This window comes from Mytilus edulis, chromosome 13 (genome assembly GCF_963676685.1).
Source record: "Mytilus edulis chromosome 13, xbMytEdul2.2, whole genome shotgun sequence".
In the NCBI taxonomy this organism is placed as follows: domain Eukaryota; kingdom Metazoa; phylum Mollusca; class Bivalvia; order Mytilida; family Mytilidae; genus Mytilus; species Mytilus edulis.
In genome coordinates this window covers 14,785,680-14,854,954 of record NC_092356.1, presented here as the reverse complement: position 1 = coordinate 14,854,954, position 69,275 = coordinate 14,785,680, and the positions used below count along the sequence as shown (strand labels likewise).

Sequence of the window (69,275 nt, the reverse complement as noted above, 5' to 3'; positions counted from 1 at the left end):
TTTAAAAACGTGTATCGATAACGTAGATTGATTGACTCAGAAGATATTTCTTATTATTTCTTTGAGCCACTGAATTAATTTCCTCCAAAAATCGTTTCCGTTTTCTTGGCAAAAACACTAGTAAATCGAGACAGTCATTCACATATTTTTTGGCCGCCATTTGTTCACAGTTACGAAAGAAGGAAGACAACTCAGGCTCAATAACGGACACTTAACTCTTCCAGACAAGTTGTATAATATCCCCCACGTTGATGTGCGATCATGAAAAAATTAATTTTAACTGCAATAATAATCGATGGGACTTCTTTACTTTATGATATTACTCCAGTAATGCCTCAATTCTTTCACATGGAAATGAAATGAAGCTTTCTAATAAATGAAAGCAAATGTAGACAAAAAGTGATTAAATCCATGAAATTTTCAATGAATGTGATCTACAGTCATGGGGGTCATATAATATAAAAAAATTACATCAGGAAGCTGATAGTGTGTAATAACATTTTGAAGCTGTACAATTGGATAGAATTTGTGTTATTTTCAGTTTACTATGCTGCATTAAGTAGGATTCATATCATAAATTAATTTTCAAATTGAGTGAGGACAATGGAAACTATTATTTTTTTCTGTTTATATTGTTGGGCTATTTAATGGAATGGTTTGTCAAAAAGTAAATAACAAGAATGTGTCCTCAGTACACAGATGCCCCATCCCCACTATCATTTTCTATGTTCAGTGAACTGTGAAAATGGGAGAAAATCTAATTTGGCATTAAAATTAGAAAGATCATATCATAGGGAACATGTGTACTAAATTTCAAGTTGATTGGACTTCAACTCCATCAACTACCTCGACCAACAGACGAACGGACAGTATGAAAAAACAGACCAGAAAACATAATGCCCATAAATGGGACATATAAATTACTTGAGTGAGGTTGTTATACTATTAACCACTGTTACCAGTCTATTGATCAATCTTTTACATCCAGCAGAAGGTGTTACTAACATATAAGCCTATATATTAATGTGGTAAGGAGATACCTGCTTACATGTACTAGTCCAATAAACAGTGTAAATTTAAGAAGCTGACTTACAAGATAACAGTCACAAGTCCCTAATCTGGTCCCATTATTGCAACTCCAATTTTATCAGTATTTTCTCTTACTCCTTACTCCTATATGCTTTGCTTCTGAGAGAAGCAGCAATTTAAATACCATTTGAAGTCTCTTCTTGTACACAAAAGAGATGTTTCCTAGTGTCAAAAATGGTTGTTTATATTAGCATTGCAAATTGTGATATAAATTTAGGCACTGCCGCATTGACCATTCATCTTTTGTGTTTGTGTGCAACATGAGGGGGAATAATTAATTATGTTCCTTTTAATTTTCAAAACCAAAAAATAAACCCCTATTGTTTTCAAAAACAAACAGGAAAAGTATTATTTAACAATAACAAATGATGCGTGACCTTCAGAAGAAACAAACAACACCTTATAATGTTTTATTTTGGAAAAAAAATCCCTTCCCTTCTAAATCACATATTTTTCCCCACTTTCCTTCTTTGACAATGTTTTCTTTAAAAAAAAAATGAGAAAAACAATTTGTTAAATAAAAATAATCATCTTGGCATCTCATTTTTTTTTCTCTGTCAACAGACATGATAGAATTTGCTTTTCATAAGAACTTTAAAATTTTTTGTATGCTGAACCAGACCTTTAAAATCCTCTGTTACAAGACGAGATACATGATGGAGAATAATTTATACTGGATTAAGGTGGTACCTAACACCTTTACTAAAATTAATTTGGCTCGTTTAATTTTCTTAAAATTTTGATAAAGTATTTACTTTGAACCTTTGACAAAAATATAAAAATTTCAAAAAATTTGAACCAACCGTTTAATCAGAAAAAATACACTGGTTATATAGCAGTTTGACAAAAACTTGTTTTGATCATTGAGAAGCTTAATATTCCTTTGAGGACACAACGTCATTAAAACGTTCTGCTGATTTTACAGAGTTATCTCCCTGTAGTGTTAGGTACCACCTTAAAATACGAATAAGATTGCAGAATATTGTCTCATCTTTCAAAACCACTTTATTTTTTCTGTTAAATAATAAAGCTCTGAAATGTTACAACATGTGTTTTTATGAACCTCACAGTGGCGGATCCAGAAATTTTCATAAGTGGGGGCCCACTGACTGACATAAGAGGGGGCCCGCTCCAGTCATGCTTCAGTGATTCCCTATATAAGCAACCAAATTTTTTCCCAAAAAAGGGGGGGGGGGCCGGGGCCCCCCCCCCCCCCCCTAAATCCGCCTCTGCCTCACTTTTTATAGACTCAGCTGTAAATTTTGTCAATATCCGTTTCTATTTTAAATGAAAGTGAACTCAACCTTCATACTTCAATACAGTTTTTCAATGAAAAGAATTAAAGAACCTTAGTGAGCACGCTCACATACCCCACGTCCCCACATTGTCATTGGAGAAATTAAATAAGTGTAAGAAAAAAAATTGTATAAGAAAAAATATTGAATAATAATTTCCTGTCAATATGCACATCAACATAGTATGTCCTTATTATCTACAAAATTTCATGAAATTCTGTTGTGTGGTTTCAGAGGAGTTGAGATGACAAACTGTTGCAGAAGTACATTGAAGCAAATAAGTTCAAAGGGGCGTAACTCCTAGAAAAAAAATTGAATCGTAATTTCCTGTCGATATGCACATCTACATAGTATGTCCTTATTATCTACAAATGTTCATGAAATTCTGTTGTGTGGTTTCAGAGGAGTTGCGATGACAAACTGTTGAAGTAGTACCTTAAAGCAAATAAGTTCAAAGAGATGTAACTCCTAGAAAAAAAATTGAATCGTAATTTCCTGTCAATATGCACATCTACATAGTATGTCCTTATTATCTTAAAAGGTTTCATGAAATTCTGTTGTGTAGTTTCAGAGGAGTTGCGATGACAAACTGTTGCAGTAGTACAATAAAGTAGATAAGTTCAAAGGGGGGGCAACTCCTAGAAAAAAAATTGAATCGTAATTTCCTGTCGATATGCACATCTACATAGTATGTCCTTATTATCTAAAAAGGTTTCGTGAAATTCTGTTGTGTAGTTTCAGAGGATGTGATGACAAACTGTTGCAGTAGTACATTAAGCAAATAAGTTCAAATGGGCGTTACTCTTATAAAAAAAATTGAATCGCAATTTCCTGTCGATATGCACAACTACATAGTATGTCCTTTTCATCTGAAAAGGTTTCGTGAAATTCTGTTGTGTGGTTTGAGAGGAGTTGTGATGACAAGAAACAGGACTGACGGACGGACGGACTGACAGACGGACAGACAGGTCAAAAACATTATACCCTCCGCAACTTCGTTGCGTGGGGTATAAATATAACCTGTAGCACCACAAACCCCCAAGAGTGTATAAAACAATAGTTATAGACTCTTGATTGAATCAGTAATGAAAGGTTGACTGTCAGCAAGAAATAATAAATTTCAGTCGTGCACCTAATGATGACAATCAAAGTCTCCATTTCAGGTTGTTTTACAAATATCCATCTCACAATTCCAAAATATACGTACATTCATTACTTTTGTACAAGTTAAATGATTTTCAATTTTCATGATAAAACAATGGTAAAACACTCTGATGTAATTGGTAATGAAAGGTTTTTGTTTTTCAGGAGTTTTTTTTCTCAACAATCTTTGAAAAAACATATTTTGACACCTTTTTAGACCCAATAATAAAATATCGAATGCATTTGAGGTTTGTAATAACATCTATGAAGCAACTGGGCTAAGAAACAGTTCTAAACGTTATTTTTACTGTTTGCACTGTGACCATCTAAAAATAGAAATCTATGTATCCTTAAGGATACATTTGACATGCGCACGAGGATACATTCCGAATGATCAAGGGCCATAACTCGATAATTATTAAAGTGACCCCACCAAATTCATCATGATCTGTATTTTGTGGTACGTAAAAAACATTGTGTATAGGTTACTTAACATTTGGTTGAGGCATCTTAAGTTAGAGAACATGTACATCAGCTTTATAATTCTGAAGTTTCCTTTCTATATCCTTCATGGAGGCTTGCATTTCATCATGAGACTATCAAGTTCTGTTTGATTGTCATTCATCTGAGCCTGTACACGTTTAAGCTGTTTGACAGCATCTTCCTTTACACAAACAGCTAACTCTGCTTGTTGTCGAAGATCCTTAATGTTATTTTCTAATTTCTTTCTGCTGTTGAGAGCATAAGCTCTCTCATAACGTTCATCTTCTAATTCAGCCTCCAACTCTCTGAACTGAAAAATAACAGAATGTTTAACCGTTTAAAGTTAAAGTCAACTTACATAAGTAAAACGTCCCTAGAACTATTAAGAATAATTGAAGGTCATGAGCCTGTAATCATGATTGACATTTTAATGTAAACCTAATATTTTGGAAAACTATCTGAATATAAAAACTTATAGTGTAGTGAATAATATTGAAATCCGACAAAATGTTCCTGTCCTTCGGGCCAGGTGAGCTAAAATCTGAAGTGGGACGTACGGACGAACGAACAGACGGAAGGAGGCACAGACCAGAAAACATAATGCCCCTCTACTATCGTATAAAAATTTGTAAGGGTTCCTCTCACCTACTTTTGCTGTTAATTGAAAGCTCAACAAAAATGAGGATAAAAAATAATAAAAATATTCATTTCATTACTATCTTTTGATTTTTAGAAGCTTCTGTCCAAGTTTGGTAAAAATCCAGGATAGTTTATGAATCTAATAAATGTTTTAAAAACTTAACTGCAGACTGCATGTAATGTTAACTGAAAGAAAAACTAAGTCTATTTATAAGTAAAATACAGAAAAACAGGTACAAGATTTGAACAAAATTAACTTTTTGATACTATCTTATAATCATAAACATTTGGTACAAGTTCAGGATAGTTTAACCCTTAGACTGCTGCATTGATTTCTATTGTACTTTTGTGTAATGCTGAGTAAAATTTTAATCACTGATGAAATAAACATGTTCACTTACAATTGCTGTATCTTTGTAAATATTGAATATTCATCAATAAAAGTTATATAATAAAGTATTGTTAGATTCTGTATTTTTTATTTATTTTATTTTTGTGTCTCTGGTCATTTTTTACCTGTACAGGTGTGAATAGAGGTAAACAAAGGTAAACTTATGTTTTCATGTTTTATTAACGAATCCATCAATGTAAAAGTATCCATGACTTCAGAACTGAACCAATATAGTTAAAAATCTCTTTTAAGAACCAAGTTCCATTGTGATTATCAAAAAATAAAAGTTTCTTCTCAGACCAACAGCCTTTTTTATGCAAATATTTTCCGGTATTTCCCTCCAACTTTCACTGCGCCGACTTTTACTTCCATGTACAAATATATTTATACGACAAGTTCATTGTTAAAGCTTTCATCAATATATAATCTTGACAAACTTAAAGTTCGGGTCTATTGATGTGAGTCAATATTGATTCACATTTGAAAGGCGAAATGATAAACATCGCAAATCCCGTTTCATGTCATCCATTTTGAACAAGGTCTGGGAATCCCCGTAATTCTCGCTTTAAAAGTCTCCTGTTTGCAGTTTTATCTATAATAGTATTCAAGATAATAACCAAAAACGGCAAAATTTCCTTAAAATTACCAATTCATGGGCAGCAACCCTACAACAGGATGTCCGATTCATCTGAAAATTTCAGGGCAGATAGATCTTGACCTGATAAACAATTTTACCCCATGTCAGATTTGCTCTAAATACTTTGGTTTTTGAGTTATAAGCCAAAAACTGCATTTTACCCCTATGTTCTATTTTTAGCCATGGCAGCCATCTTGGTTGGATGGCCGGGTCACGGGACATATTTTTTAAACAAGATACCCGAAAGATGATTGTGGCCAAGTTTGGAATAATTTGGCTCAGTAGTTTCAGGAGAAGATTTTTGTAAAAGATTACTAAGATTTACGAAAAAAGGTAAAAAATTTACTATGAAGGGCAATAACTCCTAAAGGGGTCAACTGACCATTTCTGTCATGTTGACTTATTTGTAAATCTTACTTTGCTGAACATTATTGCTGTTTACAGTTTATCTCTATCTATAATAATATTCAAGATTATAACCAAAAACAGTAAAATTTCCTTAAAATTACCAATTCAGGGGCAGCAACCCAACAACGGGTTGTCCGATTCATCTGAAAATTTCAGGGCAGGTAGATCTTGACCTGATAAACAATTTCATCCCAGTCATATTTGCTCTAAATGCTTTGGGTTTTGAGTTATAAGCCAAAAACTGCATATTACCCCCTATGTTCTATTTTTAGCCATGGCGGCCATCTTGGATGGTTGGCCGGGTCACCGGACACATTTCTTAAACAAGATACCCCAAAGATGATTGTGGCCAAGTTTGGATTAATTTGGCTGAGTAGTTTCAGAGGAGAAGATTTTTGTAAAAGATAACTAAGATTTACGAAAAATGGTTAAAAATTGACTATAAAGGGCAATAACTCCTAAAGGGGAGTTATTTCGGTCATGTTGACTTATTTGTACAAGATTACTAGACTAAACAATTTGTATTTTTATGATTTGATACTATGCACATCTTTCAACATAGGTAAACATATTTAGATATCCACAAAACGTTCACAGTATTCATCAACAGACGCAGTGTTTACTGGAAAAGCAAAATGTACGGAAAACATCGCCATGCAATGTCATCAAAACGTCATCTTTTTAAAATTAGCAAGTACAATATGTTACAAACATCCATTTCTTAAATCAAAGAGCTGAATAGCTCTGAGGGGAAAGACAGTACTTGTCTCTTTTTTTTTTTTTTTTTGGGGGGGGGGGATGTATCTTTTGATAAGTCTTCATATAAGGAATGAAAAAAAGAACAGCTAGAACATGTAGAAAGGTTGACAATATTGAAGTCAATTGTTGTTGTTTAATCTAATTTTGTTACCTTAGTTTATGATTCAATTTGGACCAAGAGATCTGCGTCTTCTAAATCTAAACATTCGATTAAAGTTGATAGTTAATTATGTAAAATTCAACTGATTTCTGTCATTTAACAACAACTACAATGTTTTCTGAAATCTTAATTGTGTACCACTGAACTGCAGGCTAGGCCATTTTCCATTTTTTGTGACAGTACTCTAAGATTTTTAATTTTTTACTTAAGAAAGTTTATAGGACTGAAAAATCCATTTAATTTTTAATTTCTATTGATAAAGTTCCCAGTTACAACTCTCATCACAGGGATACAGGTACTAATAAAAAATAATTTGATTGATGTAAACTGTGTGAAGCTTGTTTCCAGATCCTACATTTTGAAATATTTGTAAATTTCATGAATAAATAGGTTTAAACTATAAAATGCAACTTTTCTTTAATTTTTTTTTTACCATTACAATGATTTATTTGTTGGTACACACAATTTAGTTTTAATGGAAGACTACTAATCATATACTAAATGTCACATTTTCAAGTTTTATTTTAGTGGATAATTACTCATCAATTGAGGTGCTCCTGATTTGGAGGAAGATTCACAAAACAGAATTTTACAGATAAATTAAAAAAAATCGTTTCTCTCCCCAATCTCATGTATCTCCACCAACTTTGTTTACTTTGAAAGATGTTGATCTACAAATTAAAGTATTGCATGTTCTGGGGCGTAGCTCCATATACGCTGTCACGCCATGGCGTGCACATCACAGAGTCTAAAAAATTAATTTTAATACGCTGAAAAATTAAAAAAAATACAAACGAGTAAAAAATATTAAATCTAACTTAACCAAGCAAAGTAGAAAACGATACAGTATAACTATTTTAATAACGTCACAATAATATTTCCGTCTGTAAAATCAACCCTGACCGAAATCGTTTTTAATTTTTTTGCGAGAATTTTCTTCTGGTACTGGACGTAAAAAGCAGCGTATAAAACCGTGAATACATAAACAGTTCAAAGCGTGACAAGGACTGACAAGCCTAAGTAAAGGGCAAACGTTAGACATTTTTATTCTCTCACAAAAACGCCTACCAACAGTGATAGTCATGCAGAAACACACCCAGCAACAAATCAGGACAATTTAGACCCCTGAAACATCAAAAATTGACGATGATTGAACTTAGCTTAATGCCACATCAGTGTCATGTCAAAGCCAGTACAAAAAAATCTGGGACCATCTTATCGAGATATTTCTTTGTTGATAGATTCGAATTCTTAGGAAAAGATGTAAAGTTACAACTTTTGCCCGACAAATGGAAAGATGTCCACACCTTCAAATTTCCGACAAGGTATATTGATCTATATTAACTCCATTTCAATTAAAAAAATATATAATGCGCGTCGTTGAACTAACAGGGCTGCAGGGGTTGTAAACTCACATGTTTGTTTAGATAAGGGTTGTAAATTTCGTACATTATTTTGGCAAAAAAATGACCAATTGACTTTTGTTCCATTTTTATCTCTCAACTTTGGTTCCGACCCTGAACAATTTAATGAATTACAGTAAACTTTATATGAGTTTGACTGTCCCTTTGGTATCTTTCACCCCTCTTTTATATGTAAATTACGATAACGGTAAATACAAATATGAATTCCCTCTTTAAATTATTGTTTTGAAGGGCTACTTCATAATGTTCTGTTTTGACACCTTCCTGTCGACGAAATATTAAGGCGTCAACGCATTTAAAATAAAATAAAATCGCCTTTCAAGACTTCATCAAGCCAAGTTCCGCAGTACTAGTCCGTTACTGAAATGGTGCGTTCTGAGCAAAATGATGATAATGTTTGGAACGAGCTATACCAAACAACTCTTGATATTGCAGACCTTTTTGGTATAAATGAGAAATGACAGATTATCGGCTCTGGGTTCCACCGTGATTTTGAGGTCAATTTAGACAAGGCCATGGACGTTTTTGTTGCAGCCAAAAAAACGAAGGGCAGATTTTTGAAAAATATTCAGGATGTTTCTCAATAAAAAATGATCAAATACAGTCTTAATAATTTGCTAATCAAACCAATTTTAGGCCGTCAGAACGCACCATTTTGCGTCTAGCCAAAAAAAAAATCTTGGAGGGACAATCCCCCCAAACCCCCCCCCTGGTTGGCGTGCACTTCAAAGGGACCCAGCTACGCCCCAGATGTTGATATTTGAATTATCTACAGCAAACATAATTATGTTTAAATTTAACAAATAACAATTTATAATTAGTGCACGAACTCTGAGAATGATTTAAATAACCAGTGAAGGATATCCCTGCTTCTGCATAGTGTGGCATTATTTTATTCCAACAATGACGTCATTATAAAATATAATGTAGGTTGGATATATTTAGAATATCTCGTCATACTGATTTTTCCGGATTGTAAAGAAACGTAAATAGTGTAAAAGAGAGCTCAAAATACGATAATTTCGCTAGAAACAGAAGGGAAATGTGTAGAAAAGTGTTTTATTTAGTCAATCTATTCATTTGTGTGTTTCCTTCTCATCAATCTCAGTAAGATTTGTTGGTGGGTTTTCCACACTATAAAAACAAAATGAATGATGTGAGGGAATGTCACTCTGGTCAACCCCATAGGGGATTGACGCCTTCAAGCCATCTTTCCCCAAAAATGAAGAGTTAGCATGGACAAATATCTAATTGTTCAAAATATTTGAGGAAATTAAACAAAATCTCTGTTATTCCACTTTGGACGATGCGAATTTAGCATGGATGCAATTTGGGTACTCCTCATAACATAATTATTGATCGTTTGGAGTTCAGTTCAGACCAATTTTTCTATGATTTTTTATGGATTCAAAATTGAATTGGTGAATTAAACCATATAGTAAATAATGATACATCTACAAAATAAACACATAATGAAAACTTTTGTCTGAAGCATAACTAAATGTAGGTTAAAATTTAAAACTGTGAAAATACGTGCAATGTGGGTACCCTCACATTATCTCCCTGTAGTGTTAGGTATCACCTTTAATAATACTAAAAAATTTTAGGTAAATAAACAAAAGGTTGTATGTGGGACCAGCTAGCTAGATAATGCAACAATAACAATGCACCTGCTGAACAAAATGATTCTTTTTAATGGGTTGGTGGATCTCTCTTTTTTATACAGCCTGCCCATAAATTATCATCTATACCAATATGTACTTTAACAAAATAGACTGTCATAAAATTATGGATAATTTAAAGATATAAAAGTGTAACCTACATTTTTTTGTACTTTAACTACACCTTAGTATTCCAACATCCTACTTTAACTAACACATTTTCATGGTCCCAAAATATGCATATCCTTGCAGAAAAAAACCCTGAATATTACAACACCCTGCTTAATCCAACATTTTTTTCTGATCCCCCCAGTGTGTGTTGGATAACACAGGTTACACTGTATATCCAAACATTGAATGCCTTAATGTGACCTCTAGATAATAATTCTAAGAAACAAGAATGTGTCCCCAGTACACGGATGCCCCATCCGCAATATCATTTTCCATGTTCAGTGGACCCTGAAAATGGAGTTAAAAATCTAATCTGGCATTTAAATTAGAAAGATCATATCATAGGGAACATGTGTAGTAAGTTTCAAGTTCAACTTCATCAAAAACTACCTCGACCAAAAACTTAAACCTGAAGCGGGACAGACGGACAAACGAACGGACGCACAGACCAGAAAACATAATGCCTATAAATGGGGAATAAAAATGTGTTGTAGGATTGCTGTACATTTATATCAATTGTTAAATTTTATTACCTTAATTGTGTGTGTACTGGAATGAGTAGGGTCCTGTACTTCTAGATCTGTTACACCATCTACACCCAAACAGGATCTGCTAGTTATCTCCCATTGTTGATTTCCTGTTCAAAATATGTAAATGAACATTTTTAAGTGTTTTAAAATATGATAATAAGGAATTGATGTATCATGTTAAGTAGCTAATAGTTCATGCATACATAAAATGACAGCAGAATCAACATAATTTATTTTTGACTAGCACAGAAGACCTCTCCAGAGGAACATATCTATACTTAGTGAACAAATTTTCCTTACAAGAGTGTTGACCTTATTTTCTTCTCAACTGCAAATAATAATTTCAAAGTGTTACACCAAGACACCTGTACATTACATTTAATATTGAGGATCTTTTTTATAATGTGAATAACATGCCCTTACATCCATAAAATTCACAAAATTCAGTGATTCTTCACAGGTTATAAAGTATAAATTCAGCTACTACAATGAACCCCTTAATTGCTACTGAAATATAAACTGCATACTTGGATTCCAATGTGTGATGATAAGTTTCATTCCACTGTTTTTACCATCTTCTGTGTCATCATATGTCATAGTTATCGGTCCTGAGTAAGGTACATGTCCAACTGATGCAAGACAAAAAGTGAATTCACTTTTATTCCATCTGTAAAATGTAAAGAAAGGGAATTTTTAACTCCCAATTTTGATATACACCAGTCAACATTAGAAAAGATGTTATTACTATTTTTAGTGTAGATTTTTTTTTTAATGAAATCCCTTTTATAAGAATGCTTCCACCAACAGTTTAAGAAACTTTAATTAGCATATTATTTGTCTCCAAGTTTGACTCAATGTTTTATAATTAAATACTTCTGAAGCATGATTCAAATATGTAGATTTATTTATTGTTGCTTGTGGAAAATTGATTTTGTGGTGTTAATAAATTTTTGCATAAAAATGTCAGTGTTCAAAAAAAAGTTCTATACAAGGAGGTTTTATTCGTTGAACACCATAAGTCTGATTGAACAATTCTAATAATATCCAAAGACTCTACTTTGATAGTTTTGGTGCATACTTTGAAAATTTTACCATGATAACTTTAGATCACTGACCTTCCATGTAATAGTCTTTTTAGTTTATCTGTGGTGTTGTATGGGTTGACGATATAAGGAAGGAAATTGTCAGAGGCAGATGACAAATAGTTTGCTGTCAGTGTTGCATTGTCCATTGGTTGTAATAACAAACTTTGTCCAGTAAGTATTCCAGCTGAAAATACAGGCTTAAAGCATACATATATTATTTATGGTTTTCTGGATCAAACCAGATTAATAAAAATTACTTTCACAAGAAATTACATTTGTGTTTAAAATAACCATGTTGAAAAGTATGAAAAAGACACTTAATAAATTTCATTCTTCAAATAGCTTTTCTGGATTTACCTTTAACAGGAACACTCAAAGTCGCATATTTGACAGCCAAGGATGTATAAAGACTGAAACAGCAGTGAATTGACGATTGAATTCATGTTTGATTAAATTGCAGATATTAATTTTCTATCAGATCATTTTTATTTTTTATAATTTTCTAATACCAACTAAACATCATCTCTGTGGGCCCCGCTGTAAATAGTGTGTGATAAAAAGATTGATTGGATAAGCTGATATGCAGCACTTTTTTTTTAAAAGTTATAACATAGTCTTGTTGCGTGCTGAGATTGATTTAATTCTATGTTTTATATTTGAAGTGATATATTTGAAATCTAATTAAACTGATATTAAGGGCTATTCCAGTAAAATTTACCTAGGAGGGGCGGAACGCCGACGATATTTTTTTCCATAGGTGGGGGGTTATCAACATAATTGTATTCTGGAGGGTGGTGGTCCCGATTTAAATTCATTTCTGTTGGTGGGGGGTTTCTGAATGATAGGTTAAACATATTGTTCCCCCTGTTATGAAGGAAGATTCTCCTGAAAAGGTCATCCGACTGCAAATAAAGTTGGCAGACCACTAATTTTAAGCGTCCGTTTGTGTTCTTGTCAAACCAGTGATCGGGAAGGACGTGCCCCCTGTGCCTATAGCGCATATTGACAAGAAATGGCGCATACAGTGACAAATGTAAGCGCCCACGTGTCGCACGATACTTTTCACTTCGTTTCGAAACGTTTAGATATCGTCAAATGAATTTCCGATCGTGTTCCATGCCGCCATGTGTGTGTACACAACTGAGTAATGTTCCTCCAATAATAGGAGCACCTATATATTTTTGGGACGTCTCGGATGTTTACCTATGATAATAGAACCATGCGATTTCACGTCTCGGGTGTTTTCCTATTGTAATAATAAAACCATGCGGTCTAACTGATAACCCGAAAAACGTAATTAACCATCATTCATGATATATATTTTTTTTATAAACAACTTTAAATTTGTTAAATTTGTAAAATAATAATCTCATTTAGTTTAGCTTGCTATTATTTCGATTGAAGAACCCCAAAGACTTTTTAATTAGGAATATAGTTTTTGTCTCCATAAAAGACGCTTAACTGTCCTTGTCATTTTTTGGTCTTTGGCTCATTTTGACATTTTGTAAACATGACTTCTTCAGCGATTTGTTGTTTTGTTCTATGAATTAATGGTACTCTATACTGTTATTCTTGTCACCGTGATGAAGATATAATGATACAAGAAGTGCAGAGGAATTGCCTGAAATGTCCTCTGATACGGAACGTCTGGAATAAGTATGGTATCGACGAAGACCCAAATTTAATGTAAAAAAAAAACAACATGAACATGAACAAGGCAACAGTACCAGTTTAAACATTGTAAATAAAGATTAACTTAAATATTGTTGCGGTTGGAAGAAGTTATTGTATATTCATTGAAATTGAAATGGCAGAATTTGCTGTACTTAAATCTCTTTCCTTGCAAAGAATATGTCCTTAATAAGGTGGACTGGCCAATTCTTTGCAATTTTTGTCCCAAATAATATTTTATTGCATACAGTTTATAACAACTTCAAGTACACTCTCCCTTGTATACCGTCTGCCCACAAAAAAATATGTGTGGGTGACATCCAAACTATGCGGTCCATAAAAAAATATTTATATTTGGCACAGACAATTAGATTTTTAATTCGCATGTTGCGTGGGTGGTATTGAAGGAAAAAAATGGCCTAATTTTTGCGGAAAAATATGGCCTTGTTACACAGGAGAGTATATCATCTTCCTCAACATTTGCCTATTGAAAAAAAAATGTATATAAGAAATACAAAAAATAAAAAAATAATTACATTGTGCCTACCAAAAATATTTTATGGCTCAAACTAAACTCTGAAACATCAAATGGTTGGTGCCAACCAGTTTCCCCACCTGAAGAATATGTTGTACCTGAAAATGTTATTGACAGTTTTAAAAATAAAATGGGCCATAATTAAAATCGCACCCCCCTTTTTCGGTCACTGTGAGCTATTGCCGTCATGTTGCATCTGTCGTCTGCTGCTCCATAACATTGTTACATGTTTCATTTTATATTTTAATAGCAACATAGCTAGTATATAAAAGAAGATGTGGTATGAATGCCATTGAGACCAGAGGCGGATTTAGGGGGGGGGCCAGGGGCCCCCCTTTTTGGATGCACTGAAATAGATAAACCAACAAATTTTACATTTATTTGACAGGATGCAACATTTTTGTATACTTTAAAAAACTAGCTTACTTTTATTTTTTTTCTCTAGGTAGGGGGTCTTGGAAGAAAATACATGTTCTAGGTGGGGGTGTATTTTTTTAATCTTTTCCATAGGTGGGGGGTCAAAAAATAAGTGGCGTTCCACCCCCCCTGGATAATTTTTACTGGAATAGCCCTAAGCTGATCAATCTTCTCTTCCTTTGCTTTTACTATTTTGGTTTTCAAGATATTAGCCTATTTATTGCATTTTACCCTACTTTATCCACAATGGCCATTAAAAAAATCACTTGTTTTTTTTCACAAACTGGATGAGGTAAGTAAATCAAACTTACAATTAGAAGTTACAATGTCAATTTCATCAGGATGTGATGCATGTCTCTTTCTTCTATAACTTTGACATGTACCAGTATCAGGTTTCATTTCTAACCTAATCCCATGATCTCCATCCATCAAAGGACATACAACAGATTTGTCATTTATTACAAGGACTGACGCTATCTGCAATGGTGTACACAACACTGCCTCATTACACACTTGTAGCATCATAAAGATTGTTCTTCCTGGCTCCATCTTAAAAAAATTGTTATCATCACTAAGTCTTTCTGTTTCTGACAGGGAACTATCTTGTGCAGGATTAAACTCTGACAGTCTTCTGATGTCTGCTGTGTTTATTGTCAACCAGCCATTTTGTATTTTGATGGTTCCTGAAGCATTATGTCCAATCCATGTGCATGAGAAAATATCATCTCTGAGTTCATCTGACCCCAAACACCAGTCTATATAACGATAGAAAAAACAATTGTTTAACAATCATGACAGAAATTAATTTGTATCTCACTTTTTTTGTCATGCATTTTATTCATTAAACTTTTCTAGCTATGAACTGATGATTATAGATAAAACTTTTTATTATTGATCTCTTTTCAAATTTGTGTAAATAAAGAACTTAATTAATGAAATATTTCCATTTAATTTCTATTGTTTTGGAAACTAAAGGTTTGATGAACATAGAAATAAATCACCTGGATACCCCTCCCAGTTCTTTGAAAACTACTTAAATAACACCAAGTTCTTCCAAGAATAATTAACTTAAATTCAAAGTATTTGAAAACAAGAATGTGTCCATAAGCACACGGATGCCCCACTCGCACTATCATTTTCTATGTTCAGGGGACCGTGAACATGGGGGAAAATCTCTAATTTGGCATTAAAATTAGAAAGATCATATCATAGGTAACATCAAGTCTTCCAAAAAGGTCATATATTCCGGACATTTGTGTTATGTCTGGTAATAGTCCGACTGGGCAAAGTGAAACGGTCATTTACTTTTTAGTTTTCAAGGCTTTTCTTAAAAGTTGGTCATTTTAACATTATTCGCAATCTTCTTGACCCAACCTTTTGTCTTTAACAGCCACACATTTCCGGTCATAAAAGTGACATGATGATTAATTACTATCAAAACAACCCCTACTTCAATACTTTCTAATTTTAATCAAGGCTAATTAGTTGTTGGACAGCTGAAATCTACCTGTTCAGGTGACAGGTAAACTATTTTCAGTACCGGACATTGTATAAATTAATCGGTTTATTCAAAGTTATTTTTTACATTTCAGGGGTTTGTATCTAATTAATCTAGTCCAAAAGATTAAAATTATAAGAAATACCTTTATAAACATGATTTGATGAAAAAATGAAATTTTTTTTAAAAGGTTTCAAATGAAAAATCGTCAGAACTACGTTGTACGAACTAGAACACGGGTGCGCATGTGGGAAATTTAGTTATGCATCGTACATTTCTTAAAAAACGCTTAAATTATCATTGATACCTGTATCAAACATTCGTTTCAAGTATCTATTGTTGAAGAAATAATGTGAAAAGAGTTTCTTCACTCAGTTTTGCTTTGAAAACGTACACAGATTTTATGTATCCATTTCTGGTCCATGTTTTACCATTGTCAAGTCAACATCCGGTTTAAGAAAATGTGATTTAAAAATGAAAGTAAAAATTTTTTAACATCATTTAGCACAAATAAAGAGTCTTCAGCAGAAATGAGCACGCTGATGTGCTGCCAATTTAACAGTTTACATCAGAATGTCAAATTAATATCAAAGTAAAGTTTATTACCGCTTTTTTTTTTAATCTAATGTCAATCATAATTGGAATGGCCGGTCAGATGGCCAATTGAAAGTGATTTCCATGATTGCCTTTTGTGACTTGGTATTTCGGGACTAAAATCAGGATCAGATATAAAATGTCCGGCTGGCTCAAATATTTCTTGGAAGCCCTGGGTAACATGTGTACTAAGTTTCAAAATGATTGGACTTAACTTCGTCAAAAACTACCTTAACCAAAAACTTTAACCTGAAGCTGGACAGACGGACAGACAGACAGACGCACAGACCAGAAAACATAATGCCCATAAATGGGGCATAAAAAATAATCAGCTCAAAATAAAATAAAGATGGTCAGCCTATTTGAAGGATACAAAGTCCTGTATTGAAACTTACCATATCTATAAATAGATTGATCTGTTCTCACAGTGAAGGTCATTCCCATTGAAGAATCAAACGTTGTCGTCCTGGAACCATTTGGATAAATGTCAATACCAGTAAAGTCAGAAGCATCAGGAATAGTTGCAATTACTCCATTAGCTGACGGGGGTTCTAGTAAAACTCTCACTCCTGTAACAAAATGTATTTATCAAAGTTGTACAGAAATCGAACATGTAAAAATGTTGTTTGTTTTTTAGTTGACTAGTGTTTGGTTAATTATAGTAAGGTCGGTTTGATTGGGATATTGAGTTCATGCACAGGTGAACTCAGGTGGTTTAAAGTCATTCAAGCTATTGCAGTCAAAGTGTACAGTAGCAATCCGTTTTGCCAAATAAATAGTATTATTAATTATATTATTTATTTTCAGATTTGTAGACCATTAGTATGGGGAAACCAGTAAATGTACAAGCTGATTAATACCTGTGTATTTATATGAACTTTCCAAAATATTATACTCATATTTATATTAAAATGTGCACTTATTTCAGTAAGTGGCGTCTCCCATGTAAGAGTTTGTGGTTATTTGATAAATATTTTATGTTTGTTTAAGGTTATGAATTAGAATTTAACAAGTATTATAAAACACAACACCTAAAATCTTACTTTAACATTGTTGAAGGATGTATGGAGACCTATAGCTGTTAATTTCTGTGTCATTTGGTCTCTTGTTGAGAGTTGTCTCATTGGTAAGCATTCCACATCTTCCTTTTTATAGGTAACATAAAACACAACAACTAAAATCCGACTTAACAATACCTATTTCAGTTCAATTAATTTTACTGTTGTTCCTTTTATAACTATTTTGAGTTGGATAGCAAACAAAACTTTATGTTTTTAACCAAAAGGAAAATATCATATCAGAAAAAAAAACCAATGTCACTGTAGAAAAAGCAGATACCAACTGTGTGCACCTTTACGCAACATCATTGCAATATACAAAATAAAAAACACCAACTATCTGCAATTTTTATACAAAAATATAACAAAACAAAATAATTATATTACTATCTTCTACAATAAACCAACCCAATAACAATTGTTTAAAGCTCTTTTGTAATGGTCAAGCAAATTAAAAGACACAACTAACATCCTCCTTTGAGTTCATACAGAAACTAAAAAAAAGTGTAACAAAAGACAACCATGATGGACTACTATGAGTATATTGTTTAAAAGAAAGAAAATTAGGTAACAGATAAAAGTAAATCTATTCATGTTGAGACTTCCAAGATAATATCAAGTCATTAGCCTTCTTCCCCAATAAGGTTTTCAAAAATATCATCCTATAACTTCCTCCTTTAAGAGTCAACTTTTACCTATCTTATCAGTGTGTGTAGCTTCAAGTCCTGGCCCATTCCGACACCGTACGGACACATAATAGGTCTTATTGTTCTGTAGAACTCCTCCAAAGCTGTTGTTACTGGCTGTCTGATCCTCTCCCACTGATGTCCAGGGCTGTAGATCATCACCACCTACTGAGGTACCTATAGACCACCAATTTTCCTGTCAAGTATTAAAATGAGATGAAAAATAAGTCCATAATTTAAAATGTAAATATCAATATATAACTTTATTTGACATTAGAATCTGTCCTCTCTATGATGTTCCCATTCCAGCAGTTCACAAAACACCACAATAGAATTGTTTTGTTAAAATAAAACAATTTCCAGTACTTAATGAAGTTATGTATTTTTCTCACAACTTTTAATTCCATTCCAAACAATTAATTGATTGATTGCTCAATTGTGTATTCTGTTCAAAAATTGTGTACAAATTCCAGCTCATGTGTTCTTATTCTGATTAAACTTATGAACCTACAGACAGGTTTTGACGATTTTTTGGAAAAATAATCCACACAATATTAAGTAAACTTGAGAATAGAATTGGGGAATACGTGAAAGAGACAACAACTCAACCATTGAGCGAAAAACAGCCTAAGGACTCTAATTGGTCTTCAATGCCGTGAGAAAATCTGGCAACCAAAAGGTTGGCCATTGGTGGCACCTAAATCGGAATATATATTGTGAAGTGCTAAACAAAGAGTCACCTAATCATAAAACTTGACACAAATGATATGGAAAATGTTTGTTAGAGCCCCTAAATGACAAAACAACAAGAGCGGTCAAAATGACAGTAAACCGGATTCTTTAACATTTATTTGTGTTCTGGCAATTATCAATATTACAAGGACCAAAACTCCTAATAGGTAAAATTTATGATTATCAATATTAAACTTGACTTCCATGTTGTCAACAATAACAACATATAAACTAGATAGAAAATGACCCTCTAGCAGGACAAACTGTGTGCCCTTAATGAACAAAGTAAGAAAAAATTACGAAGTCCACCTACCTAGGATTTTGAAAATAGTCAAAATCGTCATTATTGAACTTGACCTCCATTTTGTTGTCAGTAACAACATATTAAAATTTTAAAAGGTTTGGTTGACTGGTTCATGAGTAAATGCACGGATACGACATTTTTTAAACTTTCAAGAACCATAACTCCTGAACGGTAAAAGTAAAAATCGTCATTATTTAAATTGACCTCCGTTATGTTGTCAGTAACAACATATTAAAATTTTAAAAGGTTTGGTTGAACGGTTCATGAGTAAATGCACAGACACGACATTTTTTAAACTTTCAAGAACCGTAACTCCTGAGCGGTAAAAGTCAAAATCGTCATTATTGAACTTGACCTCCATTTTGTTGTCAGTAACAACATAATAAAATTTTAAAAGGTTTGGTTGAACACTTCATGAGTAAATGCACGGACAACATTTGGCTGCCGCCCGCGCGCCCGACCGCTCCCCCCCCCCTCCCCCACGCCCCGCAGTACATCCCCAAATCAATAACCAACATTTTTGACACAAAAATCCGGTTAAAAATTGCACTCACCACAATCTGACTTTCTTCATCAATACATCTCCAAAATGCTTTGATTGTACTGTTTGATGACTGGAAGCTGACAGGAGTTAGTTCCCCTTGTTTTATGTCAATATACATTGGGGTCATCTGATCAAGGTCAAACCATGGTAATGTGTCATCAATATAAAACACAGATGATGATGCTTCAGCAGATTTTCCTGAACTTAAGACGGCTTTTACTAGAAACACAAGATATTAAATATGAAATTGTGCCATCTCCCATAGCAGTGCATTCTTTAATTGTGTACGAATGGAGATATTGAAATGAATGTGACTAATAGTTATCTTCTGGAAATAGCTAAAGCATTATATTGTGAGAGCATCAAATCATGTATTTTAAATGCATGCAAATCTTCAAATACAACACTTATATCTTCTTATTATAACAAATTTCATTCTCATTCCTGTCTGATCACTTCATTTTTGCTGTTTATAACATATAGCAAGAGGATAGTGTATATGTTCCAGACCGTATGAGTATTTGGACCGTACGCGTACGGTCTGGACCGTATGCGTACTTTTTCGAAATACTCATACGGTCGGACCGTACGCGTACGGTCTGACTAATATCAAGGATTTGATCAATTGTACTAGATACAAATACATGTAACAGATCAACATAACTTAACTCTCAAATAAATAGAAAAAAATCAATTGTAATTGAAATAAAAACTTTACATTTTAACTATTTAAAAAATTCACGCTAATTAAATCTGTAAATCTCTAGTATTTAACATGTAGATCAGTAATACATAATACACTAATTGAATTATGACAATTATTCTCACTGAAATTGAATGCAAATAATGTGGGAGGACAATTGCTTTTAAATATTTAGCAACTTTTCAAAAAAATGCTAATCGAAAGGAACATGCATGAACTGAAAAAATGTAAATATGAAAAATATACTCTTGGTAGCGAGTGTCACCTTTGGCGAGAGTTTCAAAATAGGATTCAGATATACAATTAAACAAATATCTAATTAAATTGTTAGGTAGTTCATTTTATCCATCTTATGTAATAATAACAATTTGTAAAACTAAAAATAAAGATTGTGATAAATGTTTGTATAGATGTAACCCATATTATCCAATAACATGTATGGTCAGCTCATACTGGACCATACGCGTATACTCATACGGTCCGACTGTACGCGTATGGTCGGACCGTACGAGTATACGTATACGGTCCGGACCGCAAGCGTACGGTCCAAATACTCATATGGTCTGGAACATATATATACTTTCAAAACAAAAATGCTCAGTTTTCCTGTTACAGATTATACTTATCTAGTACCTTCAGATGAAAAGAAGAGAAAAGGATTGAAAATGTGTTTTACTGTAAAGTAAAAGTGTGAAATAAAACCATGCATAGTCCAAGTTATTCATACTTTGATATATAAATGTCTCATTGCCAATCATATCTCCTTATTTTTCAGTTTTGTTATGTGATGCAATGTCTAGATATATAAAGACATGTACCTGTTAAAAAGTAAGAAATAGACGTGTTGACCAACTGTCCTGTTGTATTCTCCTCTCTTTTAGCAGGCAGGCTGAGATCTGTTAACGTAAAGTTTAACAGTTTCTGTTCTGTTGGGTTGCATGTGGTTTGACAAGTGTATGGAGCACAGGGACTATAGCATGGTATACAGGGATCCAGTACTTCCTGATAAGATACCACATCTGTCATTAACTGGTCAGTTCTGAAATAAAATTTCTGGTTAGTTTTTTTCATTTGCATTGTTTTACATTTGTCATTTCAGGGCTTTTTAAAGCTGAGTATGCATTAAGGGCTTTGCTCATTGTTGAAGGCTGTTCGGTGACCTATAGTTGTTAATGTCTGCGTCATTTGGAGTTGCCTCATTGACAATCTTACCACATCTTCTAAGACACAATAAGACTAGACAATTTTGAGCTTGATTAAACGTGCATGTGCACCTTTTGCCTTTTTTAAAGTAAATTTGTTGATCTCTTGATATATTTGGTGTGTTGTTGAGTTGCTGTAAACTCACCCAATACCAGCTTCATATCTGTCAATGGGTATAACTCCCCCATATCTACACATAGCATCAGAAGATGGAGGCTTTATCACATTCCTGAAGCTGGCTCTAGTCAAGAACACATCAAACAAATCTGTGATTGGTGGTACATAATTGTTCTTATTGAAGACATGGAGCAATAGTTTGGTGTCACTACTGAATTCTGGGATACCACATATCTTACTGAACATATACCTATCTACATACACCTTCAAGCACCAAGTTTTCTGAAAAATAAAACAAAGGAATTCTTGGATCCTACATATCTTACTGAACATAGAACCATTTACATTCACCTTCAAACACCAAGTTTTCTGAAAAATAAAACAAAGGAATTCTGGGATACCACATATCTTACTGAACATAGACCCATCTACATACACCTTCAAGCACCAAGTTTTCTGAAAAATAAAACAAAGGAATTCTTGGATCCAACATATCTTACTGAACATAGACCCATATACACCTTCAAACACCAAGAACAAAAAAAGAAGGTACATTTCTTTAAGTTCCTATGTTTTATACACAACAGTCTTTCCATATCTAGAAACAAGATAGAGTATACCCATTGAATTCCTTTCTGCTGGGACAATTACGGCAACCAGTATATAAGAAGATTTAAGGTGTGTTTGACCAATGCAAAGCTGGTTACAAGATAGACAAGGTTGGTTTGGTATACTATTCCCCATCTTCCCACCCCATTTACCCATATTATATGTAACTTATTATTTCTTATCAATTTGTGTATAGTAAAAAAATTGATTCATTTATGTATTGCTGATTGTATATATATTTATGGTGAACATGTAAAATTATAGGCGATCTTGTAGCAAAGACACAACAATATACTGTGTTTGTTTTTTTCTACGATATCTAGTCAAGAAAAAAACTTTTTCAGAGGAGTGAAACTAGGGATTAAATAAAATTATTTATCATATGTTTATAGTAGTAAATACAGTAGTTTTGCATATGTGATAAATAGCCTGCTGTTTAATCCATATCGCGCAACTTTGATGCGCACCCTTTATCACACCCCTACTTTTTTTTTTATAGTCAGTTCTGGTTTTTTTTTTGCTTAAGAAAAATTTTCCTCAAAATAGGTAAATTTTTTGAATGACGTCATTGTTTGGTATGTGACGTCACGAACGTCGAGTTTTCATATTGTATGTGACGTCACGAACGTCAAGTTTTCATATTTTTTGGCACACTAAATACAACAATGAAAAATACAAAACACACAAATTAATACAATAATAAACAAAATATTTTTAAAAACAACAGCACGCAAATTGTAAGGTTACACAGGTGCTTCGGATAAGTAATTGAGCAGTTCTTTTTAGGCCTTTGAAACAAGACAAAAGTAGAACTGAAGGTAACCCAGTGATATGGATCAGAAAACAGTTCATATATTATATAATACTCTTCTGTTGAAATATATGATAAAGTGTATAATACATGGCAAAATCCGTATCACATGCCGTATCACCCTCGACCAATATCATCCCTCGGGCCTAAAGGCCCTTGGGCTGATATTGATGTCTCGGGATGATACGACATATCCCTTGCAGAAATAAATCCTGACAATTTTTTTAACCAGGATATCTCAAGATTATCCTGGGAAATCCTGAAAATATCCTGTAAATAATTTAGCCCTTTTTTTAGGGAAAAAGTTGATGGGAGAATTTCAGGAAATGTCAGGACTTTCAAATCAAGCAGCTGTAAACTAGGGGAATTCTCAGGATATCTCAAGACTTTCAAAAATAAATATAATATAGACCAGGATATGTCAGGACTTTTCCTTCAACATTCATCCTACTTTCAGAAACTTTACACTTTCTTCCTGAATGAATAAACTGAAATAAAGTCCTTAATGATTCCTGGTATTGGGACTTAAGAAATAATATAATCTGTATCACAAATTCAAATAAAAAATATCTTTGGGACTGAAATTAACTGTTGTTTGTTAAATTAAATAAGTTTTTTTGGCAAGGATTTGTGAAGGGTGATAGAATAGGGGGAAGAAACAAAAAGTATTTTGTCAAACATTTTTAAAATACCCAAATTATGGTGTAATAATTAAAAATATTAAACATATTTTGACAGTTAACTTATTTACACAGTTACTGCTGATCTCCCTGTTCAGGAAGCATAACGAATTTCAGTTTTACAGTATTTCAAAGTCAGAGATTTTTGTGATAAAAAACAGCAGGGTGTCCAAGAAAGCTTGTCTGGCATAGTGAGGATTACTCTGATGTCCAATGGCAGTTTTGCAAGACGGGGCCACAAGTTGGGGCTACGCCCCAGCTTGTCCAGAGGCGGATTAAGGGAGAGCCCAGGGGGTAAGGGGACCCCCTTTTCTGGGAAAAATTTGGTTGATTATTTAGGGAATCACTGAGGCATGACCGAAGCGGGCCCCCTCTAAGGCAGTCAGTGGGCCCCCACTTATGAAAATTTCTAGATCCGCCACTGTTGTCTGTACTTCAGAGTAATCTTGGACTAGGGCTAAGCAGGTTAAGATAATAATTTAAATGACATCAATAATAAATCACATTTGTATCTATGTATCTATGCAAATCAATAGTCTTTTTCCTTATTCATGTATGCTCTGTATGCCCCTTGTGGGGCCTTAATTGGATATAAAATATGTTCTGTTCTGTTCATTCCGAGCTATTTTGGAAGTGTTGAAACACACATAATATTGTCATTGCCGGATATGCAGAGTTGTTTGGTTTTATTTATCATACAGCTAAATTTTAATTTTATCTCATTATATGTGTGTTTAGAATCAGAGTTGTAACTTGTCATTATGTCCCGTTAGGGGCCCTTAATTGGAAAATAAAGAACTTTGAATTTTGAACTTACAGTGCCGGTGGCGGTGGTACATTTTTTTGTAACTGGTATCTTTTGACCCTTCCTACAAGGACGTATAACTAACATACGTCCTTGCTTCCTAGCTTTCCCTACAGATGTAAATTCTGATTTTCTCCAAGTTTATATATGTGCCTTTCTATTAATTGTCGTCCGGCATATAAATAACTTAGAAAAAATATCAGATGAACAGCAATGATAGATTTCTCAACGTATGCAAAATGTAAACAAATTGTAGGACCTCGCGGTTTTTCGTAATTGTACTGAACAGGTCTGAACAGTTCGGCCCTAAATATACCGTCCTAGATAGTGACTCCACTTCGGCACTTGTTCATTCGCATGTACCATGTTCCGTTCAAACTAAAGATTATTTTTATTATACTTCATAAAAAACTGCATATTAAAAATATTTGTTTGCGACATCCTTGATTTATTTTCATAATACCGGTACGGTGACGGATCAACTTTTGGCCGATATAATTTGGGACGAGATTGTCACCTCAATGTGAACGTAAGTGCACTCTTGATTAATACGTCACCAAAATGGAGACTACGCTGATGGAAACCCGAAAAAGACATTTCCAGACGGAAAGATTTCAGATAAGTGCATTACAAATTTAATTTAACATGACAGACATGTGTATATTATTATAAAATATAATTTATTGAAGAACTATTATTCTTTTTTGGTTTTTATTTGAGCAAAGCAACATCAGAAAGTCTGAAAGCATATTTGAAAAATAATTTTTACGTAAATTAAACAAAATGAATAATTGTTTTCACATATGATAACGGGTATAACTGGTAGATACGTAAATTTTATAAATATTGAATCGTGTGAATTGTTCTTTAGTGAATAATAAGTAGCTAGCAGGGTATGAAATTAGCAGTGGCCCACGGGCCATTGGCCCCTAAAATCTAGTGTGGGCTACTTAAATTTCTACTTTTTTTGTATAGGACTATGTATGTGGGATAAAAAAATTAATCTGTGGGCTACCAATGCCAAAGTCAACCCTGAGCTAGTTTTTATTTTAAATCTTTTTAAAGTTCAGGGGATAAAAAGGGGGGGGGGGGGGGGGGCTGTAAATGAATTCGATTCCTTTGGTTAACAGCTTCCGATGTACTGTATAAACAGGCAACAACATTTCTATTGATTGTACTGCTTCTAAACGTCTTAGAACAATTGATTCTTTGTGGATTTTTTGATACTTTTAGGGGATTGAATGATTCCATGCAGATTTCAGTTATTTATTCAGCAATCCTACTTGGAAGAACAGACAGCAACATATTACAGAAAGAAGCAGAACTTTACATGTATCCTTTTATATATCTGACGCATAATTTAATTTTTAATAAAATATTGGGTAGGTACTGGGGCGGATCCAGCCATTTTGAAAAAGGGGGGGGGGGGGTGGGGGGGGTCATACTTTATGTTCTAAACAAAGGGAACGGTGGTGGACCACCCCCTTTGATACGCCGCTGGTGTACCATTTTTATTGGTAATTTTACAATATGAACAGCCATTATTAAATTGGCCAACAAGTTTGCTTTTCGGAAAAACCTTTTTTTTGCATTTAAACAATGTATCGAACAGGTCGAAAAAACAATTTTTCTTTCAATTTTAGCATTACATGTAGTTGCAGCTGAGGGTGAAACAAACATATTTTTTTTCTCAGGGTCAAAACAAATTATTTTTTTCTCCAAAAACTAGAAACAAACTTTATTTTCCAAAAAATCCATAGCCCCCCACCCTGCAAAAATTAAATGGTTGCTGCCTAACTACATGTAATGTAATTCAAACAGTCAATGGCGGTTGTAACCTACATAAAAAAAAACATAAGATACTGCCATTGACAGTAAGATCTCATGCGACTCACTAACGAGCCCCTGTGTACCAGGGCAAACATACCTTATCAGTCATTCAGTGGCGTATTTAAGGGAGGGGTCTTGTTGTTTTTTTGGACAATCATTGCATTTGAAAAGGGACATATAGTTGGACCCCCATTTATCCTGGGTTGGGAACCACCCTTTTTGAAATGGCTGGATCCCCCTTGCTTAGAATGAGGAATATGGATTTAAACTAATTTAAGAAAATATTTGCAATAGAAAAATTAAAAAAAGGACTTTACTCAAATTTTGTAATTTCTTATAGAATTAATGTAAGACATTTATTGGTCCTGAACTAAGGACATTCTCAGGATATTCACAGGATATACCAGGATTATCCCAGGGCCAACTCAATGCAAGCAAATCTGTAAATCCTGACATCAGGATAATTTCCTGAGACCAGGACCTGAGAATCCTGAGAACAGGATTATCACAGGATTTTCTACTAGGAAATTTATGGTCTGGATGGTCCCTGGATATCCCTGGAATATCCTTGTTCCAATACCGTCCCATGTTTGACCCTATCTCAGGATCAGGATATCTCAAGATTGCCCTGTGATTTTTCTCAAGATTATCCTGAGATATCCTGGGGAAATCTTGTGATATCCTGCACTATTTTCGCAAGGGATGATACGGATTTTGCCATGTATTATTTTCTATATAAACTATTTTTCAAGGTTTTCCTTGTTCACATGTTGACGAACAACGTATTTTGTTTGTTTCGACCGCTTTTTGAGGTTGTTTAAAGAAATCATTCTGTGTTTGCAGGATGATCACCATTTATTATGAAACTTTAACTAAGGTCCATATGTTTGGATAAAGCAAACTTAAGTCAGAGTGAGAGGAAAAAAATTGTGATTCTCAAAATTGTAAAGGGGCATAACTCTAGAACGGTAAGTGATACACTGTTCAAAATCTAACTTTATCTGCAGTATTGGTTCATCTTACTCTTAGCACTGTGTAAGAGTTAAAAAAAAACAAAACAAGAAAACTTATGTTAAGAGTATGGAAAAGAAATGGGACAAGGGTAACAATTAAAAATACAAGGCACATTGCCTACAGCAGGAGCACAACTATCGTCTTACCTCAATCTGATCATATTTCTCATAATCAACTACCATCTTATAGTCATGGAAACCAGCTGATGGGTCAAAATCTAGGTCATCATCAGTGTAAAGAGGAGTCAAGGAATCATTATACAATCTACACCAGGACACTAAATATGGACTTGTATCTGAAACAAATATAAATTTAAACTAAAAATAAGGATCATAAGTGTTTCTTGTTTTATATTAGACCGTTGTTTTTCCTGTTTGAACTGTTTGACACTAGTAATTTTGGGGGCCTATTATAGCTTGCTGTTCAGTGTGAGCCAAGTCTATGTGTTAAAGACCGTACATTGACTTATAATGGATTACTTTTCACAAATTGTGACTTGGATGGAGAGTTGTCTCATTAGCACTCACAAGTCATCTGTTTTTTCTAATCACTCTAACATATATAACTGTGTAGTGTTTTAAAATTATATAGATTAAATTTCCTCATAAATTTTTATCTCTGAATTTTTCAAACAATTTCATAACACAATGTAACAATATAGGTTGGTACTAACCTGCCACAACTTGTATACCACATGAATGCTGGGCAGGTGATGTACTGGTATCTACTGGTTCCTGGTCAGTAACAGTTGTGTTGCCAGGGTTTGTGATATTGTATACAATGTCTTTTTCATTTGTTTTTACAGTCTGAACTATTTCATACGGTTGAGTTGTTGTCTGTACCATGGTAGTGGTAGACATTGTAGGTGGTGCTATCTCATTATCATTACCAAATTTATCAGATAAATATTTGGTACAATTACACGCAGTGCAGTTCTAAAATAAAAAAGAGGATCATGTTGTTATTTATAAGTTATAATTATATGCACAAATTTGATTACTGCATTATTTAAACTGACAAACCCATTGTGGATGCATGAAACTTGTATTCATCTCAGTACATTTATTCTTATGAACTTTCATCCTTCCGACAGAAATTACATTCATTCATTGTAGTCAAGATCAATTAGAATATTAAATAATTAATAATAGAAATCAAGATTAATAAATATTAACTTGAATCTTAGAAAGCATTGAATAACAAGCACATTTTTTAGAGTTCTAACATGAGCAACATGATGTTTGCCACATGTGGAGTAAGATCTGCTTACCCTTCCAGAGCATCTTCAATCACCCCCAGTATTTTATTGAGTTCCTATTGCTTAAGTTTTCTATGTTGTGTTTGTGTACTTTTGGTCTTTTTCTCTTTTAGCCATGGAGTTGTCAGTTTATTTTTGACTAGTGAGTTTGAATGTCCCTTTAATATCTTTCGCCTCTCTTTTGTATCTTTTCGTTTCATTTTTATACCACTCAAGAGTCGTAAAATAATTTTGTGATTAGAAAAAAATAAAGTTAAAATCAAATTTCTTTTCTTGATTTATCTGCACTAATCAAGAGCTTTAGGATGTACTTAGGCGAGGTTTTGGAATTTGTGTCAAATGTTTCGAACTCCTTGGTGTTTTTCCATACAATACAATGTAAAATATTTTGCCCCATAACACCCATTTATTTTTTCATATAAGACTTAATAGCTCATGAAAGGTCCTTTACCAAAATTTTAAAAGATTCTTAATTTTCTTTCTTTTGTTTTCACCTGATAATACCAATGCAAATATATAAGGTAAAAGTCTGAGTCAGCCTTTTCCCGCCATATTTCAAATCTCAAATATCTGGAAAAGGAGGTCCATGACCTATCAATATTTTTAGCTTATTTTTATCCTCAATTAATGCTCTACCAGCTTATAGTCTCAATTTTAACTTCTTAATTTATTAATTTTCACCTAACCTCACCTAAGTTCATCCTTAACATAAAACACAGTTGACATATTGTTGATTCATAAGTATTCATAGAATACCAATTTTTCATGGTTTTCATGGGTTCAAGGGAACAACGAAATTAAATTTTCAACAAATTACAAATTTTCTAAAGAAAGGTATGCAGAATTTGCCAAAACCACAAAAATAAATGTCCATGATTATGCAAGGTTTCCTCAAACTACAAAAATTGGTATCCATGAAAATAAATGAATCCACAGTAAGACATTCTGTCCTACCTCTGGTATAGGTGTAATAAAACAACAGCTGCAGACTTCCTGTGTCCAGTCTGATTCCCTGTAATGATTGAAGGTAGCTATACCATCTACTGGTCCCTCCCATAACATCACTTCTGTAACAGCATGGCCTTTACCACTGGCTGCTTGGATGTATACCTAGAAAAAATAAGGAAACAATCAAGTACAAAAGTGGAAAATAAACTTTTGCACAGCAAAAATAAGCATGTGTAGCAACAGATGAAAATGAGTGGTTAATCTATAACTAGAGGGCTCTAAAGAGCCTATGTCGCTCACCTTGAGCCTTACGGCTCGCGAAATTTAACATTCTCTCGACTGGTATTTTTAGCAAATACCCCTCAAGAACATGCTATATCTGTTTAATTACACCAAATGTCTAAAATGCATTGATGATCGTGATGTTACAAGCGTCCAGTTCGGAGAGAGTATTTTTTGGCAAATACCACGGCAGAGAGGGTAAAAAAAGGCATTAACCTTTTTGCATATACCTCCGGCAACGTTAAAAAATAAACGATATGCATTTGATAGCAGTAAATTTGTGAAAAAATACACTGGCTATCAACCAATCAAAACCCAGGATTCTTACATAAGGTGTAATTAAGATAGATATTGACCTGATAAACAATTTAAATCCGTCCTATTTGCTCTAAATGCTTTGGTTTATGAGTTATAAGGCCAAAACTGCATTTTACCCCTATGTTCTATTTTTAGCCGTGGCGGCCATCTTGGTTGGATGGCCAGGTCACAAGACACATTTTTTAAACTACATACCCAAAGATGATTGTGGCCAAGTAGTTTCAGAGGAGAATATTTTGTAAAAGATAACTAAGATTACGAAAAATGGTTAAAAATTGACTCAAAAATTGAAAAAATACTTTGGTTTTTGAATTATAAGCCAAAAACCTGCATTTTACCCCTATGTTCTATTTTTAGCCATGGCAGCCATCTTGGTTGGTTGGCCGGGTCACCGGACACATTTTTAAAACTAGATACCCTTATAATGATTTTGCCATGTTTGGTAAAATTTGAGCCAAGTAGTTTCAGAGGAGAAGATTTTGTAAAAGTAAACTAAGATTTACGAAAAATGGTTAAAAATTGACTATAAAGGGCAATAAATCCTTAATGGGTCAATTGACCATTTTGCTCATGTAAACTTATATGTAGATCTCTCTTTGCTGTACATCATTGCTGTTTACAGTTTATCTCTATCTATAATAATATTGAAGACAATAACTAAAAAGCTGCAAATTTTTGAAAAATTACCAATTCAGAGGCAGCAATTTGTCCGATTCATCTGAAAATTTCAGGGCAGAGAGATTGTGACCTAGTGAACATTTTTTTGTATTAAATGCTTTGGTTTCAGAGATATGAGCCAAAAACTGCATTTTACCCTATGTACCATTTTTAGCCTCTTGGTTTGCTAGCGGGTCATCAGACACCAATTTTAAACTAAATACCCTATTTAAATGATGATTGTGGACAAGTTTGAATAAATTGGCTCAGTAGTTTCACAGGATTTTCTACTAGGATATTTATGGTCTGGATGGTCTCTGGAATATCCTTGTTCCAATACCATCCCATGTTTAACCTATCCAGGATCATAATATCTCAAGATTGCCCTGTGATTTTTCTCAAGATTATCCTGAGATATCCTGCACCATTTTATCAAGGGTAAAGTCCATTTCAACTTTGTCCTTTGGTGAAAACTTGTTTCTCATAATTTAATGTTGGGCTTATAAAGTTGACTACATGGTATATGCTTATCTCATTAACAAAGGCCATACTTGTTGATAGTTGTCTCATTAGCACAACCATTCATTTTTATATCTTTACCTCACTTATACCCCTTTTTATATCTTTACCTCACTTATATCCCTTTTTTGTTTTTCTGCAGTGTTCCGACTCTCCCGCTCGGCCTCCAAGTCTTCCTGTAATTCCTTGATTTGATTCTGTACCTCTCTCATTTGTTTCATTGAGGAAGCTTTACTGACACTTTCTTCTTCAGCACTAAAAATTGAAAATTAATACTTTTAGTATAAATGTAAAGTATCATTTGTACCTATAATTATTAATCCTTTTTTAAGCTGTCAGACAAAAGTAATACCTGTTATCTGTTATAATATAGATTGCCTTCTCATTGATATAGGCACTTCTTCTGTAGTTAACCTTTTGAATTTGGAAGTTAATTACTTATCTGTCTATCATTTACCACCGCCCTTTACAAAATTATGCTTCAGATAATTTTGTACCAGAATTTAAACATAGTCCATAAATAAAATCAAGCTGAGTCTAAATTCTACCTTGAATTAATGTTATGCCAAGTGATGGGAAAAGCTTACACTGAGCCTGCTGAACTTAAAAAAAGTAATTGTCCATGCGGCAGAAGAAATTATTTGGTTGCCATACACATGTCTCCTATAGAAATACTTGCAAGCTAGCTATCACAATTTTTACCTCTGAAGAGCATGTTGAACCTCTTCCTCTCTCTTGGATATTTGATACTGGAGATCTTCAACTTGATGTATCTTTTCATCTAATACTTTTTCTAATTCTTGTCTTGCCTGTAAGAATTGAAATTGTATTGTCAGAAAAGTAATCATTACGATAATCTTTGTACACAGAATTATGACAAAAAGAGTGGAGTCAGAGGCATTTGAATAAAAATTTTCCTGTTAAAAATATACATTTATTTTTAATAAGGATGTATAACTCTGTGAATATTTAGTAATCGATTACTCGTTGGATTTACGGAGTGATACTCAAGTACTTGCTTGGTGAAAAATTTAAAAAATGGAAACACAAATTATACCATTTGTAGGTGGTTCTATGATCGTAAAACCCTCAACATTAACCCTAGTACTGCCACCTAGAAATAGTTTATCAGTTCACTCCAGTGCCATGATGCTAATTAGCCTCTGCATCTCACTGTGCCGAGTTGTTTTCCAGAAATTTATCAGTTTTACACCATGTTATTGTTTTGTTAATTTTCTTTAATTTCTGAACATTTTAGAAAATAACATTGAATGTATTTGTTTTGCAGAATTGAATGCAGAATTTCATAGTGTAAAATAAGTTACAGTGGATTATGAAATTATTTAGTTAAATCAAATAAAAGTAGAAAAATTATGTTTTTATTTATTTGATCATTAAACATATTTGTTTATCTTATTTAATTATAAATTATAGCACTTAACCCTTTCATGCCGAATGTATCCTTTTGGCACACCCGCGCGCATGCCGAATGTATCCTTTTGGCACCCCCGTGTAAATGCCGAATGTATCCTGAAGGATACATAGATTTCTATTTTTAGACGGTCACAGTGCAAACAGTAAAAATAACGTTTAAACATGTTTCTTGGCCCCGTTGCTCCATGGATGTTATGATAAACACCAAATGCATTCGATATTTTAGTATTGGGTGTAAAAACACTGTTAAAATATGTTTTTTCAAAGATTGTTGAGAAAAAAAAACCTCGTGAAAAACAAAATGGCGGAATCATAAACAATCGTGGTCAGGAGTTTCATTTCGAGTTGAAACATTGCGAAAACTTAACCTGTGGTCATGAAAGTCGTTTAACTTGAACAAAAGTAGTGATTGTACGTATATTTTGGAGTTGTGAGAAGGATATTTGTAAAACAACCTGAAATCGAGACTTTGATTGTCGCCATATTAGGTGCATGACTGTAAATAATTATTTCTTGTTGCCGTTTGACAGTCAACCTTTCATTACTGATTGAGTCAGAGTCTTTTATCATCGTTTTAGACACTCTCAGGAGTCTGTATTGCTACGGGTTTTATTTCTTTTCATTGAAAGGCTGTACTGCAGTATGTAGGTCGACAAAATGAAAGTGGAAAAATAGAACCGGATATTTACAAAATTGACAGCCGAGTCTATAAATAGTGCGGTTCGTAAAAACATGTGTTGCTACATCTCATAGATTTATTATTTTACATAAAAGAGGTTTCGAAAGATGAGACAATATTCTGCAATCTTATTCGTATTTGAATCGAGTGTAAATTATTTTCCATGATGTATCTCGTCTTGTGACAGAGGTTTTTAAAAGTCTTGTTCAGCATACAAAAGTTTTAAAAGTTGTTTTGAAAAACAAATAATGTTGACAGAGAGTAAAAAAATCCTGAAAGATGCCAAGATGATTATTTTTATGTAACAAATTGTTTTCTTTCTCATTTAAAAAAAAAACATTGTCAAAGAAGGAAAGTGAAAAAAATTATATTTGTTTTAGAAGGGAAAGGAAAATTATTTTTTTCAGAATTGGAAAGGGGGAAAAAAAAAAAAAATTGCTGAAGGGAAGTGATTTCCCCCCCCCCCCCCCCCCCCCAAGTGAAATAACATAAGGTGTTGTCTGTTGTCTGTTGCTTCTGATTAATCTTGAGATGGCATCATTTATTATTGTTAAATAATACTGTTCCTGTATGTTTCTGAAAACAATATAGGGGTTAAATTTTTTGTTTTGGAAATTATGAGGAAGAACTCCCCCTCATGTTGCACACTAACACAAAAGATGAATGACCAGTGCGGCAGTGCCTAAAGTTTATTACAATTTGTAATGCCAATATAAGCAACCATTTTTAACACTAGGAAACATCTTTTTTGTGTTCAAAAAGGGACTTCAAATGGTATATAAATTGCTTCTTCTCTCAGATGCCAAGTCATATACATGTAGTAGTAAGGAGTAAGAGAAAAAACTGATCAAATTGGAAATGGGATAATGGGACCACATTAGGGTCTTGTAGCTGTCACCTTGTAAGTCAGCTTCTTAAATTAACACTGTTTATGGGACTAGTACACATAAGCAGGTATCTTCATACCACATTAATATATAGGCTTATATCATGTATATGTTTTAAAGTACAGTGGGAAAGCCACAGATCAGTTCTGCGCCTCCTTCCATATGACGTAACGGCCAAAAAATCAAGGGCGACAATCACGATTTTTACATAGACGGCGACAGTATCGCGCCATCTCGGTAATTTGTTTACATCGTGTACGTGTGATTTTTCAAGAAATTTCCTATTAAAGACAATTAAACTTGTGTCATTTCATCATTAATTAGTTATATAGGTAAGTTTTACAGGTGACTATGCTATATTTTCTTCTTAGGAGATTTTATTTTACAAGAAACAAACATCTGAAACTGGCAAGACACGTTGTTATTTTGGAAGATAAAAATATGGCGGGTGTTTTCCGCTTCTGAAAATAACTGACACATTCGCATCCTATTGGCTATTTAAATATAAAATGACCAAAAATAGTATCTATGATGATAGGAGTCCCTAAATATTTGCATAAATACCCATCACTCCTTGTAAAATTCTAACTGAGGCTGCGAAAAGGAAGTACATAAATTGACGCCATTTTTCAACAGATTAAGGTTTCTGAGCTCACGAAATCCTACTATTATTACTTTTAATGGTTAGTAGAAAGATATCAACATTATCCATAACATAATTCATTGATCAGATCGGGTTATGGCTATATGTTTGCCTCTTTTAGGATGCTGAAATCCATTAAATTCCCCCAGACCACACGAAATAAACACCCCTTTCTCAGCCCGAGACTTCAATTTTGATTAAAACTTGAATTTTGGCATGTCAATGTTAGCTTTATAATTTTAATTAAATTATTACGGTTGTGTTAAGCATTTGTGCTGATTTGTTTGGTTGTCTCGAATAGTATAAAGGTTAATTAAATGATTTTTATTATTTTGAACCCAAAAAGTGTGTGACAAAAACAAAAACAAACAAAATAAAATTATAGGAAAAATATAACAACTACATAAGTATAGTTTAATTTTATCCTAAACCTCTATCCATCATTTCTTACAGATAGTACAGGGTGAGGGTTCACAAAATAGGGAACCAGGGGTGGATACAGCCATTTTGAAAAGGGGTTCCCTACCCAGGATAAAGGGGGTTCCAACTAAATGTCCCCTTTCAAATGCATTGATTGTCCATAAAAAGAGGAGATTCCAATCCCGGAACCCTATCCCTGGATCCGCCACTGGGAACTATGGCTAAAAGTATAAAAAAAATTGGAGAACTATGACTAAAGGAACAAAGAATAGAGAAAATTGACTGTAATAAGGAATAGAGCAAATGACATGCTAGTCAAAATAATTATGACGTCTGACAAGGCTATTTTATTTTTTTATCTAGGACGCCTTCCTACGCATCCCAGAAAAAAATTATAAAACATCCTAGCCAGACGTCATAATATTATTTGAACTATTGATGTGCTAATTTATATATTGAGAAAAGAGAAATGATGGACAAAAAGTATAAAAAAAATAGAGACAAATGAGCGTAAAGAATAAATGATAAAGTAATGGAAAACACCCCATCCAGACCCTTGTTTATCTGAACAACAGAACTATTATTTTTGCTGAATAGTGCATATAGGCATTTCCCATTTGAATGGTTTTACAGTAGTAATTTTAGGGCCCTTTTTAGCTTGTTGTTCGGTGTGAGCCAAGGCTCCGTGTTGAAGGCCGTACATTGACCTATATTGGTTTACTTTTATAATTTGTTATTTGGATGGAGAGTTGTCTCATTGGCAATAACACCACATCTTCCTATATCTATGTAAAATATCTTTTAAAGATTTCAGGTATATGAAATATTAACCAGTAGGACAGTATAAATTCTGTCCCTCCTTCCATGCAAAAAAAAACCAAATTATGTGATTTATTGTTGAATTTTATTGCCACATTCAGTATTGGCTAGGTGTTGTGGCCAGGTTTTATTGGTGGTGGATACATTTAATATCTATTACTGGTATGAAGAATTTAAGATATGAATGATTGAATGAAAAGTTACCTTTTAAATAACAGATACATGTAAGATAATTTAATGTTGCATATTAAGTAATACTTTATTTAAACATTATTTAATATACCTATTAAAAAGATTGATATGTTATTATGTTGATGGATTTAAGATATTGAAGTAAATGAATAAATAAATAGAAAATTTGTGTTGCTGTATATGATTATTAACTTTTCTTGATGGAGGGCAGGACTTTTTCGGACGTTTGGATTGGGTGTTTTTAAGCTCAGGATTTTCTTTCGTGATTTTTTTTTTAAAAGTTGGGACCTCAGAAGATCATGTTTTTAGCACGGGATTTTGGGATCAGGACCCCTGCAACATCCCCCACCTCCTTCTTTGACATATAATATAAAGTCAGTAAAAATATATAAATTATTTACATCAAAAGTCTAAAATAATTTCTTTATTTTTGTTAAAATAAGAAAGATTTCAATTTAAATGAAATGATGATAACACACATCTGAAAACAATCATAGTATATACATTATGAGATTTTCTCATGTTTAAAGGCTTTCATGTAGCAAAAAAATGCCTATATATCCACTCCAAATGAGTATTTTGGGATAGTTGTCTCATTGGCAATTATTCACATCTGATTAGTTTTCCATTAGTAAAATTCAAATAAAAAGCATTCAATTCCAATTTAAATGTGAACCTTCTCATTCTTGGACCACATAGACATTTGTAGACAATTAAAATATATTATAATTTCATATAACAACTGTAGAAAAGTTCGAAATTATTTTCATTTGATAATATCATCTGCATATATTATATATTTTCAGATAAAAATAGGAATAAGAAGAGCAGGATTTCTATTTTGAGGATTTACATGTATGGGACAGAGGACTATTTGACTTGATTCTACTTTTAACTTGGACTTTTTAACAATAATACTCATTATTTAAAATATTTTATACGTATGTTTCATTTTAACATTATTTTTATGACTATTTATTTATCATTTAATAAACGTTTATTTCTAAACATTTTTATATTTCTAAATATACAATGTGAAACACTCAACCATTTTATATTGATAACGTGGGGTAAATGTACATGAGACAATAATGCTGTTGCAATACAATAAAACTTATTGTCATTGAAAAACCTGAGATTCATAGATGCAAAGCTAGCATATTCATAGGGGTCCCTTTTGTGGTTGATTAAATAGGGAATCACTATGGCGGGCCCCTCTTAAGTCAGTCAGCAGCCCCCTAGAAAAAGTTCTGGATCCGTCACTGATATCAGGCATATACATGTATGTACTGTAGTATTTGAGACATAAAAAAAATCAAAGATATAAAAAGTAAACTTGATGGTCTTTAATGATTGATTATAGGTGTGAAGGACTGAAATAGAAAGGTTTTAAAATCGTTCAGTTCTCCTAGACATAGTGAGGTATCCTTGAGGTCTCTCAAATGGCCTATCATGACGACTTTTCACTGTTTTTCTGAAGTGTGGTAACCCCTGCACCTAAATAAATCATTTTCAGTAGTCTCTCTTTTTTTCATACTTTTTTGATGAAAAGTCTAAACTAATATTCAAATTAGAAAAAAGAAAACTGAGCAACTTGAACCCACAACATACAATTGATATCAGGTGTTCTGGAAGAGTAAGTAGATCCTGCTCCTTGTGTAGTATTAGGAATGAGATGTCCTGGTGCTCTTTTCCTATATGTTATCACATGATTTTGCAAATTATTGCAATTGTGTGCTTTTTAAGAATGGAGAAAAATGTGTGAAAAAGTATTATATTGCATAAAAACCAGCACACAGATATAGGAATGGTATGATTCTGATTAGACTATAGATCCTGTGTCCAAGCTTTGTTTTCTTGTAGATTGGTGTAAAATAAAAATGTGGGTCAAGCATTAATATCAATGCAACAAAACAGGATCCCCAAAATCAGAGTGAGACTTTCATATGCAAATTTCAAAGTAGACCTTAGAAGTGATACAGCATTTTGTTAATGCTTTAAATGGTCATATAGCTCTGACATGTATTAAGAATTGGATGTACTAGGCATTGTGCATTCCTATTGAATGTTAATCTCAAGTTCTCAAGAGTTAAACATGCCCCACGGCCCAGACACACTCAAACATGAATGGTTAGTGTACACCATGTTGCTTGATATGCATGATAAGGACAGGACAGACATCAAGTTATAAACATGTGCGAGTGTCAACTTCCAACTTGCTTAGTTTTTTTTTATATAAACAACAAGAACCAATACTTAAAATCAAGTGAAAATTATAGATGCATCAGATTAATATTTGTTGATTGGTACTTTTTTTAATTGACAAGTTGATTTCAGATTAATATTTACTGAATCAAAGAATGACCAACCATTACCCTACAAAAAATGGCTTAAAACAAAGATTAACTGAGTGCTTACACTTTGCACATGCGTAGGATTTTTATCCAGACAATAACTTTTGACTTACCCCTTCAGCTGAAATTTTTGAAAAGTTGGGGGAAAAAAGGGGGGTTCTTCCAGACAACTGAAGTCATTTATATGGACAAATTCGTTCATAGATTAACCTAGTTTCAATGTACTACATACATCTGTTACACACTGCAGCATAATTAAATAACTACAGAAAATGTAATACTGCGAGGAGTTTGAGCAGTCTGAGCAACATGAAAAACATCAACAAATGACGGTGTAAAGCCTTCAACCCATCATCATTTTTAAGTAAAATATATTTAAAATCCTGGAAACATCATCACCCTTCATTGTCTCAATTAGTTTCGTGGTTAAAAACTTAAATATGACATAATTTGCTTAATTTTGCGCCGAAATAACTCCAAAAACGTTAGAAAAGTGTTGAATTTTGACCTCCGGTTGAAGTATTTATTACGTAAACAAGACTCAGAGTGACGGGGAATCCTATACATAGTCATGTGCCCCTATGTTTCTGGGTCACATTTATTTATATCTCGACCAATGAAAAGCTTTAGGATGCATTTGTGTCAGTTCCTAGCAAACAGGGGGATTACCCGCGGTTTTTTGGAAATCTACAGAGGACGTCTTTTGATTTATCATATATTTCAGTAACGCAGCACTTATTTTAATACCTATTTTGGCAGTCGTGTGACAAAATCTATTCTAATGAAAAATTAACCTCAAATACTGATGGATGTTTTGTTGTTTTAATAAATTTATTGTCTGAAGCACAGGCTATGTTTTTGTTTACACGCTGGTTACAGCGCCACCTCAAAATTTTTAGATTATCTCCCCTTTCCCACTGGTAACACTTGCTGCTGGATGTAAAAGATTAATTAATAGACTGGTAACAATGGTTATAGTATAACAACCTCACTCAAGTAATTTTTATTCACTTTTTGACAAACTGTGATTCCATTAAATAACCCAACAATATAAACAGAAAATTAAAAAAAATAGTTTCAATTGTCCTCACTAAATTTTAAAATCAAAATTTATGATATGAATCCTCCTATTCAATGAGTATGCAGAATTATAAACTAAAACAAATTTCATAGCTTCGAAATGTTATTACAAACTATATCATGCAGCTCCCTGGTGTAGCTTTCCATCAATGAATTTTAAAACTGCATTTTGCAGTAAAACATGTACATGATGTATTTTAATCCCTTTTTGGCAATAGTTTTCAACGACTTGCATCTGTGTGTACATATCATGAGTTTAAATAAAACAGTACCCAGTAGTTGTCTGCATATATTATCTTCTTTACCTCTACTGCATGTGATTAATAAATTTAACTATGATGAAAATAAATTTATAAAATATTAATTGCCAGCTTTTGGTATTTATTTGTGCTGCTTTAACAAACATCAGTTGATGTATTTGTCAATTTTATGCATCCTAAATTTGGACTACATAGTTCAAATTTAATTTCAACAATTTTCAAAAAAAAATCAAATCACTAGGCTCTTTATCTTGAGATACAGCTGAATATTTGCTTATTTGTAGTACATTTATTTATGCTTAAATATTTTTTTATATTATACAACCTCCATGACCCAAATCAAATTTATCGGAAATTTCATGGATTTAGAACTTTAAAAAAAAATCATTTTTAGGGTTCATTTACTTTTATTTATTGGAAAGCTTTATCTCATTCACATGTGGAAGAATTAAGGCATTACTGGGGTTAAGTCATAAAGTAATGAAGTCCCATGTCGATTATTATTGCAGTTAACAATTATTTTTAATTAGTTCAGTAATCGCACATCAACGCTGGGGGTATTATACACCTCGTCTGGAAGAGTTATTGTCCGTTATCGAGCCCGAGTTATCTTTCTTCTTTCGAAACCGTAAACAAATGGCAGCCAAAATCTACGTAAACGACAGTCTCGATTTAGAAGTATTATTGCCAAGAAAACAGGTTTTGAAAGAAAATAATTCAGTACCTCATAGAAATAGAATTTTGAAACACACGTGTGCTTAAGAAATGTTGCCGTGGGGAAGTGAAAGTGATATACGGTAGGCAATGACAAAAATTATCTTCTGACTCAATCAATCTACGTTTTCGACACGCGTTTTTAAGGTAAACTGCTTCTCACTCTATGAAAAGGTTACGGACGCTCAACCTATGATATTTATCTACATTTTATCAAAATTTGACCGCACAACTCGCTACGGTTCCTGAGTTTTCAATGACCAGAACTATGAGGTCGTTTTTGCTGAAGCACATGTCAAATAAATCCCAGTCAGGCAAATGGCTCGTGCAAATAAATTTTCGGCCAGGAAATCCCGCGAAAAAAATAAATTCAGTAGTTAAAGTGTTAAGGAGGCTCGAGGGTATAAAAATTTCAGAAAAAAGTAAACATTTATTTTTCATTACAAATTTTATTCATTACCTTTAGTAGTTGACAAAAATAATTCTAAAAAAATAATTCGTGTTTGCCCCAGATGAATTTTAAAATGTAGATATCATTGAAAACGCTCCAAATTATCTCCCTTTGGTACAATAATGCCATTTTTCGGCATTAAAATGGAAATATTTTTAACTCATCGGTGAATTATTTTTTATTATTATTTTCAATTAAGCTGTACTTAAAAAACTAAACTATTGTAAAATTTGAGCAATTTCTGTAATTAAGTTCTTTTTTTATTTCGATATTACCTCTATTTCTCCTATTAGTTCAACAGAAAAAAGGTACCTTTACAAAAATGTATGCTTCTTTCGAAGGCAGATTGTGAGCGTAAATGAACAGTGACCCCATTTTTTTATTTTATTTTTGTAATAAGTATAAGATAAAGTTCATTTATAGAAAAATATAGTGATATCCTATATAAAATAAAAAAATCAATTTAGAGCCGCGTGCCACCTTAAAAGTGAAATAGCTGTTTTAATATTATATTTTCCTTATTTCGTGAAACACCACTTCATGTCAACCCTGGTAATTTAAATTTAAACCAAGAGTGTGGTTTCAATGTATTGTCCTATCCGAGGAAAAAAAAGTTTATAGTGTATTGGTTTGTTTCTTCAACTAATTTATTTATGAAATTTTAATCAATAATTAAACTAAAGAAATCTATCATCACTGGATTTTGTCCAACAGCAGAGTTTTTACTTTAGCATCAAAAGCGATACCACATGTATCCAGGTTTCCACGTGTCCTCAAACGTTGTTATTTTTTCATCATTTTCAAGATCATCCTCATCAAAACATAAAAAAACCTTTATTACAATCATCGTTTAGAATTATTTCTTCCAACAAAATCATGATTTTCAGGGTCTACTTTGACGACTTCCATTGTTTCAAACTTGAAAGTAAACAAACTACGGGGTCAAATTTGTCATCAAAATAATTTTAAAATGGAATGCTGGAAGCAACCAATAAAAACATCTCTCTACGGGGAAATCCTTCTTCTGACGTAATATTGACAAAAAATAAGAATATCTGCGTGATTTGATTGGCTAGAACTCAAAACCTTTACCTTATTTAGAAAGTCAATATAGCGACGACCAGCACTGAATGAAACTACCGGAAGTTATCAATATATCGACGACCATCAGTAGAGTAAAGTTATACAGGTCATCACTATACCAATGTCCTGCAGTACTAGGTTAATACCTAGGACTAGATAAAAGTCAAATTATTTTTTTACCATAATTGATTAATTTTAGCTCATTTACTATGCGTACTAATTATGTTAACTGGCCAAGTAATTTATTAACTTAATAAAAAATTATTACTCAAACAACAGTATTTGGAAACTATAAAACAACAGTATCAATTTTTGGAAACCTTAGAAAAACACATTTAATGATCAGCAAAGGGATGATAATTAGAACTTACAGATGACATTAATCATTTTTTTAGGGTCGATACATTGTGCAATGAATTTGGTCTTATTTAAAAATGTAATCTTGTCAACTTCCAAGGTACTGATTTCTCAAATTTGTTAGGTAACCATCAGTCCTGATGATAAAAAGACAAGATCTGACGGTACAGAATTGTGTGTGGGGGTGGGGGTGACTTAGATTAGCTAAAAGTGTCAGCCTTTGGAAAGTGCTCTTGTTCATTTATCCTACATATACCTTTTAAGGAATTCAAAATGACAGTTAATCGGAAACATTAGAATAGTAATCTTTTTATTTTTAATTTTTAATAATATATAATGTCCCGGGTCAGGTGCTCTCAATAGAAATATAGTTTGTCTAAACTTAAGAACATTCTAACAGGAAATGGGTTTAAGTCAAGTATCATTTTGGTAATCGATACTTCATGCTCCCGAGCAATTTACGCCAGTACTCAAGTACTCGTTGACAGCCTTAATTTTTAAACACTATACCTTTGTAAGATGGAAACTTCCAAATAGCCTAATTATGGACTCTCCGTGCTAAAAACAAGCACATGCAGCAAAACACAAAACACCATTATAGATTTTATAATTTCAACAGTTACATAGGTGTTGTAGGTTATTTATTTATTTGTACAACATGAGTACCACATACAATGATCTTTCACTAGTAAGGATATAGAATAAGAAGTATACCTGTTGTTCTTTCCCAAGTTTTTCTTCTAATTCTTTAATAGCTTGTTCATAATCATTTTTCAATTTCATCATTTGTTTTGATCTTTCCATTTCCTTCACAAGTTTTGTTTGTATTTCATGGACCCTCCCCTCCAACAATCGTCTTTCCTTAGACATCTCTTGTTCCTCCTCTTCTAACCTGAATAAGAAAACAATATACATTGTAAGTCATAATGACATTAAAACATTTCTGGGAAAAAAAGATTGACCGACTATCCTAAACATTTCCGAAAACATGTTCTGCAGTAACATTTTGGCTCAGAAAATTACATAAAAAAAAATAATATAATAATCACTCTTGAAGACATATTTAATTTTTTTTGTTAAAATGTAGCTCTAGACTTGTGTCAAATGCACAACTGAATTAAAAATTTTGAAATAAAAGTTCAGCAACTGAATTAAAAATTTTGAAATAAAAGTTCAGGACACTTTGGACTCGCATTGGATGCAGGTTTAAAGATTTTATTTTTTTACAACTTTTTTCAACAAGCAGGGACTCCCAAACAAGAATTGGATTTGACATGGTCTTATTAAAGTATTTATTTTCTTCTGGAACCAAATTATTATTTAGTTTTTAAAATACCACTTTTCCAGTGTGTTAATTCATGAAGACAATTTTTAAATTTAAATTTGCTTGTTTATCGATTACCTTTAAACAGTTTCCCTATTTATTTTCAATATTATACCGTAATATCAAACAAAACATTTGTTAACTTATAATAAACCTACAGTTCTTCTAATTCATTGATACTGCACATGAATGCTCCAAAATCAGTTGATTGCATTTTTTCTTCTCTCTCCTCCTCCAAATATTCCTCTACATGTACCTAGTTTCAGAGAAGAAGATTTTTTAAAGTTAGAAAACATGATAAACAAATTGTGTAAAATTGTCCTTAGAGGGCACTAACTCCTTAAGGGGTCAATTTTGGTCATATGAACTTTTTTGAAGATCTCACCTTGCTGAACATTTTTGTTGTTCACACTATGCAGTTCATTGTTTATCATTAATAACTTTCAAGATAATAACTAACAAGAGGCTGTCACAACGACAGCAAACCGGATTTATTAACATTTATTTGTCTCCTGGCAATATCACAAGAACCATAACTGATGAACAGTGAAAGTGAAAATCGTCAATATCAAATTTGACCTGCATTTTATCATCAGTATCAACATATTAAAATTTGAAAGAGCTTAGGTTGAATGATTCATGAGTAAATGCAACAACATGAATGGAAACATCATTTTTTTATCTTTCAAGAACCATAACTCCTGAACGGTAAAAGTTAAAATCGACATTATTGAACTTGACCTCCATTTTGTCATCTGAGTAACAACATATTAAAATTTGAAAAGCTTGTTGGTGACCCTCTGCTGTTGTTTTTTATTTGGTCAGGTTGTTGTCTCTTTGACACATTCCCCATTTCCATTCTCAATTTTATTTGGTTGAACAGTTCATGCGTAAATGCACGGACACGACTGGAAACACCATTTTTCAATCTTTCAAGAACCATAACTCCTGAACGGTAAAAGTCAAAATCGTCATTCTTGAACTTGACCTCCATTTTTTCATCAGTAACAACATATTAAAATTTGGGAAGCTTTGGTTGAACAGTTCATGCGTAAATGCACTGACACGACTGGAAACGCCATTTTTCAATCTTTCAAGAACCACAACTCCTTAACGGTAAAAGTCAAAATTGTCATTCTTGAACTTGACCTTCATTTTGTTGTCAGTAACAACATATTAAAATTTTAAAAGCTTTAAATGCACGGTTCATGAGAAAATGCACAGACAACATTTGGTGCCGCCCGGTCGCCCGACCATCCCCAAATCAATAACGGACATTTTTGTCACAAAAATCCTGTTAAAAACTGCAAAATTTCATTACCAACTTAGTGGCAGCAACCCAACAATGGGTTATCAGATTGAACTGAAAATTACAGGGCTGATAGAACTTCATCTAATGAAAACTTTCACCCCACGTCAGATTTGCTCTAAATGCTTTGGTTTTGGAGATATAAGCCAAAAACTGCATTTTACCCCTGTGTTCTATTTTTAGCAATGGTAGCCATGTTTTTTTACAAAACAGTTAATAAAACAAAAACTTTATTCTAGATAACTTTAAGGATTATTCAGCTTAAGTTTTGTTGGAATTGGTTCAGTTGTTGCAGAGAAGATGTTTGAAGTAGTTTACATCAGACTGATGAAGATGACATGGCGATGGACGCCAAGTCATGCCACAGTTCCTTCAGAAAAGTGAGCTAAAATGCAACTTGTAAAAAAAGAGACATATTTTGCTACTATGGTCATATAGCAAGAAAAACTTAGTTCTGGCAATGTCATGAAGACAGAAGAATGAAGTCAACACATTAGTCAGACTGAATTCTACTGTCAGAAGCTGACAATGTATAATAGGTTTAAACCTCTTGATATACTGATAATAACAACTTACTTCTTGTGGTAACTGATTTTTTAAATCGTTCATCTTTGATTCTGTATCATGTACAATACTCTCTGTTAAATTCAATGCCTTCACAATTTTCTGAAAAAATAGTTTTATATCAATATCTTTTCTATTTATTTTTTAGCATTAAAAAATTTCTGTCACTGTTGTTTCAGGATCTAATGCATTATGGGTAATATTTTCCAACGCCTACACCAAAACATTATTTTTTACTAAAATTCATCCTTAATAATAGAAACTCAACCAAATCACGTTGTTTATTTTTCATTTGGTATTCCATTGAATTCAGAAACAGCCAATACAGAAGACTTTGAAAGCGAATGCATCTTTAATCTTATGGTTAAGATTAAACAGATTATGCCTGTATGCAGATGTTTGGAGTATTTAAATTTCATTAACAAACAAGAATGTGTCCATAGTACACAGATGCTCCTGGCTTGCACTATCATTTTCTATGTTTAGTGGACTGTGAAGTTGGGGTAAAAACTCTAATTTGGCAAAAAATTTAGAAACATCATATCATAGGAAACATGTATACCAAGTTTCAAGTTGATTGGACTCCTAACTTCTTCAAACACTACCTTGGCCAAAAACATTAACCCGAGGCGAGGACAGATGAATGGATGCATGGACGAACAAACACACACAGACCAGAAAATATAATGCCCATAAATGGGATGGGCAAAAACAGTTAATACATGTAGTTTTTTCACTGACCCTCCTTAGCCCCCCCCCCCCCCCAAAAAAAAATTAATTTTATAACATCTATTCTGTGGGTTTTTTTGGAAAAAAAAGTTTGTTTCCAGTTTTTGGAGAAAAAAATAATTTGTTTTTGATTCTGAGAAAAAAAAATTGTTTGTTTCACTCTCAGCTGCCACTATATGTAATGCTAAAATTGAAAGAAAAAAATTGTTTTCTACTTGTCGCGGAAGAAAATATTGTCCAGAAAAAAAAAAACCATAGCCCCCCCCCCCCAGAAAATCAAAAGGTTGCTGCTTTAATCTATGTTATATATGTAAATGTATGAAAAAATTTAGAGAGAATTATATCCTGCCAAACAATTTTCAATGGTTAATATCTCGAAAACAAGCATGCAAGACCACAGTTTTTGTCTGCTTATTTATATAGCTCTTTTATTTATATTCTATTGATTTATAACAGTCTTTTAAAAACTTTTTATTTTGAGAAGCAAACTTCCCGAAAGTTAGCATTGATGGTTTATTGTATACTTTAACAGGGTTTAAGCTAGGATTTTGAAGGCCATTAGTCACTTTGGCACTATGAAAATCAACCTTTTTTGTGTAACAGCAAGGGACCAAGGATGTATGTTACTAGCTTCATCTTTGTTTTCATCAGATTTTAAAGGACTTTATATATAATGGCATGATTGGCAGTCAGTATTGTATGATTTGACTGTATCTTAGCCCTTATTATGAAAGATTCTGTCATGGGATGTGGAAACTATCATACCTGCCAACTATCCCAATTTTCGCTGTATCATCCCGATTTTCATCCCTCAACCCGAATCCCAATATCAGGATTGTAAAACAAGTCAAAATCCTGATTTTCACAAAATATACCACAAAAATTATTGGTTACCAATTTTGAAGTTTTTCAGATCAATTTTTAAAAATCTATAATTTTACCTGGGGACAGATTGTGTAAAATTCAAAAATTTTACGGACACCATCAAGAGTTGGTTGACGGCTATGGAATGACCATTTCAAAAATGATTTTGGATATGTTCCTTACGTCGTAACTACAATTCCCTTCCCTTTCATGAATGTGACCTACCGAATTAAGACTATTTACCTGATTTTTTATTACATAAGCAACACAATGGGTGGAACATGTGGAGCACGATCTGTTTACCCTTCAGGAGCACATGAGATCCCCCCTAGTTTTTGGTGGGGTTCGTGTTGCTTATTCTATAGTTTTCTATGTTGTGTCGTGTGTACTATTGTTTGTCTCTACCTTTTTTTTCATTTTTAGCCTTGGTGTTGTCAGTTTATTTTCGATTTATGAGTTCGACTGTCCATCTGGTATCTTTCTTCCCTCTTTTATGACAAGTTTACAACCCTGCGCTAATCAACGGTCACAACAGGTGTTGAAATTTGTTGTTGCAAGTAATCGGATTACCTGATGGGTCATAACAATCCTCATAATTAATTAGTATTTGTAAATAGAAATTCAGTCAGATGGCCTTTGATTTTTAATCAATTTATCATACAAGCACCGCGGGGGGGCGGATGAATTTGCAACGTTTACCGTAGTTCCATGACAACATCGTAATTAACAAAAAGATGAAAACTGTAATGAACTCTTACAAAAAACATCGTTTATCTTGAAATCCATAAATCAGACATGTGAAATTGATGCCATTTTGTATACACTTCTACTGTACTTATTATAAGCCTAGCATCCATGAGATATTTGAGTTATCTTTCTTTGTGTTCGCGACAGAGCTGCTCTTACCGGCATAGGCCTTAAAACTTTCCAAACAGCACAGGTAAGTCTGTACACATAGTTTTAGAGGTGAAAATACGGCCATATGTTCCCAGATGTGTGTAAAAATAAAATCTTTGAGTGACCTCCGATTACTGCCTTCTATTAACTTGTTAAGTCTCAGAAGGTTCTGATTGCTTTTGATAGATATTATATGAATATTCATGATTCTGTATATTATAATTTTTGGGAATATGATGAAATATTTGAGGTACAAACAAGGGTTTGAAAGTTTAATAACATACATTTCAAAAAAATACAAGGGAACGTTAATAGCCATAAAATGTACTTTTTTATCAAGTTTAATAATATATTAATTAAATAATAAGGTCCAATAAATAAATCTAGATAGCTGTGTTCATATCAAAATCAATTTTTATAAATCACCCCCCTTTTTGTGTATACAGAGTTATTTTCCTTGCATGGACAATTTTTGGTTTAGTTTAGCGGTGATAGTTTTTTTTTTTTTTGCATTACACAGCCAGTTTATTGCGATTTAAAGATAGTTCAACCACTTGCCATTGCACACGAGATAGTAAGGATACTGAATAATGTGGTTTAACAACAATCAATATATGTATTTTCAACATGTTCAACTAAAAGAATAGGAATCCATGCAGTAGCAGCAGCTAGTTCACTTCGAATGCTATTCACATTCAATGCATTTTTAATTTCAGTCCTGAATGAGATTGGTTTACAGATTTCACTGTATAAATATTGTAACTGATATACAGATATGAATTTACTTTACTTTTATACATACAAGTATTTACAGTGATCTGACATAATTATTTTGTTTGAAATTTCTCAAATAAAAATAATGTTATATTATTTTCATTGTTTTTCAGTGCAACGGGTATTTTAGTCCGGTAGAATAATTGTTAGAAGGTTGTTGTTTATTTTTATTTATAAGCATTCACAATACATGCTATATAAGAATAAGAATATTTCATTAAATAGAATGTTAATGAAAAGGGAACATTCTAAAACTATCATGACTATACAAAGACAGGTGACATATTTCAAAACTTTTCTCGTCTCTCATGGTACAACTGATTTTTATAGTTCATTCTTATGTTGTACTGTCACAGGTCAGGGGATTGGGCACCCACTAACATGTTTAACCCCGCCACATTCTGTATGTATGTGCCTGTCCAAAATCAGGAGCCTGTAATTCATTGGTTGTCGTTTGTTGATGTGTTATTTGTTTTTCGTTCAATTTTGTACATAAATTAGGCGGTTAGTTTTCTCGTTTGAGTTGTTTTACATTTGTCATTTCTGGGCCTTTTATAGCTATGCGGTATGGGCTTTTCTCATTGTTGAAGGCCGTAAGGTGACCTATAGTTGTTAATTTCTGTGTCATATTTGGTCTCTTGTGGAGAGTTGTCTCATTGGCAATCATACCACATCTTTTTTATACACGCACACAAACATATACATTTGTATATAAAGAGTAATATTCATATTTATTTTTTGTTTCTTTAGATTCAAATGTTTATAAAGTTTTACTTTACATTTTTAATATACCAACTGATGCTCTGAAAAAAATTAATATATAAAGGTATCGTCATGTTATGTGACTTTAGACTAGAATTTCATGAGAGTGGTTGACATTTTCATGCTTTATGCTTCTATTTTGACCAAAAAAATTAATATGGAGGATGGAAATTAACTGACAAGATGTAAAAGAAGCAATATAAACGAAACTATAACCCAAATGATTAAAAAAATATATTTTATTATCTTTTGAAGAGAGGAAACAGTTTTTCCAGAATAGTATAAAAATTACCATTTTGAAAATTTGCTATTTCTTCGTTGTTTTTATGTGTATTGATAAAAGTGAAACTTTTGAAAATGTCTTCACAATGCCTTTAAAATGAGGTCAAGTTGTCCAAGATCAGTTGATTTAAAAAAAATCCCTTTCCGTACCTACAAAAACATTCAACATGATTTTTTTTGTTTGGAAATCAATTGATCAAGCTGGTGTAACTGACCATAACTAAATTATGTTCACTTCTATTGAAAATTTCTGTTCATTGAATTCAAATGCCCACGTTGACAATTTTTTTAAATCGAAGTTGACCTTTTCGGCTGGTTTTCAGGGCAAATTCACTTCAATCAGGCTCAAATATGCATTTTCTTGAGTGAATTCCATTCCTTACTGGCATTCACTTATTAAGACAACCTTGTAAAGAGAGTAGTGTTTGGCACATGTATTACCTTTCACGCTCAAAATGAAAAGAAGGTGAACTCTAATCATTACCTGATTACTACGCCCTCTATCGGGGGTTAAACCAAAGACCTGAAAGTGACCCTGGAAAGACCTGAATAGACATGCATGAGGATATACGACTCAAATTATTCAAATTGCAATAACCTTTTTTATTATTCAATGGAATTTAATCAAGTTAGAATATAATTAAATGTAAATATCCATTTTCATAAAAATTTAAATGTTTTAAATAAAATAAAATATTTTGTGCCAAAAAAAGAGGGACGAAAGATACCAAAGGGACAGTCAAACTCATAAATCTAAAACAAACTGACAACGCCATGGCTAAAAATAAAAAAGACAAACAGAAAAACAATAGTACACACGACACAACTTAGAAAACAAAAGAATAAACAACACGAACCCCACCAAAAACTAGGAGTGATCTCAGGTGCTCCGGAAGGGTAAGCAAAGTTGGACCCGAACAGTCGGAGAAATGAAAAGACCTGAACGGACTTATTCTAACTTCAATAACTTTTTTTAATATTCAATGGACATCTTTCAACTTTACTTTTTGTGAAACTAAAAGTTTATTTGTGTGATATTATTAAAAAATATATGAAAAGTACCGTTGGGTTGTCGAATAACTTAATCCAACTTTTGGTATACAAAAAAATGTATTAACAACAAATAAAATTCTAACTTGATGAATTAAATTCCATTGAATAATTAAAAAAAAGTATTGCAATTTGAAAACTTTGAGTCGTATATCTTCAATGTCAAATCGAGTCTGAAGCTGAATGTGGGTACAAGTCTACATGCCAATCTCCTATACAGAGAGAGTTCTTGAAAATATTGAAAAGATTGAGCCCTGCAGTACACCTTTATAAATAATTTGCCAGGTGCTAAAATATGCACCCACTTTAACACATTGTTTTCTGTTCGACAAATAATTGCCGATAAGATCAAGTGCCTCATTTGACAGGCCATATGCCTTCAACTTCAACAGTAAGTTATGGGGTACGCAGTCAAAGGCCTTCGGAAGGTCCATAAGCACAGCTGCAACATATAATTTTTTGTCGACTGCTTTTTTCCAGTCGACAATGACTTTTAGAAGTGCTGTATTACAGCCATAGCAAGGTCTGAAAGCTGACAAAGAAGGATGGAAAATCTTACTAAAATATTCTATAAGTTGCTGGTTTATATATGGTCCTTTCGAAGAACTTTGACACCACCGGTAGTATGCTAACAGGTTTGAGGTTTCCTGCCTCTAGCTGACTATATTTTTTTTTTATGTCAAAGCTTAGTCCAAATAGTTATGACGTCTGGCAAGGCTATTTTTTTTCTTTCTGGGACGCCGTAGGAACTAGTCAAAGCTCTGCTTCCTTTAGATCTTCAGGAAACTCTGAATTTCTTATTGACATATTAATAAGTTTAGTTATAGGTTTCACAATTACTGGTTTGGCTACTTTTAAAATTTTGACCGATGCACCATCAAAGCCGGTAGCTTTGTTTACATTTATCTTATTAATCTGTTTATCTACATCTTGTCAATCTCCATATACAGATAGCGTCGTCCATTCCTCCTCATTCTGATTGAGCAAAAAAAAAAAACCACCTAGAAAAGTTTCCCTATACAACAAAGCAAATACTGAACAAATGACATATAATATATATATATATAAAAAATACATTGTCTTGTATCGTTTCCTTTTTAAATCGCGATGACCGTGAGGGCATTCCAATGTATTGCTATCGCCTAGATTTCCGTTCCATAACTTTCGTTTTGGGTTTGTAACCGATCTATAAACATGGTAAACTACGCGGATATTAACGAGTGCGAAATAACATTCCTTATCGTTATGATTGATTTGATTTTTTGTGTTTTAACGCCACCAAATGGCCACTTTTAAGCACCGTATTTAGGCTTTTTCTTGGCGGCCAGTTTTTATTGGTGGAGGAAGCCGAAGTGCCGGGAGAAAACCACCGACTTTCGATCGGAAAATTGACATTCCTAGTCAATTAAGATTGGAGTCGAATGCACTCACACGAGCGGGGTTCGAACTCACAACCTCAGTGTTGACTGGATGATGATTACAGTAGTAACTACATAGACCATTAAGCCACTGAGCCCCTCGTTATAAATACATCTCTTCAATAAATACTGATAAAAATATTTTTGTTTAGAACATAAATTAATGATATGAAAATGTATTGTCATTAGATATATATAAATATGAGTAAAAATCATTGATAATATCTATGCACACCGCGTACCGAAAAATTGTGATAAGCATACGGAAGAACATCTAAATACCGTTTTGCAACCATTCCGCAAGGACCGGTAACTCTGCATGGAAGATTGTTTTTTGTGGGAAAATATGAATTCCTAGTCATATCCAATCTTTTAGAAAAATCGAATTTTTACAGAAGAGTGTCCACCATGCACTTGCATTGCACTATTATTAGAATAGTAGAATATAATGATATACAAATAGATGAAAATCATATATACATGTAACTTTTATATTCTTATAATATATAACAACAAACTAGTGTATACTGCTATGTATCACTATAATATAAAAGCTATTACGGTGAGGTTGAATTTCCTGTCATTTATCCACGCGCGTAATTGTCAACCGATGTTCAGTACTTCAGTACTTTGATATTCCTAGTACATATTAGAAATTTGTGATTCATAAAAATATAAGGGGAGGGACTGTGGGCCTCAAGTTAGGGTTCTGTATGTCCTCAAGCACCTATACTTTTGGTGGTATATTTTTTTCAACTTGTTCAGTTATGCATCATTGGCTTTTAAATATTCGGCCATGGACGTTCCTGATGAAGGTAAATAAAAAAAGGCGCTCGGAGGCAAATGCATTTATAACGTGTTGTTTCAATTTTTATATAAAAAAAAACAAGTTCACAATACTGTCCTGCATTAAATACATTTATTTCATATCGGTTAAGAATAAGCTTCTCTTATTGGACCACATGATATTCATTATTCTTCAGTAATAAATTCCAGCGGTCATTAACAGAACGAAACGGACCAGAAAACCGGTCGTTAACGGATTTTTACATGATAATGACAGGTGGGGCGTGGTATACGTCTGTTAATGACCGTTTGGGCGTGATTTCTCTGTTAGAGAGATGTCCCTTTAATAAAACATTTACCTGTTTTCAATATAATATTTAAGTTGTTGAATTGTTAACGATATGTTTTCGTAAATTATAAAATCATAGAGAACTTGATTTAGTAGTCATATACTGAAGAATTGAACTAAAATGAATGGCAGTATTACTACGACTATTCTTCAATCTTTGCCATAGAAATCACATGTAACTGCTCTAGTTTGCTTTGGACATTTTGAATTTATGAGAATTTTTAAAAACATGGTTCCTCAATGAAATAAACATAATAGTTTTTGAAGAACTGGTCATTATCGTGATACATGGACTGCCCGTAGGACAGTGGTATTGACTGTGACAGCGATAATGACCTACCCTTCGGCTCAGTCATTATCACTATCTTAGTCAATACCACTGTCATGTGTGCAGTCCATATATATATCACGATAATGACCAGTTTTTCAAGAACTATTATGTAAATGTATTACAGCATAGAATTCAATAATAAAAATAGGAACATATATCATATATGGCATTGTTGATAACAAAATGTCCAAGGAAACTTCTTTGGGTGGAATAAGTATACGTTGACAGTGGAAACGCATAAATCATAACCTTTCAGTGAACTTTCCATTGCAATATTGAAAACAAGAGTGCTTAAAAGGAATTTGAGATCCAAAATAAGCACCATCAAATGTATCTCACAGTAAGGACTATTTAAAGGAGACCACCTAATTCCTATGATATATTCCAGGCATAGGCGGATCCAAGGGGCCCTGTGGCCCCGCCTTCTCCTTTTCGTTGGAAACATTTGGTTCATCATATAGGGAATCACTGAAGCATGACTGGAACCCCCTTTTAATGAAAAATTATGGACCCGCCACTGCTAGGTTGCGACACGTTTGATATAACCACATAAATGTGTTCTAAGATGGCATTCGCGCATATCATAGTCATATAAGACTGCTTCGATAAACAGGCATTAGCGATATTACTTGATACTATAATTTATGATTAAATCAGTGTATAAAATTAACACAGAACATACTTAAATTTTATAGCTGCTAAATCAGTTAATCACATCTATTGAAAATGTGAACAATCCTTAATTTGCAGTTTTTATCAATGTTTACATTCAGTAAAAGTGTTCTATTTCTATTGACCAGTTGTTTAATGTAATTAATATCATATCGCACATTTTGCATTCTTTTTTTATGAGAATATTATTGTGTTAAAATTATTTCAGCGGTTCAATAAGTTTTTTTTTTTTACACCAAAACGTTACAGTGGCGGATCCAGGGGGGGGGGGGGTCCGGGGGTGCGCACCCCCCTTTATTTTTGCCGATCAATGCATTTGTATCGGGACATATGTTTTGCACCCCCCCCCCCCCCCCTTTGCCCTGGGTGCCCTGGGTTAGCACCCCCCCCCCTTCTTTCGAAAATTCCTGCATCCGCCCCTGCGTTAACACAAATCGAAAGTTTTCGTAGAAATATCAAAACTGAATCCTTTATATTTACCATGTTTACGAGGGTTTTGTAACTTGTAACATCTCGATTCGTTAAATTGTCAATGTGTGAAATGTCATCGTTGTATTATGCCAACGATCATTATGACGACAGATGGCGCTCGGTTTCTTCTTCGGTGTATAAACCTCCTGTAAATAAGAGAACATCTATATGGAATATATATTCCATATATATAACAAGTCTAAAAGGGTACAACATCACCAAAAACACAATAAAACGACCAATATGTTAGATATTTCGGATAACAGATATCCTTCCTCGGTAATAGCACGATGACAAATGAATCGATCATGTCAATTCAAATTAAGACTCTATCAAAATCTTGAAATTAATACAATTTAAGCGAACGCTTGAACAATTTTAAAATTTCCAAACACGGCGCAAAGACTACAGAGATATGCCAAAATAAAAATAGTTATTTACGATGTGAACTGGCACAACTCTAAAATTTCAAAAGGTGGTGATAGTTGAGATGTTAAACAACTGCGTGGGAATACAGTCCCAATAAACAGTCCTGACCGATCTACGCTGGTATAATATTTAAAATATGACAGCGGTAGAAAAATTGATCAAGGAATTATTTTAAAAGGGTTAGTTTTAAAGTCTTCGCCACTTACAACAGGCATAAAGTCAAACAGATTTTTACATAGATGGAACAATATTCTATATAACAGTTCCTTTAGCCTGATGAATCTGTTACGTCAAGAAGCAATTCATCAAGTTAATAATATATACAAACTTAGTGATAACTTGCACTGCCGATCTCTATGGAAAGCCAACGAGGTCAAAATTCTTAATTCGTAACTTGTCAATTCGTAACTTGTAACTGTGCAATTTCTAAATTGTTAATTCGTAAATTGTTAATTTGTTACTTGTTATTGTGAAATTCATAATGCTTAATTCGTAAATTGTCAATTTGTAACTTGCACCTTTGTAGTTTCAACATTCTTAATCGGTAAATTGTCAGTTTGTTACTTGTAACTGTGCAATTTCATCATAACGCTTCATTCGTAAATTGTCGATTTGTAACATGTATCTTTGTATCAAAATTCAACATTCTTCATTTGTTAATTGTCAATTTGTAACTTGTAGATTTCAAAATTCTTTATTGGTAAATTGTCTTTTTGTATATTGATGTTTTGTAAATGGTAACATGTGACTTGTCGATTCGTGAATTGTCGATGTGTGAAATGTCGAAGTGTTAAATGTCATCGTTGTATTATGCTAACGATCATTATGACGACAGATGGCGCTCGGGTTCTTCTTCGGTGTATAATCCTCATGTAAGTCGGAGTACCTCCATGTGGAATATAATTATATACCTAAGTAATTTTAATCCATTAATTACAGCAAATGCGTCTAAAAAAAGCAAAACAAAAATTGCATGTTTACAGGATCCCAGTTTTATTTTTATTACTGACGTGGACTTTCGTTCGGAAACTATATAAAAAAAACATCCCGACTAGTTCAGTCCCTCAAAACAATTGATCTCTCCTAATTACGAGGTTAATGAAATAGTCGTTGGTCAGTGGAATATTACGACTGGATTATTCAGGTATATATACAATAAGGAGATGTGGTAATAAACCGTATGATTGCCAATGAGACAACTATCCACCAACGCGAAGTACAATTAAAGTCCATGTAAGCAACTATAGGCAACCTACTGCCTACATCAATGACAAAACCGTATACCATATAGTCGGCTTTAAAAGGCTACATCATTACTGAAAACCCCATGCAGGTACTAGTAATAAACGATTTCTATTAATCATAAAATGCTATTATCGGACCATTTTATTCTGACATGAAGGGCTGACATATATATTCTATTCTGCTGTTGTCGGTTATATGGTCGGGTTGTTGTCTCTTTGACACATTTCCCATTTCCATTCTCAATTTTATGTATTAATATATATGCCTACTGAATTTTCTAGATAAGAAAATTGCCGCTACCAGATTTCCTACAATAAAAATGTACAACCAAAAAGACCAAAATATTCACGAGTCCCTCGATCTCAAAAGCTGCTTAATGCCCCGTACTCCCGATATGAACCCCATCTGGTGCCACACCTCCTTATAGCCCGGCAACCTTACTAAATATAACATGTTGTCAATCGTTAATTAACTGAAATGATTCACGATGTTAATCAATATACCTATATTTTTGCAATGAATTCGTAACATCCTAATATCCTATTGACAAACCAGGTTGTATTCCGCCTGGCTCTTCTGTCGAACAGTCAGCCAGGATCCAAGGCTATCTTTTTACTCTAAAAATGACCAAATACATACTCCTTTGGCCAAACCCCAAATAATGTGCAAATATTTTCGTGGAGAAATAAAATTAAAGAACCTTAGTGAGCGCGCTTCCATGCCCAACGTCCCCACATTGTCACTGGAGGAATAAAATAACTGTAAGAAAAAATGTATAAGAAAAAAAAATGAATCATAATTTCCTGTTGATATGTACATCTACATAGCAGTGGCTGATCCAGAACTTTTCCTAAAGGGGGGGGGGGGGCGCTGACTGACCTAAGGGGGGGGCTCCAGTCATGCTTCAGTAATTCCCTATATAATCAACCAAATTTTTTCCACGAAAAGGGGGAGGGGAGCGGGCCCCCCAGGGCCCCTTAGATCCGCCTATGCATAGTATGTCCTTATTATCTACAAGGTTACATGAAATTCTGTGGTTCAGAGGAGTTGCGACGACAAACTATTGCAGAGGTATATCGAAGCACATAAGTTCAAAGGGGCGTAACTTCTAGAAAAAAAATGAATTGTAATTTCTTGCCGATATGCAAATCTACTTAGTTTGTCCTTATTATCATGAAATTCTGTTGTGTGGTTTGAGAGGAGTTGCGATGACAAGAAACAGGACCGATGGACTGACGTACGGACAGGCAGACAGACAGACGGACGGGTCAAAACATTACACCCTCCGCAACTTCGTTGCGTGGGGTATAATTAGTGTAAGCATATACGAGATAATTGCCTCTTTCATGCAAATGGCGATATGGCAAGCTCTTTTCTCTGACAAGTCAGAGGGAGAGGGCGTCAATTTGTTTAAAAGTGGGAGTATTAAGAAGGGGGGTTTGAGATTTCAGAAAAAACACTGGCCTTTGTTAGTCTTGTATGATTTTTAATTTTTGTTTCTTGTGTATAATTCGGAGTTCAGTATGACGTCCGGTATCACTGAACTAGTATACATATTTGTTTAGGGGCCAGCTGAAGGAATCCTCCGGGTGCGGGAGTTTCTCGTTGCATTGAAGACCCATTGGTTGCGTTCGGTTGTGGTTTGCTCTATGGTCAGGTTGTTGTCTCTTTGACACATTCCCCATCTCCATTCTCAAATTTATGTAGGTGACGCGTGTAGTAAAAAATAAACAGTTTCGTAGTTTAACGATCATGGTCATTAAAAAATATAGAGGGGACACCTCCTAGTATATTTCGATCTTGTACCATGATCCTTTTAGATCTGTATCTGTAGGAGAACGTTTTGGATACAAATACCGGCTTTATTACAATGGTAGAGAGAGCGCCGTCGATGTATTGACGATGCTCGAGAGAAGTTTCATAACGGCTGTCAACGCTCGGTGTACGCACTACGCTTCTTCAATGTGGTCCTATTCGAATACTGTTTATACGAAAAATGAGTTAGAATTATTATTGTTGTATTTTACTCGTTGAAATCTCAAAACACTTCGTGTAGTTTTTTATCTGCATGTTTGTTCACAACATTTCTTGACTGATAATTGTCAAATCGGGCCCTTGACAGCAATTTAGTGTTCTTTTTGGACGAGCTTTTTTTTTTGAAATTGTCTGGTTCTATAGCACTGCGACCATCTCGTACAGAAATATTAGCTTCTGACTTGAACGTCCTTGTACTCTCCTGTTATAAATCTCACAGGTTGTCACTGTATTCTTTCAAGCTTATTGATGATTGAAGATGTGAACTGGTCCCATACTATTAACGATATGATATCTCATTATTGACCTGACCATTAAAATATATGCGGTTTTCTCGCATTCCGGTTGACAATATCTCAAATTTTAAGGCCTCGATTAGTTTTTCTGGTTCCTTTAGATTTTATTACAAAATAGTGCATATTCAACACAGTTTTGATATATAGTATACATTAACTAAGTGGCTCATTTAAAATATTTTTTCATTCAGTTTGTTTTACAAAAAACTTATATGATATCATTAAACATTTTTTATAGATATAGGAAGATGTGGTATGAGCGCCAATGAGACAACTCTCCATCCAAATAACAATTTATAAAAGTAACCCATTATAGTTCAAGATACGGCCTTCAACACGGAGCCTTGGCTCACACCGAACAACAAGCTATAAAGGGCCCCAAAATTACTTGTGTAAAACCATTCAAACGGGAAAACCAACAGTCTAATCTATATAAAAAAAAACGAGAAACGAGATACACGTATAAACTACATAAACAAACGATAACTACTGTACATCAGATTCCTAATTTATGTTCATTACTCAGGAGCCAAATAAATAAAGACTGTTCGTCCAATTGTTTCTTGTAGTAAAAAATATCATTAGAATAAATTACATTCTTTTCTGAAATTTTAATATTGAGATTATAACATTAATGAATGATGGTTGTCAAACCATTTCTGCCATTATCCATTGAGTCCTAATGTGCGGGCCCAGGACAATATTAGTATTTTTCCAGCACCGTCTTATATTTCAAGTTTTTATGCCCCATCTACGGTCTGTGCGTCCGTTCGTTCGTCCGTCCGTCCGTCCGTTCGTCCGTTTGTCCCGCTTCAGGTTAAAGTTTTTGGTCAAGGTAGTTTTTGATGAAGTTGAAGTCCAATCCACTTCAAACTTAGTATACATGTTCCCTATGATATGATCTTTCTAATTAGAGGGTTTATCCCAATTTCACGGTCCACTGAACATAGAAAATGATAGTGCGAGTGGGGCATTCGTGTACTGGGGACACATTCTTGTTAGTCTTGTTTTGACCCGGTTAAATATTAAGTAGAAATTTCTTGCCAAGTGACAGTAATATATTTGCGAAATTGATAAGGAAGCCCGTTCCAGCGACACATCTATATACCTTAATAAAGGAAGTGACACACCTCATTGCAGGTTTGGTGACCAGTACAGTAATCAAACATGTTTATACGAGGTTACCTCAATATAAAACCGAGTCCCTTTTATACATGCCATATAAAATAAACAATGTATTTATCTATTTGTTATCTTTTATATGTATGTGCTGTACATAATTGATTTATACATGTATGTGAAGTTAGCAGCCGGTTCGTTATTCGTTATTCGATATTCAATATCCAACCAGCTGCTAGCAGCCGGTTTGATATTCAAAATCTGGTGAAAAATTATACGAAAATTAAATACTTGATAACATATAAAGCATGATTTTCATAGTTAAAAGGACTGATAAGATATGTAGAAAAATCGTTAAATGACTTATTTGAGCTGTCGTAATTTCTCGTTGTCCCTTTTCCATGTTAAATATTTTGACTTTATGTGATATAGAGTTTTGTCAATAAAACGACTTCAAAGATGTACTTTTGTGTATAATGTCTCTAAAGACAAAATGAAAAACCCATAACTCTAGAAATATTGATAACTATAAATAGAAATATATATGGAAAGCCAAAAAAAAAAAAAATTTCAGTCAAAAGCTGTCAAAATTTTAGGACAAAGGGCACAGGGTTATGGTGAGAGCCCCCTGATCTCTCAATCTTTCTAATATTTTACAGACATTTAGTCAATAGGTAGATACAAACGTGACTAAAAGGAATTTGTGTACACTTCATGTCTTCTATGTTTACGGTACGCCAAAAGTGCCAGTTGGATATTCAAATTTTATATCAAAAATCGAGCCGAGACCGCTTAAGTGAGGTTGAGACCCCCCTGGTCTTTCAATGTCCATAAAATTCAACCAAATCATTTACTCTGTATATATAAAGGTTGTATTAGATGGATTTTTGCGAATAACGTCATCTTCAATATCTACGGAGTGCTTAGATTGTCACTTCAAAAAATCTCAAAACTTTAGGACAAAGGGCACAAGGTAATAGTGAGAGCCTCCCTGATCTCTCAATCTGTCTAATATTTTACAGACATTTAGTCAATAGGTAGATACAAACGTGACTAAAAGGAATTTGGGTACACTTTATGTCTTCTATGTTTACGGTACGCCCAAAGTGCCAGTTGGATATTCAAATTTTATATCAAAAATCGACCCGAGACCGCTTAAATGAGGTTGAGACCCCCCTGGTCTTTCAATGTCCATAAAATTCAACCAAATCATTAAATATGTATATAAATAGGTTGTATTAGATGGATTTTTGAGAATAACGTCATCTTCAATATATACGGAGTGCTTAGATTGTCACTTTTCAGTCAAAAAATGTCAAAACTTTAGGACAAAGGGCACAAGGTAATGGTGAGAGCCCCCCTGATCTCTCAATCTTTCTAATATTTTACAGACATTTAGTCAATAGGTAGATACAACCGTGACTAAAAGGAATTTGGGTACACTTCCTGTCTTCTATGTTTACGGTACGCCCAAAGTGCCAGTTGGATATTCAAATTTTATATCAAAAATCGACCCGAGACCGCTTAAATAAGGTTGAGACCCCCCTGGTCTTTCAATGTCCATAAAATTCAACCAAATCATTTACTCTATATATATAAAGGTTGTATTAGATGGATTTTTGCGAATAACGTCATCTTCAATATCTACGGAGTGCTTAGATAGTCACTTTTCAGTCAAAAAATCTCAAAACTTTAGGACAAAGGGCACAAGGTAATGGTGAGAGCCCCCTGATCTCTCAATCTTTCTAATATTTTACAGACATTTAGTCAATAGGTAGATACAAACGTGACTAAAAGGAATTTGGGTACACTTTATGTCTTCTATGTTTACGGTACGCCCAAAGTGCCAGTTGGATATTCAAATTTTATATCAAAAATCGACCCGAGACCGCGTAAATGAGGTTTAGACCCCCCTGGTCTTTCAATGTCCATAAAATTCAACAAAATCATTAAATATGTATATAGATAGGTTGTATTAGATGGATTTTTGAGAATAACGTCATCTTCAATATATACGGAGTGCTTAGATTGTCACTTTTCAGTCAAAAAATGTCAAAACTTTAGGACAAAGGGCACAAGGTAATGGCGAGAGCCCCCTGATCTCTCAATCTTTCTAATATTTTACAGACATTTAGTCAATAGGTAGATACAAACGTGACTAAAAGGAATTTGGGTACACTTTATGTCTTCTATGTTTACGGTACGCCCAAAGTGCCAGTTGGATATTCAAATTTTATATCAAAAATCGAGCCGAGACCGCTGAAATGAGGTTGAGACCCCCCTGGTCATTCAATATCCCTAAAATTCAACCAAATCATTGACTCTGTATATATAAAGGTTGTATTAGATGGATTTTTGAGAATAACGTCATCTTAAGTATCTACGGAGTGCTTAGATTGTCACTTTTCAGTAAAAAAATGTCAAAACTTTAGGACAAAGGGCACAAGGTAATGGTGAGAGCCCCCTGATCTCTCAATCTTTCTAATATTTTACAGACATTTAGTCAATAGGTAGATACAAACTTGACTAAAAGGAATTTGGGTACACTTCATGTCTTCTATGTTTACGGTACGCCCAAAGTGCCAGTTGGATATTCAAATTTTATACCAAAAATCGACCCGAGACCGCTTAAATGAGGTTTAGACCCCCATGGTCTTTCAATGTCCATAATATTCAACCAAATCATTGACTCTGTATATATAAAGGTTGTATTAGATGGATTTTTGAGAATAACGTCATCTTCAATATCTACGGAGTGCTTAGATTGTCACTTTTCAGTCAAAAAATGTCAAACTTTAGGACAAAGGGCACAAGGTAATGGTGAGAGCCCCCCTGATCTCTCAATCTTTCTAATATTTTACAGACATTTAGTCAATAGGTAGATACAAACGTGACTAAAAGGAATTTGGGTAAACTTTATGTCTTCTATGTTTACGGTACGCCCAAAGTGCCAGTTGGATATTCAAATTTTATATCAAAAACCTACCCGAGACCGCTTAAATGAGATTGAGACCCCCCTGGTATTTTAATGTCCATCAAAGTCAAGCAAATCATTGACTCTGTATATATGAACGTTGTATTAGATGGATGTTTGAGAATAACGGCTTCTTCAATATCCAATGAGGGCTAAGATTGTCACTTTTCAGTCAAAAAATGTCAAAATTTTAGGACAAAGAGCACAGGGTAATGGTGAGAGCCCCCTGATATCTCAATATTTCGAATATTTTACAGACATTTAGTAAATAGGTAGATACAAACTTGACTAAAAGGAATTTGGGTACACTTCATGTCTTCTATGTTTACGGTACGCCCAAAGTGCCAGTTGGATATTCAAATTTTATATCAAAAATCGACCCGAGACCTCCGTAGATATTGAAGATGACGTTATTCTCAGAAATCCATCTAATACAACCTTCATATATACAGAGTCAATGATTTGGTTGACTTTTATAGTCATTGAAAGACCAGGGAGATCTCAACCTCATTTAAGCGGTCTCGGGTCGATTTTTGATATAAAATTTGAATATCCAACTGGCACTTTGGGCGTACCGTAAACATAGAAGACAGGAAGTGTACCCAAATTCCTTTTAGCCACGTTTGTATCTACCTATTGACTAAATGTCTGTAAAATATTAGAAAGATTGAGAGATCAGGGGGTTCTCACCATTACATTGTGCCCTTTGTCCTAAAAATTTGACATTTTTTGACTAAAAAGTGACAATCTTAGCCCTCCGTAGATATTGAAGATGACGTTATTCTCAAAAATCCATCTAATACAACCTTCATATATACAGAGTCAATGATTTGGTTGACTTTTATAGTCATTGAAAGACCAGGGGGGTCTCAACCTCATTTAAGCGGTCTCGGGTCGATTTTTGATATAAAATTTGAATATCCAACTGGCTCTTTGGGCGTACCGTAAACATAGAAGACAGAAAGTGTACCCAAATTCCTTTTAGCCACGTTTGTATCTACCTATTGACTAAATGTCTGTAAAATATTAGAAAGATTGAGAGATCAGGGGGCTCTCACCATTACATTGTGCCCTTTGTCCTAAAAATTTGACATTTTTTGACTAAAAAGTGACAATCTTAGCCCTCCGTAGATATTGAAGATGACGTTATTCTCAAAAATCCATCTAATACAACCTTCATATATACAGAGTCAATGATTTGGTTGACTTTTATAGTCATTGAAAGACCAGGGGGGTCTCAACCTCATTTAAGCGGTCTCGGGTCGATTTTTGATATAAAATTTGAATATCCAACTGGCTCTTTGGGCGTACCGTAAACATAGAAGACAGAAAGTGTACCCAAATTCCTTTTAGCCACGTTTGTATCTACCTATTGACTAAATGTCTGTAAAATATTAGAAAGATTGAGAGATCAGGGGGCTCTCACCATTACATTGTGCCCTTTGTCCTAAAAATTTGACATTTTTTGACTAAAAAGTGACAATCTTAGCCCTCCGTAGATATTGAAGATGACGTTATTCTCAGAAATCCATCTAATACAACCTTCATATATACAGAGTCAATGATTTGGTTGACTTTTATAGTCATTGAAAGACCAGGGAGATCTCAACCTCATTTAAGCGGTCTCGGGTCGATTTTTGATATAAAATTTGAATATCCAACTGGCACTTTGGGCGTACCGTAAACATAGAAGACAGGAAGTGTACCCAAATTCCTTTTAGCCACGTTTGTATCTACCTATTGACTAAATGTCTGTAAAATATTAGAAAGATTGAGAGATCAGGGGGTTCTCACCATTACATTGTGCCCTTTGTCCTAAAAATTTGACATTTTTTGACTAAAAAGTGACAATCTTAGCCCTCCGTAGATATTGAAGATGACGTTATTCTCAAAAATCCATCTAATACAACCTTCATATATACAGAGTCAATGATTTGGTTGACTTTTATAGTCATTGAAAGACCAGGGGGGTCTCAACCTCATTTAAGCGGTCTCGGGTCGATTTTTGATATAAAATTTGAATATCCAACTGGCTCTTTGGGCGTACCGTAAACATAGAAGACAGAAAGTGTACCCAAATTCCTTTTAGCCACGTTTGTATCTACCTATTGACTAAATGTCTGTAAAATATTAGAAAGATTGAGAGATCAGGGGGCTCTCACCATTACATTGTGCCCTTTGTCCTAAAAATTTGACATTTTTTGACTAAAAAGTGACAATCTTAGCCCTCCGTAGATATTGAAGATGACGTTATTCTCAAAAATCCATCTAATACAACCTTCATATATACAGAGTCAATGATTTGGTTGACTTTTATAGTCATTGAAAGACCAGGGGGGTCTCAACCTCATTTAAGCGGTCTCGGGTCGATTTTTGATATAAAATTTGAATATCCAACTGGCTCTTTGGGCGTACCGTAAACATAGAAGACAGAAAGTGTACCCAAATTCCTTTTAGCCACGTTTGTATCTACCTATTGACTAAATGTCTGTAAAATATTAGAAAGATTGAGAGATCAGGGGGCTCTCACCATTACATTGTGCCCTTTGTCCTAAAAATTTGACATTTTTTGACTAAAAAGTGACAATCTTAGCCCTCCGTAGATATTGAAGATGACGTTATTCTCAGAAATCCATCTAATACAACCTTCATATATACAGAGTCAATGATTTGGTTGACTTTTATAGTCATTGAAAGACCAGGGAGATCTCAACCTCATTTAAGCGGTCTCGGGTCGATTTTTGATATAAAATTTGAATATCCAACTGGCACTTTGGGCGTACCGTAAACATAGAAGACAGGAAGTGTACCCAAATTCCTTTTAGCCACGTTTGTATCTACCTATTGACTAAATGTCTGTAAAATATTAGAAAGATTGAGAGATCAGGGGGTTCTCACCATTACATTGTGCCCTTTGTCCTAAAAATTTGACATTTTTTGACTAAAAAGTGACAATCTTAGCCCTCCGTAGATATTGAAGATGACGTTATTCTCAAAAATCCATCTAATACAACCTTCATATATACAGAGTCAATGATTTGGTTGACTTTTATAGTCATTGAAAGACCAGGGGGGTCTCAACCTCATTTAAGCGGTCTCGGGTCGATTTTTGATATAAAATTTGAATATCCAACTGGCTCTTTGGGCGTACCGTAAACATAGAAGACAGAAAGTGTACCCAAATTCCTTTTAGCCACGTTTGTATCTACCTATTGACTAAATGTCTGTAAAATATTAGAAAGATTGAGAGATCAGGGGGCTCTCACCATTACATTGTGCCCTTTGTCCTAAAAATTTGACATTTTTTGACTAAAAAGTGACAATCTTAGCCCTCCGTAGATATTGAAGATGACGTTATTCTCAAAAATCCATCTAATACAACCTTCATATATACAGAGTCAATGATTTGGTTGACTTTTATAGTCATTGAAAGACCAGGGGGGTCTCAACCTCATTTAAGCGGTCTCGGGTCGATTTTTGATATAAAATTTGAATATCCAACTGGCTCTTTGGGCGTACCGTAAACATAGAAGACAGAAAGTGTACCCAAATTCCTTTTAGCCACGTTTGTATCTACCTATTGACTAAATGTCTGTAAAATATTAGAAAGATTGAGAGATCAGGGGGCTCTCACCATTACATTGTGCCCTTTGTCCTAAAAATTTGACATTTTTTGACTAAAAAGTGACAATCTTAGCCCTCCGTAGATATTGAAGATGACGTTATTCTCAGAAATCCATCTAATACAACCTTCATATATACAGAGTCAATGATTTGGTTGACTTTTATAGTCATTGAAAGACCAGGGAGATCTCAACCTCATTTAAGCGGTCTCGGGTCGATTTTTGATATAAAATTTGAATATCCAACTGGCACTTTGGGCGTACCGTAAACATAGAAGACAGGAAGTGTACCCAAATTCCTTTTAGCCACGTTTGTATCTACCTATTGACTAAATGTCTGTAAAATATTAGAAAGATTGAGAGATCAGGGGGTTCTCACCATTACATTGTGCCCTTTGTCCTAAAAATTTGACATTTTTTGACTAAAAAGTGACAATCTTAGCCCTCCGTAGATATTGAAGATGACGTTATTCTCAAAAATCCATCTAATACAACCTTCATATATACAGAGTCAATGATTTGGTTGACTTTTATAGTCATTGAAAGACCAGGGGGGTCTCAACCTCATTTAAGCGGTCTCGGGTCGATTTTTGATATAAAATTTGAATATCCAACTGGCTCTTTGGGCGTACCGTAAACATAGAAGACAGAAAGTGTACCCAAATTCCTTTTAGCCACGTTTGTATCTACCTATTGACTAAATGTCTGTAAAATATTAGAAAGATTGAGAGATCAGGGGGCTCTCACCATTACATTGTGCCCTTTGTCCTAAAAATTTGACATTTTTTGACTAAAAAGTGACAATCTTAGCCCTCCGTAGATATTGAAGATGACGTTATTCTCAAAAATCCATCTAATACAACCTTCATATATACAGAGTCAATGATTTGGTTGACTTTTATAGTCATTGAAAGACCAGGGGGGTCTCAACCTCATTTAAGCGGTCTCGGGTCGATTTTTGATATAAAATTTGAATATCCAACTGGCTCTTTGGGCGTACCGTAAACATAGAAGACAGAAAGTGTACCCAAATTCCTTTTAGCCACGTTTGTATCTACCTATTGACTAAATGTCTGTAAAATATTAGAAAGATTGAGAGATCAGGGGGCTCTCACCATTACATTGTGCCCTTTGTCCTAAAAATTTGACATTTTTTGACTAAAAAGTGACAATCTTAGCCCTCCGTAGATATTGAAGATGACGTTATTCTCAGAAATCCATCTAATACAACCTTCATATATACAGAGTCAATGATTTGGTTGACTTTTATAGTCATTGAAAGACCAGGGAGATCTCAACCTCATTTAAGCGGTCTCGGGTCGATTTTTGATATAAAATTTGAATATCCAACTGGCACTTTGGGCGTACCGTAAACATAGAAGACAGGAAGTGTACCCAAATTCCTTTTAGCCACGTTTGTATCTACCTATTGACTAAATGTCTGTAAAATATTAGAAAGATTGAGAGATCAGGGGGTTCTCACCATTACATTGTGCCCTTTGTCCTAAAAATTTGACATTTTTTGACTAAAAAGTGACAATCTTAGCCCTCCGTAGATATTGAAGATGACGTTATTCTCAAAAATCCATCTAATACAACCTTCATATATACAGAGTCAATGATTTGGTTGACTTTTATAGTCATTGAAAGACCAGGGGGGTCTCAACCTCATTTAAGCGGTCTCGGGTCGATTTTTGATATAAAATTTGAATATCCAACTGGCTCTTTGGGCGTACCGTAAACATAGAAGACAGAAAGTGTACCCAAATTCCTTTTAGCCACGTTTGTATCTACCTATTGACTAAATGTCTGTAAAATATTAGAAAGATTGAGAGATCAGGGGGCTCTCACCATTACATTGTGCCCTTTGTCCTAAAAATTTGACATTTTTTGACTAAAAAGTGACAATCTTAGCCCTCCGTAGATATTGAA

At 33.7% G+C, this 69,275-nt stretch overlaps 1 protein-coding gene across 1 annotated transcript; it reads right to left on the bottom strand.

The window, feature by feature from the left end:
• Positions 1-8,993: 8,993 nt before the first annotated feature.
• LOC139500122 (uncharacterized) lies at positions 8,994-48,425 on the bottom strand. The gene is made up of 18 exons (XM_071288860.1): positions 48,402-48,425; positions 46,251-46,340; positions 44,524-44,621; positions 43,756-43,933; positions 32,371-32,477; positions 31,779-31,923; positions 29,899-30,054; positions 28,360-28,621; positions 27,833-27,981; positions 21,966-22,219; positions 21,436-21,656; positions 19,925-20,133; positions 18,344-18,530; positions 16,986-17,159; positions 14,810-15,253; positions 11,906-12,059; positions 11,318-11,457; positions 8,994-10,897 (listed from the first exon to the last, which is right to left on the bottom strand). Exons 1-18 carry the CDS (start codon positions 48,423-48,425, stop codon positions 10,773-10,775), a joined length of 3,117 nt encoding a protein of 1,038 aa, XP_071144961.1. The 3' UTR covers positions 8,994-10,772.
• Between the last annotated feature and the right edge of the window lie 20,850 nt (positions 48,426-69,275).

Excerpts from the sequence above, each read along its gene's own strand:
- LOC139500122 (XM_071288860.1), bottom strand. The coding sequence starts at position 48,425 with ATGAGGATTGTTATGACCCATCAG. Across the intron at positions 44,622-46,250 it reads AAAATCAGTTACCACAAGAA|GTACATGTAGAGGAATATTT; the intron begins GTAAGTTGTTAT and ends CTCTGAAACTAG. Across the intron at positions 30,055-31,778 it reads AAAAAAGGGATATAAGTGAG|GTATACATCCAAGCAGCCAG; the intron begins GTAAAGATATAA and ends TATTTTTTCTAG.